The sequence below is a fragment of the Myzus persicae genome, unplaced genomic scaffold, assembly GCF_001856785.1.
Source record: "Myzus persicae strain clone G006 unplaced genomic scaffold, MPER_G0061.0, whole genome shotgun sequence".
Taxonomy (NCBI): Eukaryota; Metazoa; Arthropoda; class Insecta; order Hemiptera; family Aphididae; genus Myzus; species Myzus persicae.
This window is the reverse complement of record NW_019104109.1, coordinates 35,092-107,180: the sequence shown is the minus strand read 5'-3', so window position 1 is coordinate 107,180 and position 72,089 is coordinate 35,092. Positions and strand designations below refer to the sequence as shown.

The window sequence follows — 72,089 nt, the reverse complement described above, 5'->3', positions numbered from 1 at the left end:
GGGAAACCAAAGTGTGCCACCCTGTACGTTGCATATAATACATATATATTTGTACTTCGTATTATCCGAGTGAGCACGATAATTGTATTCAACCCTTAACTGGCGCACGCATTGATAGAGATCCGGTCAGGTCTCTTTCTCTCTCTCCATCCTCCACGTTTGGTTCGGAGTATATATATATATATATATATATATATATATATATATATATGTGTGTGTGTGTACTATGTACCGAACGATTTGTATTATTATTGCGTAGTACTATTTTCTCGGCAAGTCCACGGGACAGATGAGGCATTATACCGGCAACAACGCAATCACGGCACTGCAGTATCGTTCGCGCGTCATAAAGGTACAGCACACTTATTTCCGAGCTGTGAATTAATACAATATTACTATAGGTATGTTATAATATTTTACACGTGTGGTGTGTTTTTCTTATCTAGTTCATCCGTATATTGCCGTTAATGTTGTCGTTATTCTTTCTACAATACTTTTCGTTTTTTTCGTCGTCGTAACGCCGCTATATTGCAGTGACAAAAGCGTGCATTATCTACACATCATTATTACCGCCGTTTCCCTCTTCTGTTCGGCGTTGAAAAAACGGATTTACCGGCTATCGTTTCGCTGTTGGGTCTTTCTGAACTTCGAAAGCAGGATATCGTCGTGCAACTACGTTACGATCTGCGAGCAATGGTAATGTTTGCAGTTGTATAGTGTTTAACGAAAATTAACAGTGTTAGGCGACCGGTTCGGTTCGTAAAATCCGACAGAAAAGAGTTTTCACCATAATTATTGAGATGTGTAAAATATAGTTATACTGTATACGCGTTATATTGCCGTCCATTGCCTACCTTTTTGCATTTACGGATAATGAAATCACCCTCAAGAGGGTCGTTTTGTAGATAGGGAATATAAGTGATAATTAATAAATTGTTTTCGATAATCGATATTTGCGCACAGGTACATGGAAGGAGATGAAGGAGGAAACGATTGAAAATTAAAAGGTTCAGATTGTATTTTTTTTTTGTAACAGGACGTGGTTCAGTGTTTGTTAACATGTTTATAGATCTGATCAAAAATTAATAATTTAAAAAACATAAAAATTTATTTTCTTCATATTAAATTTAACTTTAAATAAAATATAGTTTAAAACGTTTCTTTATATTCGTCGAGGTATATAACATTAATATTTACGATAAAAAAAAACTATTTTTATATACACTAATAATAGTCTTATTATTTGAGCGTGACGTCGATGGTTTAAAGTTTAAAAATTTAATTTATAATTATCTTTCAGTGGAAACTATACAAGAAAGTTTGATTATTTTTCACTTAAGATGAAAGCGATGTTATTAATCAAATTATTTAATTAAATGTACAATATTAAAACAATAATTATAATGAATTATAATTTTTTTTTTTTGGAATCTAAGACGCTGATATTTACGTGGGTATTTATTTTTATAAGTTGTTAACATCTTAATTCTTAATTGATGCAATTTTTTTTGTATAATAAATATTACTACTACCTAAATATACAACTAATGGGTGTATTGCCCAAAATAAGCTATGGGAATACATTCAAATTTTGTAAATGATCTATAAATTCACTTTTTGAATGATATATAATTGTAGGTGTATATTTTTTGTTTGATGCAACTAGATGTGTAATGCACTAATGTACCTACAATCTAATGTAAACATATACACTACGAAATAATATGTACCTGTTTTGCCTAAGCGGTGCGCCGTGTCACAAATTATGTAGAAATAAAGCTGGACCCTATTTTTTAAGGGCATTATTATAATATGTGTAATATTAAAAATCCATACCGGTATATATTTTAAGGCATAACGTGAATATTCGCTTTTGTTTTAATTATTTATCTATTAAACGCGTAAACGTATGTGACGTGCGCGTAAATCGAAACACATAATATATTAATATTATACATGCCCTCCCTATTCTTCATTTCTATTTTCCGTCAATGTCGACCCGCGTGTGTGCGCACGTACTACATACATTGTTATTTTATATTTTTATCGTGTTATGCGTTACACATATTTTTTTCGATGGATTTCCGTGTCTATTATATGCATGCGAACGCCATGGTTTTTTTTATGTTTATTAAAATATACGCAACGCTTGAAAACTACTCGTTATATACATATTATATTATAAATTGGAGGTGGGACATCGAATTATCGTACAGTAATGTGTAAAACGACCACTCTGTATATAAAAATATAAACGACCTACATTCGCGGGCGTCATTCATGATTTCATGTGCAAACCTCCTCCTATCCCTACCCGAAGCACGTCGCAATACAATTTGTATACCGCGCGTGCGAGCGAAACTTGATTTAGGTACATAATATATCAGACTTTTAACGATATAATAATTAAATAATATTATGCAATTATAGCAGGGCACGAGTTCTGTCGTAGATATTTCCCCCTGTTCCGTGCCCAGTCAATTATAATATTCTTAACTCCAATTCTCAGAGAAAACTACCAGGATTCACTGATTAAAATAGATATACAACCAGCGTTCATTAATGACTTTAATAATTATAAGTTACAACGTCGCTGCAGATATAATATAATTATAATATAGGTGTACAATATAGATTCTGGGTAGCGGGCACAGTAATACATCGTATTATTCAGTATAATAGTATAGTACAGACGAACCTACGCACATAATGATAATATGAAAATTAAATATAACCATAGGTTTTTGAAACAAAACAAAAATAATAATAATAACGGAAGTCGTTGATGCTGTTAGTCCGTAAACAACGGATTCGATATGGGCGTCATTATAGTCGCACTTTATATTATTATAATTATTGGGGGGTGGGACGAAAAATAAAAATGTACCAAGGTGGTTTAATATATTGCATTGTAATATCATGGTGATTAAAAAAAAATATATACAAAATTACAAATAATTTCGGTAACGTCGGCAAAATTGGGCGATTGCAAATATTTTCCCGGATATCGACCGGACAGCGTTATAAGAATCGCCCTGTACACGGTATATCATATTCTACCGTTTCCGGCCGAGCGTGTACGAAACGCGTGTGCGAACCGCGCGAGGCGCGTGTGGCGCATTGCAGACCATTGCGCCGCAGCGCCCGGCCTTTGCGCACCGAGCATTCGTCGTCGGCCCAGACGGCGGACGGTTGGCACTCCTGGACGACCGACGGCGACCGCGTTGATAATAATAACAATAATGAATTATAAGTGATATCTTCACTATTATTTATTTATTTATCGGCCATTGAGCCTCAGTCTCGCATAATAAAATGTCATTGTTAAATTATGAGTATTAATGTGACACGACATAAATACATAATAATATAGTTATGTGATTAGATGTTTCACATTATGTGATACGATAATTTCTTAACTTGATTACCTTCGGCGTATGTGGTTACGAGTTATTATAATGTTATTTCATGACAACAATTATTGTTATCGTACACGACTTGTCGTCGGGACTTTTGTGATTATCCGCGACGGCAATAACTTATTAATATGTATTATAATATTAAAGACCTATCGTCGGCTAATGGGTGCTTAACAACCACTGGCGGCGGCGGATAGTAATAATATAGTATAATAATATTATTGTTCTAAGCCTTCGACATAATAGTGCAATGATAATAAGTATTATATTACCTATGACTTATGAGCTATGACGATGTTATATAATTATATATATATATATATTAGGTATATATTTATTCACTCACCTGACCCACTGTAGGTACATTTTATATAAATATACCCAAGAGTTAACCTATAACCATATAAGTGGGGTACGGTTTTTAACGTTAATGTATAATATTATATAATCAGTTTTTCTGCACAGTGGACACAAACATTTTATATTTTATACTATAATAATATACTCGTAATTATTCGTATTAATAATACTAGGTAATAAATTATATAGCTGACAATTGTAATTGCAAACATTATCTGCAGTATTAATGGTTTTACTTAAAATGGTAGGCACGGAATTTGACAAAGTACAATTGTTATTACAATGTATTTTGACAAAATCGTATAAATATCAATATATTATCACAATAACCGTTATTAATTTTTTTTGTTATAATTGTCATCCAGTATTGGTCTATATTGGAACCAAAGAATAAAATGCGTGTACTTAATTATAAGCGTACAACATTGTTATACCTACTTAATAAAACGAACTCAAATACATGACATAATATTATGATGTTAGATAAGAATTAATTATAAATACCGGTCATGTAGGCTTCCATTTCTGTGAATAATATTTATAGACTTCGATTGAGGATGGAGTCGCACTGCAACCATCATCAGCTGTTCGTAATTCTCAGGAAGTGACTCGTTTCGTTGGACTGTCATCGCACCATAATTGGGCGTACTCTGCACCTGGATTTTAGTGTTGCATACAATAACGACGCAAAACCAGTTTGATCGACGTTCACACAGTATACCGTGGTCAGGGTTGACGGCAGGATTTGTAACGTGGTATATTAAGTGTCATGAGATCACATAGACCGCGGTATAATCCATGGTGTAGATCTGACCACTGTCGTTACAGTATTATGATATTAAAATAACTTGGAACATTAAACACATACGCCTATTCATAAATTTACTTACGTCATAATATACACAGATATTGCATCTATTTCGAACGCGCAGTTCATCTATGCTTTAACTTGACAAGGTTTAGGGATACCAGGCTCCAAACCGAGTCCGTCACGATAACGTTTAACCGTGATTTCCTAAAAACAATTTGGCTGCTGCAATTTACTTCGGTTAGCAAGCGGTATACTGCAATGTTACCATGGTATAATATATTCCATATTATAATTTAATAAAATCTAAAAATCATAATATCAATGCATAGGTATTCCAGTTACCACTTACCAGAACACAAACACTCGAATCACCTCAACACAATACAAAATTAGTAATGTTTTTTTTTCCCGGGAATCGTGGTTCACGATATTACAGTGCAGTTTGAATTGAACGTCTTTAGTGTTTGGTTAATGTCGCCAGCCGTTTCCTCAGTGTCAATAGTTCAATACCTTCCGACTTTTAGTGACGTGCAGTTCGATTATTTTCCGTCCACAAATATCTGAGCTGGTGACCACAACACATAATACCTATTATGTGGTACATACTCGTCAGTGGGTAACCGCGACATTTTTCGTCGGTCGCCCCTGGCCTTTTCACCGAGTCCGTATCATACCGACCGATTCTCAATAACACCGTTTCCTCGTCACCAACAGCCGTCCGCGTAGTGTGCGAACATACCAAAACAACTATAATATGAGTGGAGTGCAGCCCTACGGAATTATGCCAAAACGATCCGACAAATGGCGTCACCTGTTTTCCGAAGATTACCCGAGTCAAGGTAAAACACACAGTATTTGTTCACAGACCATTATTTAGAATTTTATCGTTATAACATAATATTATTATGTAGGTACATACTAAAAATATGTGCACATTATTATAGTATAAGACACAGCTGGTTATTGTAAAAACCAAGTAAATCCTTCGAAAATCATTTTGGGCTCGTAGTTCAACTATTTTAATGTAACGAATAAATATTATTGTAGGTATATTGATAGTTAATTGTCATATTGTGCATTATTCATAAAAAATATCGTATGATGTATATCAATTATGTTATAACTATTATTATCGCCATTATTATAGACCCGTTGGTATTATATTGTAGCCCGCAGTGCTATAATTATGTTCATAGAGCACGAACTCGTTGGCACCGAAAAACAAAAGCTCAGCGTCACGGTCGGCGTGAAAAACGTACCATTTACGCCAAAATGTCGTCTCTATAACATAATATATTCGGGTTAGCCAAACCTCTGTGCTAATAAGTTATATATAAAAAAAAAACATGTGCCTAACCTAGTATAATTTCTACCAATAATTAATATGATTAGCTATTTCAATATTATAGTAGATACTAGATACACGCTATAGACGCTTTTTGGAGAGCCTCGGGGAGAGGGTTAGGGTGTTCTTAGCGCACCGAGTATACAATTTGCACACATATATAAAACATATTATATAGTTTGTTGTGAATGAGATTGTTGACGCCATCATTAAGTGTTTGATTAGGTACCTATAATTCAATTCATAGTCATATGACTAACGGAAAAAATAAGTGAATTCAGCATCCCCAGTTTTTCATTGACATTGCGCCTCTGAGGCACGCTGCAGTAGACGGACAGCTGTCGTCTTAAATTTAGCCTCAGGTCTTTGAATTGGATTTATTTAGCATTCACATAGAAATATTATTGGAATGTATTCATATAATAATATATTATTATTTAATAATAATCCATAATACATCATCAAAACATATATATCAGAGATTAATACCAAATCAAATCATGGATGATAGTTATAATTAAGTATTTTAAAGTGATATAAGTTATATATTATTATATAATATGTAACATCTGATATTATATTGACCTCTTAGAGTACCCCAAAATCACTCATTATATTATTAAATGTATTAAGTTTAAATCTCAAATAATTAAAATACAAAATATAAATTGTATAATATTTTCACGTGGATAGTATTTTTAAACGCCACTTCTACTTGTATATCGTAGTAAAAATTTTCTTTTATACGGTTTTGAGTGTTATTTTTTATCCACTCCACCTTTGCTGGGTGTTCTAATACTACATATTATATAAGTGGTATGTATGTATAATATAACATACGCGAGTGCTTTCTCTTTTTAACGGGCTTCTTAATGTGTTATTTATATAGTTAGTAGCTACAACGATCATAATATGTATTGCGGTGTATCTGTGAGTATTTTCGATAACCGGCGAGAGGGAGGGACACGTTAAATTGCCAAAACTTTACGGACATTTTCAAAATTTGGTAGTACAAGATTACACGTTATAATAATATGATATTATGTAACTTTATCCTAAAATATTTCACACATCAATATTTTCCAAAATATCATCTGCTTAACAATGTACAGTAAAAAATATGGGTTCTTATTTGGAAAAAGATGTCTGTGCTTTGCGTCGTCACAGGATACTCCATAGATTGTGTAAAAATTGAAGTAATTGAAAACAAGATCCTCGAGTACAGGGAAGTACTTAAAAGTTCCAAAATTAGAATTTGAATATATGCATTTTTTTAAAGATAACTGGGGGATGGGGTGATAAATGGTCATGATTGGTATATCATTCTGTATATTAATAAATTTTAAAAAAATCTGTAACACTAGAAAACAAAATATAAAGGTAGTTGAGTAGAGTATGTGTATAGCCTGGTCTAAAAACCTGGAATGACGCAATTTTTCGTAGCTGAGTAGGTTATAACGTCTTGTTCTAACAAGTAATATAGTATATTAACTTAAGTTAATATTTTCAATAGATACTTATATACTATTTATCGATTAAACGATTGTGGTTTATCGTATAGAACTGAAAATCGGTATTACTAAATAGGTAGGTACACACACAAAATATGAATACTTTCCTATGTTAAAATTCCATTTAAGAATCGTGCATGACAATGCAGTTACCGTTATATTAAGATTGTTCATATTTGTCATATTTGTTTGTGATAAAAAGGCTAGAGGAGTAAGTTCAGCAGTTGAGTTCCTAATGGTCTATAATACGCTATAATAATATAATAAAATTATCCCCACTAATTCAATATTATTTATTAGTAAGCCGTTAAACGCGGTTCACGTACATTTTTAATTGCAATGTTTTATGAAATTGTTTTGTTTATTTTTTTCAAAACTGTGATGTTATTGCGGGTATCATGATGTGGATGTTCTTTTTCCGGTCGTGCGAACACGATGGCATGCAAATTGTATTTTTAATGTTAGACTCATAACGCTGTGTTTAGGTATAGTGTACGATTGTACATAATATATGCGTGTACACTGTACATATATACATTGGTCATAATAATAACAATTTATTATATTAGTAAATGGTGCAAGACTTAATTTACTTGTCTGTCGGTGAGAGTGTGAGTGCGAGTATAAGAGAGAGACGAATTTGCCACGTCCGCTTTACACATTATACACGATATACATATAATATTATAACAGTGAAAAAATATTTGTACTTAAGTAAATATATATTGTCTATCTTCGTAATATTATATTATACGCGTTGATACCGTGCCTCACAGGTTACGCCTTTTAACGATTATACCCACGTCCAAATGTCACGCGATAACATTTCAAATGTGACCTTTGTCGTTCTTATTATTATTACTGAATATATTGTATTATGTTTATATTATAATATAATCAGTATGGTATATATACCTAAGTATCAACGACAGTAATTTTACATACGTAAGGATTATATATTTCTAGAAAATGTGCGTAGTGCGTACATCTATCGACATAGCCTGTGAGTCCTATATACGTTATATAAAGGCTAATATTTACCAAAAAGATGGTATAAGAAGTGTTTATAATTAAGTCTAAATTTTATTAGAAAGGCTGAGATTTATAATAATGATTTATAATCACCATACGTATGAAATTCACACCATAATACAATCTAATTTTGACTGAAACTATTATACTGCTCTGTACCATGGTAATGACATATAGTATAAAATATTATATATAAAAACAGATATAGGTTTCTAGAGAGTTTTTGATCGCGTCCGGTTTTATTTCTTAAAAGTTTAGTAGGATATTATAATAAAATACATAACGAATATGATTAAGTTATTTTTTCGTCATTTTAGAGCTTGAAAGTGTGTACATTAAGTTTGAAAAACAAATTCAACAATTCAGTTATGATGAGTTTTCTTAACCCCTTTATACCATATTTTTAGCTTGTTAAAAACTTCCGGATTTATACAATATATATATACGAATAATAAAGTTATAAATTATAATATAGGATTATATTATACCAACTCGTTGCACATAAATCGCATGACAAAATATGATCTAATACCTCGTATACTGTACACGTGGTATTTCAATTTATTTATTTTTTCTAATAATATGTTTGAAAATAATATGTGAAACTTAGTTTTAGGGAATAAAATATTGTAGATATATAAGTTGCTTATAACATCAGTGCATGAACAATCGTTCTCTAAACACCAGCTACACTTGATGAAAATATTGAATAATTCAATATAAAGCACAATTTTTCAATTCTATACAGCTTAACAGCAATGGTTTGATTGACTTTATAATTATTTTTTTTCTTTATTTTTGTAAGTATCTATATTTTTTAGTACGAACGCTTTTACTGGTAGAAAGAGTATTTGATTATATTCCCGTAACATTGTATAACATTATATAAGATTGTTATACGTACATTTTTATATGAATACATATATATTTATATTTTATACATTTTGGAATTGGAGATTGAATACTATATACACTTCGAATGGGTCATTTTTCAGTTTTCCTCGATAGTTTCTCCGAAAGTAAAGGAATAATATACGATATCGACTAAAGTCAAAAAATGTCAAAGAGCGTGAGTTTGACCGATCTCAGCTCAAAAATATACTTCTTACACGAACATTTATCATTGCATTCAAATACAACATCCCAACACAATACTATCCATAATATTATATTTAATTGTACGAGTTGAGCGAAGCGTGACGAATGCCCTGAGACGCGCTCGTTCTTAATGCTGCACCACGTGGCGTGTATATTTTTTATATACATTTTTCAAATAATACTATTAGTAAATAAAGTGAAAATAAATATAAATTATATTCACTTGTCCTGCGTACTGAGTAGTCATAATTTTATTCGATTTGATGTATAACTGTTTCTGATACAAGACCGATACAAATTCTAATGGTTCCGTGTAATATAGTGATTCTCATTTAGTTTTGAAATGATCTAAAATATGATATCGTTGTGATACAGTTGTTATAATTTCATAAATTGAAGTGTGCACAATTAATTTGTAACTGCACGCGATTGCAAGGTCTGCAGTGCGGTATTTTAAATTACACAGTCAAATAGGTATAGGTACGTGTTTAAGTTTAATAATGTGTAACGCAACTCGAGTGCATTTAACGTCGACATTGAACAATAACAATAACTTGTGATATAAACTATAACGATAATTGTAATGAATACACGAAAAGCCGTAAAACGTGGACGTTATTAGTTATCGTATTACAATCCAATAGCATTTATGCATAATCAATGATAATATAATGGTATCCGACGAGGGAATTATATTATTGTAGAAGTGCAGTATAACGTATTATTGTTCATCATTTAAATAGAATAGATTTTTAACACTTTTTGCTCGAAGTTGGCTATTACTATTTTAATAAACTACCTAAGAAAATATTTTTTTTCCAATACGTTGACCATCAACATAATAGGATTGACAAATAAACAAAAATTTGATATATTAATGTCTTTTAACGTTTTTAAATTTCGAGTTTTTGTTGAAAACAAATTAATTTTACAAACAACAATATTTATTCCTCCATCCAATCATAACCGATAAATGTAAAATCAAACCAAAAATTAAAACAATTAAATAATGACTCATTATTATAATACAGTATTACTATCGTATATTTACTCTATTGTCTCTATTTATTAGTTATTAAATAATACGACGACAATACGGCATAAAGCATACGCAACTCGGGTACAGGTTAGGTTAGTTACTGCTTAATATTATACTCAAGATAATACTTTTTTTTTGATATTATTATGTGTTGGTATTTTTCAATGAAACTCAGCGAGTGCATTAGTATTGTTTCCTTCAAACTAGTGGGTGACATACTGGTATAGTATGATATTAAATTTTAAAAGAATTATAAGCTAATTCCACTCCCTTTATTTATACAAATATATAAGTAACGAATAGGGCAATTATTGGAATTTATAATGACACAAACATTTTGAATTTAAAAAAAATTTATTTTATTTTTACAGTGCGCTTATGTTTTTTTTTCAGTTGTAGAAGTCTGATTACCATCGGAGAAACAGTAAATTTTTATGGCCGTTCTTTCTGAACGATGTCCTCGTTCGCCCCGTTTTATGATAATACAACTTTCAATGACAATTTAAATAAATATTATCATATTATGATTGTTAAGTGCGTCCAGACAGTTTTTCAACCCTTATTTTGAGATCACCCGTAAAAACAATACAAAATACTCAATGATTAAAGGTGCATTTAATTTAATTAATGATGTATTTAATGTGTTTATTACATATTATATTTGTGCAATTGAATGTATTAATTTCTTCAGTCACTTTATGGCTTTATTATTGCTTCTGATTGTTGTATCTATGTTATCGTATTCTTATACTATTATAGTGATCCCTACTAAAAAATAAGTATTATTTCCAATCTTTGACACACTATTTCATCAGTTTGTTATTTATTAGTTATTACTATTGTTGTATTTAGTATTATATACCAAGGCGTTCTTATTATATACTCGTATATACTTTGCAGATATACATATTACATAGTAATCAATACATTTGGAAACTCGTTCAGTTTCACATTATTCCCTTACACATAAATATAGATTTTAATGAATGATCCATTTTTAATTTATGTGTAGTATGAAGGTGTTAATAATATACCTTTGTACGCTATTGTAATTGTCGTTTCTTACTTTTTAAAAATTATCAATCGTAATATTTTCGGCTATTGGATAGACGTGTATTTGTGTTTGGAATTAATCATGTTTGGTTCGTTGGCAATGCATTTTTTTTCTTTTACATATATTATGTGATCAAGTAGTAATAGTACATACCTCGTGCTACTGTCCGTCAATTGCATGTGTACGACAATATTGTGGTATCGGGAAAATATTATTGTAAACGTATCACAAATTCACAACAATATCAGAATGTTATTTTATCCTTTTCCGACTTAGAAACTGCAGTCTGCAGTGTAACGTTTAACACGGACCATTATCGTCATAGTTGTTATATCGAGTATTGGCTGTAGAATGAACTTTCGGTACTATTTTTCTAGCGAGGAAGCCAAATAACAATATTTGATACTTCGCAACCAAAACGTTTAATACTCGGTATTTATTATTATTATTTTAACAGTTTCCAACCTTGTCGTATACTCGTTTACGATATAATGAAAAACGCAGATTATACATTCACTAAAGGTTCGACTATATTAATATAATATGCTAAATTTCGGCCCTAGGATATACACTAGAAATCAAGATTTATTTATTAAAACAGTTTGTCCCTTAAAAACATAGACACACACACACACACATATTCACAGTTTACAAATGCTGTCGTATATATATTATAGCTGCCGAACACAAATTATTTCTTCAAAAAAATGTACTAATAATAGATTGTAGTATATTTGACTGTGATCGTTTGGTATACTCGTATAATATCATCATGGGAATTGTTATCATACAAAAATAATATAGTTAGTAGTTACCTATTGAAGTCCCGGCATTCCGCCATGCTTCTAAACGGCGAACTCCCCTATTCTGAGAAACCTCCTCGAAATGCACAAACTAAACGTATTCCATAAAGATGTAAAATGTTTTTCTATCTCATGCATATCGAAATCTGCAGCAGTAACCATTTTCTGGATTGCAAATAAGCGTGTACACAGATAAATGCTATTTTTGTAACGGGCTGAAGAATTTTCCGATTAAGCTTAACGATTTAATTGTTAATAATGGCATAGACTATAGAGCATCATCTCCTTTTATAATATTCATAATTATCATGGGCGTTTAATTGGAAATCAACAAGGTGATTGTCGAACCAAGAGCGAAAACTGATTTTGATCGTTTGAGATTACTACCTATTACGGACGTCGGACACATATTACTTGGTACTGAGAATACATTTTTTTACACGAACAACGCATGTATATAGTCACGGTAATCGTGCTGTTTTAATGGAGACTGATAACGTTTTGGATAACAATCTGCTATTAAAGCTCTTGTTTGAAAAGAACGTCACTTTAATATAATATACGCATAAGGCGATTCCTTCTATAATTGTACGCCCACATGTATGGTATAATATTATAATAATACAATATCACTTTACACATTACACATACACGCGCACACGAACGAGTGATGAATATCACGAAATGCTGCTAAAAATAGACGTTTTGCCAAGAATTTCCATTTCCACAAACATAATAATATATTATAATTTAATACGATTTGATGGGCGTGGCTATAGTCCTGCAGGATGTGCATATAAATATAATATGTCTATATAGTACGTAATACGACTGCTGCAGCTGTGCGTACCGTCCTTCACTACATAATATAGTATATAATATAATATATATATATACACAGTTGCGTGGTGTGCGTCTCCATGTCTCTGAGCGCGAGTTTGTGTGTGTACGTCGATATTGCTAGCGGCGCACACCGTTCGGAGATTATATTGCTTTTTTCGAATCTCGTCGAGAATATAATACTTTCGTTTTTCGATCTCGCTCGCGTAACTACATTTATATATAATATACACTCAAGTTTATCCACCTTCGTTATCTTGTCTTATATTCGTTTCTCTTCGTCTCCATCTCCCTCTAGCTCTCTCTCTCACTCTCTCTACGGCCGTCAAGAAATGTGAATATTATTTGCGTATACGGGGAGATTATTACAATAATATATTATATGATTGTAATATTATACATGATACGTGTATAGGTACAACGGTACGATGCAAGTGTAGGTGTGGCGACAAGGGGTAGGAAAAAGCCCTCGATATACACGAAAACCTATAAAGGTCATGTACAGCCGAATCGGCCGGCCATCGCGTGTTGCTGAGTCGGATGATAAGTCTTATACATTGGCGTTTATATAGATATATATATACATTACACAACACGGGTCTCAATATAATATAGTAATATTATAGCTAAGACAATCGTATAATCATAATATTTATTAATTATATTATCATAAAGTCGATAGCGGCAAAAATGATGTGACAATAAGTGACGGTAATAATAATTAAAATAATAATGATGACCAGGGGGGGGGGGTGTATGTGCGAGGCACGCAGAGTTCATTGAGTGGTGATCGTGCGTGTATGAATGAAAGCGCCGTCGAGGGTTGCGCCGTGTGCACGCGGTATACACGACGACGCGGGTGACGAGCGAGTGGGTGGGTGGTGGCGTCGGTGGCGTTAGGCGGAAACGGTCCGGACCGCGGCTGAGGAGGCCCCGAGAAACGGCGGCGGTGGCGTATTAAGTGGGTGGGAGAGCAGCGACCACGGCTCCCCTCCCCCTCTCGTGTGCCCTATCGATCGGGCACACCGCCGCCGCTGAGCAGTTCACCTCGACGCCGCCGCGTACCGGCAACACTCGAGCGACCGGGCCCGGAGCTTATGTGCGTGCGTGTTTGCACTCCCGACGACGGACCGACGGACGGACGGACGGAGACGCGCGAGTTAGACAAACCATAAGATTTAATCTCATTTCAACCCCCGGAATGTTAAATATACCAGCTTACGACAAGTACCACAGTCATAGGTGTGGCTACGATTATCGACGAGTTTGATGTATTCCAATATTATGATTGGGGAGTATTTTTATGAGCGATATCCGAGGGGTGGAAAAGTGAAACATGGTAGCTATAAATGATTGAAACACCCCTAACTTTGAGAAAATATGACGGCTTATCTAAAGTGACCAGTTATTATTGTTATTAATATTATTTCGTATGCGGCGACAGCAATGCATTAACATTTATAATAAAAAAAATATCTACCTATATAACAGTAGGTAATTTAAATTTCTCAGGTACCTAATGACAATATATTATATAATATTTTTTCAAATTTACATATCTGTGTCTTAAGTTTTTATCCATTCGATGGACTCGGTTTTGACTTATTTTACATCAATGATTCGCACTGTCATGTTGGACTTTCGTCTGTTCTTCGTGGTCTGTCTGCTGTTTCCACGATAATATTCCCGGTTATCTTTTAATTTCCTCTTGCGCATCAAATAATCTTTCGTGTCCACTTCTTATTCGATTTAGAATTGCCTATTGTGTGGTATCCTTATCAGCTCCATAACCAACTTCTTTAAGACCAACCACTCATTTTGTCCTTATTTCTTACTCCAGAATGCCGACTGAACAGCTACCTGGCTTTGGTCCATGGCGATTTTCCTGACTTTTCTTATCTCTGGAGTGTTTTCTTATTGTTTGTGAAGTATGTACAAGTATTGTAGGTATCAGTCTTAACACTTAATAAATATACTTAATAACGATTCATTCCTTTTAATTTTCGTTGGTAAAATTTTAAACAATACTGGCAACCGTTTTAGAAGCACCATTCCACTTATTAATATCATGACACTGTTGTTTATCTGTGTTCTTCCATGCAAGGGTGATATTTGACCAAACCAGTGCTACAGTGGTTATTACTACCGTCATTGTTGAAGTTCTTATTAATACTCAGGAGTGACCAGGAGTGACGGAGAGCCGTCCAGTTCCCACTAGTTTCAGTATTATGTTTACTCGTGTTATATTTTGTAATATGTCGATATGATGCCTACATTTTAAAAATCTGTCTAATGTTACTTCTAAAAACGTTGGTAATTGTTTTTTGGTGGAATCTTCATCGTTGTATTTTCAAGATTTGCTACTAGGCTCCATCTGTTCAAGTATCTTTCCAAAATGTAAAGGTAATTTGTTAGAACCCTGTCTCCTTCTCCCAAATCTTTATAGAAGTGTGAAGTAAATATTTATACCTATCTAAATTGTTTTAATACAGAAATTATCTGAGTGATCAGTGTGGAATATAACGTTTATTCATCGTATATAAGCATTAAGCGTTTCATATTATTATTGTAGTATAACATATCGTGTTATATATACACATACTCATTAGCCATTACTTACTCATCGTTAAAATTTGTCATAACCATAAGCTAACCAAATATTATAATATAATACAACCTATTGTATTATATACTATGTATTTGTATGTATATTTTTTACTTAATATTAAGTGTACTTGTCTGTTGTGTCATTTACGGGTTCTATAATCATAGCACAGCCAATCACATATTTATTTGAAAATGTGTACAGCAGACAGACTTGTTGTTATTAAGCTCCAGTTTCCGTTGCCCACCTTCAAAGTGAGTCAAGCCAACATCAGTGGCCACTATTTAGCATGGTCTAACATTTATTTTGTCTACGTGTGCCTGTGTGTCGAAAATGTACCTAATATACAATATGTATTAAATAGGTACAAATATTGTGATACAAACGTGTGCGAAAGGACGAGTTTATACTTTATTGTATAATATAATTATTATAATATAGGTAGTATTATGTAACACACGCGAGCTCGCACACACGCGAAGTTGTATTCCACGGCATTTATGTGAGAAGGGGAGTCGACGACTCGACGTAATAATGATAAAATAATTCTAGTGTTTTCTTTTTAGACAAACGGAAACAAAACCCACTGATTATAATATTATATACGTGCGTATTATACGGAATTCCGTTCAGAGAAAATAAAAAATGTATACATATACACCCTTCGTTGCTCGAGAGTTTTTGTTCTTTCGCCGTTTATATATAGTAAAATGGTTTGTCGACTGACAGACGAAAATAAAGGCCAAATTAATAAAAAAAAAAAAGCTCGTAATGAAATTCCGAAACTCTGCAGCAGCTCCGCGGTACAACTACTACAACTATTACAGTACGCCATACACTGTAGTCACATATACATATATATTAAGTAACGCAGCAGTATATATACTTCGTAATATAGTTATCGAACTATTTCCATTGATATCATCGCTGTAGCGCCAAAATAGTTTGGTCCGTGAAAACGCCCTTTATGACCGTTATATATACATGCATATTGCTATATACATAGGTATAATAATGATAATATAAATTATATTATAATATACCCTCGTCCGTCCACGTTGTGTACCGTTTACGCGCTCTGAACACGCGCATTAAGAAGTACTCAAGGCAAACCCTCGTTCCCGTGCTATACTCCCACGACACCGCACTCGGTGGAATATTATCGAAATCGATACTTAGTGGGTTCTACACGAGCGATCGTTTCGTCAACACCGGCTTGGAAACAAGGGTTATGACTATATAATTATTATGATTGTGTTTATTATCGTTGCTATTAAGTATATTATTATATAAAGCGGTAAGTGCATTGTGTAATACGCGTACTTACCATACCTACTAATAATAATCGTTTTATACAGCAGGCACACAGCTTGGGCGTGCTGCTGCAGGCGTCTGAGTAAATCTTTTTTAATGGCTCGTTAACAATTCGCTCTGCACATAACCGCGCACTTAATTTCGTTTAACGAAATTAAAAAGGCAAATAAAAAATAGTCATATGTATACAGAGTATTCGTACATTATAATATTCAGTCTGGCCGTAAATTGTATCGGTTTTTTATGATCATTTTTTGGTCTGTACTTACATGGATTTAAATTCATCTTCTTTTCTAGAATACTACACATTATACCTAGTTTGATTTTCAGTGACCTCAGCAGATTATATACGAATATGATAATTCGGTGTTGGTTCAGACGACGAATTTGTTTCCGCTCTCTTCAGATTATCATTAGCACAATTACAAAAAATAATTTTGAAGCATACTCATATAGCCATGGGACTTTTTAAATTCCCCACTTCCACTGTGTTTAAATATGAACTAACGAATTGGGAACCATTTGGCTTTAAAGACTATAATCGGGTATACTATAATTTGATACCTATGAAGGTGCTAATAAGCACTCTTGACTCTCTTATGGTAGGTTAGGTAAATATTTATAATTATATGTCATGTGCGTCGTTCAAAAAGTTGCGGCGTTGGGCATACGCCAGCAGCTGTCCGGAAAGTTAGATCTCGCCAACTGCGAGTAGTATAGATGTGTTGGTATACGTATAGTGATATAATGATAATATAACGTACGTAAAAATGTAATTTGTTCAAAGGGCGATTAAAAACCGTTTTCAAGACGTCTCTTGACATAGTATCGTGTAAATGCGTTTCGTATACACACACACCTGCACACAGACTTAAACGCTCCTAAACCTCTTATATACATTTAATACGTACACTCTTTAAATCGAATACAAACGGTTTTTAATACTAAAACGGTTTTTTTTCGCTACTTACATAACACTCACCATATTGTTGTATATGTATAATGTATATTTGTTTTAGTCTACGTTTAAAGTTCATAACCATTACCGGTATGTAAATTTAGCAGATAGTTCTTTTCTTTTACCGTTTATACATATTATATGATAAATAACCGCTGGATCTATTTTATTCAGAGTGTTATAACGGGATGTGCAATAATCTCTATATATAAATGTATATAATATTATATATGTATGCACTATACCGACTGTATAGCTATACGCATGTATAGAGTATTAAGTATATGCTTGAGATTCAAATATATTCAATATTATCATAGTGTGTACATAGATATTTACTATAAATCTAAGCGTACACATAATAAATTATTTTAAGTTCGAAACGGAGGAAAAATATTGGATTTTTAAAGACTTGATATTCTGCTGAGCGTATTTTTTTATCGCTTACTCGTCGATAAAACGTCATAAAATACGGTCGTCGTAATTATTATTGTCTACAAATACTAAACTATTAACGTTCAAATTGATGGTATAAACTATAAGTACCTACTTGAGACGTCTGACGGCTAAATGTATAGTATTATATAATTTATGTTTATAAATAGTTGCACAGGTACATAATTATTATATCGTAGACTGGATGTAGATACTAAAATTTAGACTCTGGTCGCCTCATGTTTAATCGACATAACTTAAAAATATTTAATGTTATTTTTGTGTATACACACAATGACGTGCAACGATAAAATAACAATAATAATCATAATACTAATAATGATGTCACGTGAGCCATGTGAAAATGACAGTTAAATATCAATTTATATTACTATCTATACGCTTTAAGCGATACAATTAAAAAAAAACTTTTATTAAAAAATTCCATACACAACTGTCCGGTATCTCCAATGAATTACTACACGTGATTTTATTGTTTTAGGGTACACGCGCGTGTACAATACGCACACAACAGATTTTTTTCCTCTCCATCCGACTCGAGCGTGTTATACCGTATCGAACTTCCATCCCTATACACGTGTATAATATTGTACAATATCATTAAATTATACATCCACCGCGATTTATGTCATTAATTTTAGCCGTTTGTCCTAACCCGTAAGCGTTTAACTCCGATGACGCGGTATATATTATTATGTGTGGTTTGGCGTTTATGTATAGGTAGGTATATTATCGTGATAACCGATAGATGTGCGTAGGTGTTATAACATACTGTATTGCATAATGTAACAATAAAATATTATATTGGTTATACAAAAGATAAGTGAAAAATGTTAATTCCACACATTCAGTTAATGTATGTGTTATGGTTTAGATTTTTTTTTATTAAATCTTTAAACTTTTCCTTACATAATTTCATAAACACTCGCCCAATATTAGGATACTAGTATAATACAATTGAAATCTTTTTAAGCTTTTTGTTAATATTTATTGATTTTTGTTGTTGTTTTGATAACCGTTATTGGTAATTTTGTATTTTAATACAGAATATGTAAAAAAAATTATTAAAATAAGTATACTAAATATAGGTATTGCTTAAGTATCAATAGCTTATTATATATATTTAAGTACTTAAATTGTGTTAATTTAGTATCATTAATTCATTTATAATCTTACTATCTAATTATATTAATTATTAACTTTATGATATAAATATCACTTATCACTACTTCACTATTACTGTATAATAGTAATATTGTAGATGTCAAGTCAATGTTATTGTTGAAATAAATACTAAATAGTATAACTTCAGGTGTCTGCGATTATATCGATAACAATAAAAAAATATTTAATTTGTTGTATGGAGTCGTGCAGTAATATTTTGGGGGTTTCCCCTACTCTCCTGCAATATACATCTAATTAAATTCTTATGAAAAGTTGAGAATTGTTGTTTAAATTATAATCTAAAGCAATTTATTTAACTTTATTTTAACGAGCTTTAAATATATTTTAATTTTCAAACACATAATTATGAGAAAACTATAAGTCTAGTCTTACGTAAGAAAACACTTCATGTAAGTATTAGATTTAAAGTTTATACTTAGTATTATTAAATGTTGAACACAGAGAATATCAATATCAATTAATTTCGGATGAAAAAAATAAGTGGGTGTAGGAAAATGTGTCATTATGTTGAATTCTCTCAATTGTTTAACGTTCAAGATTAAATTAAAAAATAAAATAAATGTTATGAAGATGGTTGGTAAGATTCAATAATTCAAAGATAATTTATACCTTATAATATTACATAAGTTATTTATAAGTTTATTTAATTTTTATTTACAAATTGCGAGTTAATAATTTTATGCTGTAATTTAATACTCTTGTATGGGTTTGATGGTTGTAAAAACTACTGCAGGGTGTTTATAATATATTTTGTGGGGGACGAGGTGACCGAGTGGTCTGACGCGTCCGCTGCGACGCAGCCGGTCGCGGTTCGATCCTCGGCCACCGGGCGGCATTTTTCTCCGGACAAGTCGCGGTGACCGGAGAACAAGTGCTGCCATCCCCCACCCCCGGGGCATGGCAGAAACCTACGGGTGCCCCATTCGAAATTCTACCAAATCAAACACACACGTGTTCCCCCCTACCGTCCCAAAAAAACCTACAATACAAACCTATACAACACAAAAACCCAATGGCCTATGTCGCCGAGGGCTCTCTCCTTGAAAAAAAAAAAAATATATATTTTGTTTGTTGTATGAGTACACAAAATAATGATATCCGGGAAAATACTGATCACGTTATTGACAATTCGGATTGAATACATAAAGTTTAAACCTAACATTATGTATAATAAATATAACTTTTGACGAGCGTGTTGGTGTATCAAACAATCGGAGGCCAAGTATTCCAAACGTCTTGTAAATCGGATACGTGACCTTATAAAAACGGTTGTAAAATTACAATATCAAAAAACAAAATACAAATCAGTGTTCTCACCACACTGCTGCTGTAATAACTGTCTCTCTCTCTCTCTCTCTCTCACACACACACACCCTCTGTCACCCTCTCTATCTGTCCTCTCTATATAATGCAATATATCAGCCTATACAACACTGCAGTCTTGACGGACCCTTCTATAGACGAGCGATTTAATATATGAAAAACGCAACAAGTTTCACAAACTTGGGGCGAAGCCAGCCCCATACAGGTGTATGCAGTATAAATATAATGCGACACGATGAGTCCCGAGCGCGTTATTATTATAACCGTTTTTTAATCGTCATGCGCTCGTTAGACGGCAAATATATGTATATCCACTGTAATTAAACTGCATTTTAAGCAGCTGACACATACATTTAATATATTATAATATCACGAAAACACACATAGATAATATGCTTTTCAACGCGATATTATTAAACATATTTTTTAAGTTTCGCGGGAAACGCGACTCACTAATACCGCGGTACAGGCGTTAAAACAGAAAGTGCGTGCGTGTATAGTCGCGGCTATGGAAAAAAAAATTGCGATACACTGGCCCCACGGCCACGGCCGCCGCGCGGATCGATTGCTGCCACCGTCGCGGGTGAAATTCAAATGCGAACGCCCCCGAGTCCTGCCGCCTGTAATAATAATAATAATAATAATAATAATAATAATAATAATAATAATAATAATTTTAAAAAAAAACCATAGCATCTCTTTACCGCCCCGCTGTATGAAAACGTAATTTTCCACCTCACTAGTCGTCAAAGCCTGTACCTAGGTCTCAAATCGAAATCGAACAAACTGCACATCATTGCGGAATGTAAAAAAAATAACTATATAGGTACCTACCTCCCTTTCGGTCTTTAAGAAATTTAAACGCGTTCTCAATACATATAAGTAAGTATAAGTAATATAAGTAACATATGCGTGTAACATATCGGTTATATTATTGTTATTAATTTGCGGAGCACAGTGCGTGCACATGTATTATTGCTGTTATGCGTATATTATATATATTTTATATACATATGTATATAATAAATATATGTATATATACCTATGCATATCATTATACTTTGCACTCGCCTGTGCCGTGTGCTGCGAAGCAAGCGGGGGTAAATAAAGTATACGGTTGCAGGGGCGTGGAAGGGGAAGAAAATGAAAAAAAAAAAGAGAGAGAGAGAAGCGACGAGGTAATCATTTCGAGGTCCGTAGGAAATCCCGATAATGGCTGTATATCTAAAGAGGGTAGATAGGACGCATGCTCGGGGGTGAACTCGCAGTCGTTGTCGCTGGGAGGGTGGGTATGTGGGCGAGGGTGCAGCTAGGGTGCGGTGGCGGATTCAGCGCGCCGCACGCCGTGTCGCCGCTCGGTATGGTGCGCTCATCCAGCCGCGGTGTTTGTGCGTCGCACCCCTACATCCCTCACCGGCCACCCTTGTTTGTGTAGTGCTCGTCTGCGTCCGTGTGTGTGCGCGCTCGCGAGCCAAACGGGCGCGCGCGCGTGTGCGTCGTATTAGTGTGTCGTATACGAGCGACCGTACCGCCGGTGGTGAGTAGTGTTGCACACGCGCGCGTACGGCGAGGAGTCACCGCGACGACGACTGACGACTTTGATAAATTTCAATCATAAAATTAAACGGTTAAAATAATAATAAACATTATATAAAGACGACGATATAATATAATATTTTTAAGTAGTAGTGTGACGAAAAAATTGTTCATAGATCGCGATCGTGCACGCATCTATCGATCATGCGGACGCGCCGCGGCGTGTCGTGCTCGCGACGAAGTTTCGCTCGGTGCCGCCGGAAATAGAGACTGCGACAGATCGTCGTGTACGACTCGCTCGGCGCATCTTCTTTCTACCAAACGTGCGGCATAACGTCATAGCGACGTCGCGCATTTGACTCTCTCGTTACGCGTACGTTACACGCTCGGCGGCCGGACATGACGGCGAGACAATAATTCATTGGTATTAACAATCGCGATCCCGTCGTACTCGTCCGTCGTGCTGTCGTATCACGTCGTAGCGGTGGTGCGCGGGCGGTGACCGCCGCCGCCGCCGGCGTCCGGTGCGTGCCGCCGCCCCGATCGGTGCCGCAGCGGNCCCGAACCGACTGATAAGACGCGATACCTAAAATTATTATTATTATTATCATCTACCCAATATTATGTATAATTAATGTGACCATATTATTGATTTCTTGAAAGCGGGATACCTGTAAGCTTAAATAACAAAATCATATCATTTTGCATAAAATGGCCGTCGTGAGCCGACCCGGCGGCGCGTAAAGCGCGCGGACGGCCGACGCCGCCGCCGCCGCTCGCGACCGCGTGCACCACCGGTCACTGCCGCGTCTGATGCTGCTGACGGGCCGAACATCCCAACGGGACCAACATTTCCCGGATCGAGTTCGTTGAGAAATGGGGGCTGACCCCTGTCCTCAAACCGAGACAGGACCCACGCCCCCGGGGTGCCAGCTTGGTAGACGGTGACGATGCCGGAAAGTACGTTTCGAGTCCGGATATACATAATATTAAATACTATTATCATTATCATTATCGTTATTGTTGTTATTGCTGTTGTTGTTGTTGTTGTTGTTGTTGTTGTCATTGTGTATTTCGGGTTTGCGTCATGTCGTAGGACCACCGACTTGCGGAAATATAGAAGTGTTTTCGTAATATTCCTGTGGTCTGCATTGAAAAAATCGCGAAAAAAAACTACGTCACACACTTTTTCCAATATATACGCTATCCTGTATAATATATTATTATAAATTTAGAGCTGGGTCGAACTTCAATTTTCAAGAACTCAAACTCGAATTCAAACTTTGTTATTTTTCTCGAACTCGAATCCATTATTTGAACGATTACTATTAACTCAAAATGTATTGACTACCTGTTTTTATTTTAAACAAAAAAATATCCAATTTAACTCTCAAAAAGTACAGGAAGTAAAAATTGTATTCTATTTAGGATCAGGACATTTTATAATATGATAATAGTAATAATAATAAAATGGTATCTATTTATTTTTGCCATAGGATAAAATATAATAATACACAGTATACATAACGTAAAGGGAAGCAGCAAAATCCAACCGTAAAGTAAAGCTTGAAAACAATTGTACATAATTCATGTACTCGTAACAGTTTATCGGTGTATCGAACTAGGTTTTTCTAAAACTGCCTTTTTAAATGTCCTAGTTTGAATTTGAAGTATTATCGATTCCTATAATGTAGTATTTATTAATTTGCAATTTCCAACGAAATTCGAACGGTTCGGATTTTTCAAATTTGGGGGGGGGGGGTTGTTCGAATGTGTTCGATATATAGGTTCGGTTGCCATCTCGTAAATGTATAATATACGTATACTCATAATATATATTTTTGCGGTTGAAGTGAGCTTGGGCCCGCGTCTTATTACGATTCGACCTTCATTGCAGGGTATTAGGTACCGGCTACACTTGTTTGGATCGGGGCAGTACAATTTATTTGCATACGATAACCTTATGCGGCCCGTGTGCGCTCGAGTCTGACAACGGCCGACCCGCGCGAGCAGGATAAAAATAAATAAATTCTCGCGCGTCTTCTCTCTCCCCCCACCCCTCTTCCCACCTCACCCCTTCTCGGGGCGCAATATATTATACTAAATCGTCTTTCCGACCGGCCGACTCCTTACGGGCCCGTTTTTCGCGGTTAATTAAATGTCGTATTTCATCATTTCCTCGTCGCCGCCACCACCGTCATCGGGCCGAGTGAAAAAAGAAAAACATATACACATAATATTATTATTATTCATTCGTCGCCGTTAATCAACCGCGCCCGTCGTCGCCTTTGCCGTTTTTTTCGTCTGCTGCAGCTGCTACGCAATACTATAATATATTACGATTATCGTATAACACTGCGAAATCCCCCCCCTCCCCCGATCTACAGACGACCGTCATCACAGTGCCTACACCTATTTACTGTCGAATACCAACCCGAACCGACTGATAAGACGCGATACCTAAAATTATTATTATTATTATCATCTACCCAATATTATGTATAATTAATGTGACCATATTATTGATTTCTTGAAAGCGGGATACCTGTAAGCTTAAATAACAAAATCATATAATTTTGCATAAAATGACAACACTAGAAATATAGTGAAGCTCAGTGCATAAATAAAAAAACATTAATTTTTTTAATAAAAATAAAAACAGAAAACTTAAATAATAAACTAATAGTAATAATAATAATAGAGTAAATTATTCGGCTGGTTTTCTATATTTCTGGATCCACCAATTAACCGAATAAGGCGGCAGATAAACTAAGATAATAAATTAATAAATACCAATATGTGTAATAAATTAATTGGCGATTCTCTCAGACGACGCGGTTGCAGCGATAAGTGATAACTATCTGCAGCTACAATTACGTACATTTTGTATTATTTTTGTCTATGGGCTATGGGTCTTACACTTTTACAGTACATGTATACCTGTCCACAGTATGACGTATCTATAAAGCTATAAAGTATAATAAGTATATACATATACAAAATAATGATTTTGATTACGTTAAATACTTACCACAGGTCCCCTTTCTTCAAAGTGGGACATTTTTAAGTTATTTGGGGGTAGCGGGACACAAAGCTTGAAAGCGGGACGTATGGTCACGTTATGTATAATACGCCCATTTGTTTTTATGACGATTTATTTTTGTGACTCACGACATGACAATGAAAAGCTTCCGTATATTATATTAGACGCACCATTTTAGTCTATATAGGCACAAAACGGTATTCGATAATACATCATTTAAAGTAATAATAATATAATCACACACTTTATTTTCGCAGAATCGATTTTAACGAAATCACAGTTCGCAACGTTTCGTTTTCCTTCGATAGTATTATACAATATATATTTCTATTTTATATATGTAAAAAAATTTAAACGAAGTAGTGTAAATACGATGTCATATGCAGTACAGTAGTATTCAAATGATTTTGTCATGGGGGCGTGGATATGACTGATTTTTAACATGCAGTATTTAATTATTAAAAATATAATTTACGGTTATCAGATATTAAATATTAAAAAAAAAGGTCATGATTGGAGATCTATCCCCCCTCCTCCACCTATTTCACAACCACTGATACTTTTTTCTTGGTTACATTTTTATAATTATGTTGTATACCAAAACATTATAGGTTATAGCCCCCTCCCATAAATTCATCACGTTACGCCTATAATGGGTTTATTAAATTCTATTTACACAGGTAATTAGGTAATCTATTTTTTTTATGTAACTCAGCATGTATTTTATTATGATTTAAAACGTAAAGCAATAATAGTTTTAACAGTGATGAGATAAATATTTTACCTTTACAGTAATCGATACACAGTATATTATATATTTTTAAGTTAACAATTAATAGTAATTTCTCGATTTTTACAATTTACCCAAATTTCGGGACTTTTTCACCCTGTGAACGTGTGTGACATAATGGCGCATATAAGATGTTGAGAAAATAACAACTTGTTCACGATATTGTTTTTACTGACGATAACTCGTTGAACGTTCATTTTAGCTAGTTCTGATAGTGGTGTGTGTGTGTGTGTGTGTGTGTGTGTGCGTGTGCGTGTGTGAGTGAGTTGTGTGCGTGTTTGTAGGTTCTTTATATTTCCTGACGTCGTGTTATTAATTTATCGCGTTGTTTTTTCACGCCGGTCGCCCAGAAAGAAATATAAATGATAAATCTGAAAACCGGAAAGTGGTTTCAGGGTCTTGGCAAACGTTTGGTATGAAATGTCAAGTGTATATTATATATTGAAGGAGCTGGGATAACAATTTATCGTCAAGCCCCCCGTACAAGTTCAGACCGATTCAAACAGCGAAATGTTCCATTAGGGTAAACTACTAAAACGTTACGACGCCTGAGATCTAGGTTTTTAATTTTTTTTTTTGGCACTATAAGTGTTCTAGTATTGTTTTAAACATGTGAAGGGAAATTCTGTCGGCCCAAAATATCTAGAAACCTTACAATACAACTGTGTTATACATTCTAAATTATCACTCGAACTTCAAATTTGTATTTCTATCTATGATCCCCGGCAGCACAATTTTATAATTTTATTTTTGTGTCGTTTTCCACATAGTTGAATTTAGTTTTCATCATTTTCTGTATAATATTATACTGAAATATAATATATAATTACCAGACCTGCTTGGGCTCTACCTCACTATTATAAATGCGGAGCATCTAGATAAATATTATATTAAATTTAAAAATTAATTTCCAAGCAATATATTTATTACCATCACCATAACGGACTGCGCGTTATCATCCCATTTGATATAAGCAATAGTGCGATACGAATGATACGATACTCTGATAACTCCTGTACCTAATAATAGAATATAAGTAGATATTATAAACCATGAGGCACGTGAATCGGTATATTGGAACTTGGCACAGTTCATAATAATGTGCGTACCTATCATAAATTATATATTCTAATTATCCCAACAAAACGACCGTCACATTATTAATTATTATTACTATATCATATTGTTAAACGGTTTGGAATAATATTATTATTATGGTATACAATTCGACAATATCGAGTCCTCACAATATTAATGAACTAACACACTATAACAATAATAATAATAGTATGTACAATTACAGAATTACGCGGTCATGTGTTCGTATAGATGAAATAAGACTGATTGAGGCCAAATTCAAATGCCATATTTCACGAACAACCCATTTTATGTATAGGCGTGAAATATAATAATATAATATAATATTAAGATTTATGCACATTGCATCATTATTATGCTGCATGCTGTTCGTTTGGTCTACAGTAGCAGACTTTTGTGTGACTCCATATTTTCATACACCTTTTTTATTTTTATTAAATATTGAATTTAAAATAGCCATCATTTTTATCCGTCTAGACACGCTGTAGCTATGTGCGAGTTTCGTTCGGACTTTTCGTAGCGGCGAAGACGTAAGTTATATGCAGGGTGGAATCATCGCTCGAAAACTACGTACGGTATAATAATTAATAATTATATACTGTGAATCGTAATATTATTATACACGCGTATTTGAGTGTCATGCATAATATTACCAACCTAATTAAGATCGTTTAGGACGAGTGATAAAATGTATTATATTGTATTACATAACTACTGTCTAGTTCGTTATAACTGCATATAATATATAGAAGCTTTGCGGCAGATAAAAGTATATATACGATACACTCGTACTTATACATCATACGCGTCAAGTTAAGTAGAATATGTTACTTGCAAATTTGATCAACGTACACAATATATTATGTACATTTATTTTACGTTGTTGTCTGTCTCGCCGTGTCAAAAATGTTTTTAAAACAACTATCACTGGTTTTTTTCAGAAAGCCACGGTTATTATAAATATTCATAGTGGGTAAACTTTTTGGGTTACCTAAGCTTAGAAGTCAAAAGTTAAAAATATATAATGGCTGATTTATGTAAATTATTTTAAATTAAATTATATCAATATCCATTAAATTTGAATACCAAATGTAATATACAAGTTACATGTTTAGAAAGGAAGTGGGGTGTTGAAATATTGTGCTTCAAGATTAAAACTAAATACAATTTTCGTTAAATGCAATTTAACAAAACCAAAATTAATAGGTACTTTTTTTCCGTATCAATAAATTTTAGTTACAATACTCCACAATTGAACTACCTATTTTTCAGAAACTACGTAAGTCAGTATAAGATGATTCGGAGAAAAAAGAAAAAACTGTGGTTATTTCCCTTCAATTATTGACATTGGTAAAATTAAATATTTTTTTTGCAAATGTTCACACATGATCCGTCTATCATATTTTGATGATGCATTCCACTCAATATCTCAATTTGTGATATTTTGTGACTTACGTCGTTCCTCAAATAGGTGGTTCAATTGTAATAATAGTATAATATGGTAGTTTTATTTTTTCAGTTAGAATCAATATAGATTTTTATTTTTGAACATGTTATTTTTATAAATATAAAACCAGCATATTAATACTTAATATATGTTCAAGTTTCAATTGCAAAATAATTTTTAAATTTTCGTGATTTTGAAGTATTTTGTCAAACTTTTCAACTTTAAGCGATTTTAAAACATATCTGCCCTTAGCATTGTATTGTAATCTGTACAAAGAAAAACAAATGTGTGATATTGTATGATATTTTTTAAGTTTTGACGGCACTTAAAAATTAAAAATAACAACTAAATTCAATCCGCCACCAGAAATCACTCCCAATTGTATTTTAAGAAGCAACAACAATAACACTTTATTTTGAATTAATTCATTCATCTCTCCGCTCAGAGTCTAAAAACACAATGGTTATACATTTCTCACATTCATATGACAAACCCATAGAATATACAAAAAGGTAGTATGTAGTAATTATTATGCATATTGTTATTTTAATTTAAATATAATTAAGGTTTCACCAACAAGGGCAATTAGCATACAATATAGATTATGTTTTTAAAATAAGTTGTGCAAAATAAGTACTTAAAGAAAGTTTATTTATTTGTTTATTTAGTATTTAACTTCAAGGAAAAAACTTTATGATCGGGGTGACTTGGGAGTGCTTCTACTTTTATACTGCATTGTGTGTTTATTTTTGTTAAGTGTTGTAAAATATTTTGGACATAATTCTATTGGACGTTTAAATCATTAATTGGTGGTATTAAGTTTCATAAGGTTTTTCCAAGTTGATATGTTTTCTTTGTGAAAAAAAGGTTTTGACGTTGGGACTTTCAATATTTCATTAATAGTGGCATTTAAAACCATTTTGGTCACCTGGTCGGCCATATAATTTCCATGCAATATAATATTATATATTATACAAGGAAATATAATAATTTTTTTAAGTTATAATTTGTATACCACCTACTCAAATTTTGTGTCAAATGCGATTTACTTCTATATGCTATTGGACGATCTACAGTTATGCTCATAAACCACGACATTCATATCGAATAACTCTGACATTATAGTAGAGATAATATTGTTTCGTGTAAACGGTTTCGACTGTAAACAACATGATAAAATAATAGTTAAAAAATTATGACCCTAACGTGCACTATTATACTATACATAATTTAGTGGTAAACTAACAATAGTGAATATGATCTGTTATTATGGTAGCCCGAACTAGAAACACAATAATAATGACATAATAACTACGCGTAACGCATAACAATATAAAATATCGTACAGTACAAGTTATACTATTTTTGTTTTACAAACGTGTCGACTAGAACACAATATAATTATAGTATTATAGTTTCCCCCTCCCCTTTTCCCTCTCTAAAAAAACAACGAAATGAAAACAAAAAAGGAGTCTATTTCCAACAAAAACCAAAAATTATGTGTATTTATATTATGTGACGTGTATACATGTGTCTGGGTGCATCTTCCAACTGAGTTTATACTATTCTGTTCAAATTGTAGGGTATTTTTGCCAACACTCTCCTTCTACCTTCCACCGTCTTCATCGTTGTTTTCATTGTAAATAAGAGAAGGGTGTTTTTTTATTATTATTTTGGTTACGTAGCATTTTGCTTCGTCGTCGTAACAGACTACACACACACAAAAAAAAAAACCCAGAACATAGTTTCGATAATCAGTCGGGTCGTGGCGGCGGCAGCGGTAGTGGTTTATGGGTTTTGTCGCCGCGCTGTCTGGTCTGTAGCGGTAACCACGGTTACCGGCAGTCGTGCCCCCGACCCACGTTCTGCAGTGGTTACCAAAACAATCGCCTCAGCAAACTTAGATAACAGACACATTAATAAACTGATTGTGTAAAGGTATCTATTATATGATTTATGATCTCGTGTATACATATATTGTACGTATATACTACGCGTAATAGAAAAATAGGGGTACGCGTATCGCTGCTGCAGTCGCACTCGATAAATTGTTTTTTTCCACTCCCTAACCAGCGCGATACCAGCATCACATGTGAATAGAACAATACAGTCAGTATTACTACCTACCAATTTATAAACATATATTATGATTATTATTATTTTCTCGTACTTTTCGCAGTCTCCATCCCTTCCCACCACATTCAAACCTTTTTGCACGTCGTCGTCGCCTAAAGAGGACTGATTGATGAGGACACACCGAATCTCGTAGCAGAAAACACATACCGTATACTATTTTGTGTTAAAAATATGTGCGCATTAAATTGCGGTTAGGTACCTAAATATACTCGTAGCCCTGGAACACAGGTCTCAGTCGATTTCGCAAATTTTTAACGGATTTCAGCATATTTTTATTATTATTATTATTACTATTATTTCATTCTCAGTAATTGGGCTGACAAAAACACGGCACAATATAACAACAACAGCTCGCTGGTTATTCCTAATATTTTCCGTTTTTTCGTCCTCTTTCACTTCACGACCAGACGTACTGCTGCGATGTATACGTCGTATAGCATTATTTATTTATAACTAACGCGCTAGTTGTATATATACATATATTTATACTTTAATACCATATACTATTATAATGCAATGCACACTAATAATAGGGTAGAAATCGAGATTGGGATAAACTAGGTAGGACGTTTTTTTAAACCAGATTTAATATGTAACATAATGTCTACCAGCTTATGATAATAATTATGTCATGTTTCGATGGATATTAACATGTACCTAATAGCTTAAATTATAAACTCATTTGGTAAAAAGTGATTAAAAATTCAGTTAGATCGATTAATGCGGTTTCTGTGAGATATCAGTAGTATTTAAATTTACCTACCTATATATAATGTAGTTAATATGAATATATTAAAATACTAAGACGTACCAAGTAATAATAATAAGAAATAGTAGTCGTTGTAACGGCTCTCAGAGGACTTCAAAGAGTAATAAGTGATCCAATAAACATTAATTTGTCTATAACTATTCTTCAATTCTCTTTTACGAAATGGCCAACATTTTTGCAACTCTTGCATATCATATTAATTTACATGGGTTGGATAATAAAATATTAATATAGGTCTTATTTTTAACATTTTTATTTATGTTTATCTCTCACGCTTATAGTCGGATGATTTTTATACTCAATAATTACTGTAGGACATTCACATTCAAATAAACTAGTCTCTGCTATCTATATTTTATAGTATAAATATATGTATATATTTAACAAAACTTAAAAATTTTAAACACCGTATGTATAAATAATGTTATAATGAATTTTCAAAAAATGATTCGCTTGTCAAGTTGTAAAAGACTCTTGAAATGATTTTTTATTCCATATCATAATAGACTACCAACTGCGTAGGCAGTAGGGACTGTATAAGAATAATTACCTAGGTACTTAATGCAATCTCTGTGACATAATAAATATATGTAATATATTATGTATATATTTTTCATATCTAAAGGTTAAACCTAATGAAACACATTCGAGAATCATATTGTACAGCGTTAATGTCTCTAGAGCAGTGGTCGGAAACAACCTGCAACCCTCATAGACATTTTATTAGGCCCGTGAGTAAAATTTATAATTTGTGTAAGAACCACGAACTAAGATATAGTATGGACTGGAAACGGCGGATTAAAACTTTGTTTGTCTGTAAATACCTTGTTAAATAATGTAGGTACCTAAAAGTTATGAACTTTAATAAAATAAATTTGATATGACTAGACATGTATGTTTAAAGACAAATAAGGTATCTCCAAATTGTGGCCCATGAAAAATGTATATTATTTTTTGGCCATTGAAAGAAAAAAGGTTAACTCTAGAACATTTGATAAAAATAAAAACTGACTACCTATTTTCATTATAAATTAATTCTACACGTTCTTTAGGTCTCTGCCGAAACTCAGTACCCAAGACGAAGACGGCTGTGGTCCAGGGGCAAATCTTGGAACAGGCCTCACACACGGTCATCCTCAACACTGTTCGGGGAGCGCGACATTCGAACCGATACCGCACGACCACGACTTTTGCGAAAGAGTAACAATCAACGTGAGTAAACAAACATAATATTATTATATTATAATTTATAATAAGTATTATAAGTATGCATATAATTTCGTCACCAAAAATAGTAAAATATACTAAACACGTTATTTTGTTTGATGCTTCTGCAAGGCATATTATATACTTACTTACTCGTCTTACTCAAACCCTAGGGCTATGACAATATTTGGTCTGTATTAAGCATATAATACTCTGTCATATTATGTGTCTGTGTGTGACTGTTGACTTAGTATATAATATCTTTAAAACTATAAGTGTATAAAGGGTGATCCATTTAACGCAGGACACACATTATTTTTAAAAAAAAACTTACGTTCTTGGAAATATTTTTTTACGAGATTTTAAATAACTACAAAGCTTCATTTTTATTATTTTTTATATTTATAATTTGTTTAGTAAAGTCATCTTTAAAGTTTTTTTCTCTATTAAATGATGACGTAGGTTTTAGTATAAAGTAGAATATTATTCGGAGTGTTTTGATCTATATAATTCAAATTTCGATCGATAGTAATTTATTAGTTAAGAAGAAGCATTTAAAGTTTATTTAAGCGATGAGGTGGTTTTCCCACTAATTGTGTGGTTTATCTACCTGCTACCACTACACTCTACTCGTCAACATTTTAAAAACAATATTCTACTTTGGAATAAAGAATCAAAATGAGCGTTGTTACAAAAAAGTAAAACCTATACAAATAAAAACTCGAGATAAAAAAGTTTTATTTTTTTAGAAACCTATCATAATTTCGTAATTATATAAAAAATTGTTTTATAAAACGTTTATAGTTTTTGAAATACCTAATAAAAAGTAAGTAGAATCGTATTGAGTATTACGTTCAACGGATTTCCCAGTTTAATAAGTGCGTACATGTTTGATAACAGCAATTTACGCAAATTCGATTTCTTCTGATGCTATAGCTCCTTTTTAGGCTAACGATTCGTTTTGACATGCGCGCGCTTCAGCCACAGTTGACTTTTCAAAACGGATCGTGATTGACGGACGCCGAGTGGTCATTGAGAAACGATAGTCATATATATCACTGTCCAAACAATTTACATTGAAATGACACAGCAGGCGTGCACACCGAAGGGTCGGTTTAGGGGTACAAACCTTTGGAGGGAATAGTGATCGGTCGGCTGGGCTGTGGATGAGGTGTCGGCTGCTGATGTTGTCAACACGACGAAATTACAAGAGAGCTTTCACGAAAACCACCTTCTCCTTATAATATCCTTACGCGCATATATTTTGTGTAGGGTTCGTGATAATATAGAGTGGGATCTGTAGGGGACGGAGGAGGTATCAATTACCCGTCAAGTTTAATTCGAAACTAGCATAATATATGTATATTGACATTTGACATCGTTGTTGAGACTTTCGATATATTTTGAGGAAACGCCAGTTTGTAATACTATACCCGCAGCTCCAACGTCTAGACCGGATATTGGACTTTTTAAACGGCTTTCTTTTATTATTATCTTTTTTATTATTCACACGTTGATGTGAAACATAATATAATAATAAATTGAGATCGCTTGATATTGTTAAGTGTGCACTCGAAACGTGTGTTCCCCGTGTAAAATTGTGTAGTACCACCCGAACTGCTGTAACTGAGTTTACATTATCGTGGAGGATTTTAATTTTTTACAAGTACCCTATATATTTAAAAAAAATGTATAGAATAGCAGTCACGGAGTCATCCTGATTACTAAACGAGAGAAAAACGCCAAAACAATCGTGAATGTATTATCATTGAGTAAAATTAACTTAAACGGTATTAAATATAACTATAGGTATACAGATATAAAGTATATTATTCAAAACTTATAATAATATATCTTAATATGCAGACGCATGTCGTTGTGTATGTGTAGTTACTATATCTACGTATAGAATGAAATCGCAATAAAAATGTTGTTGGTACAACTTTGCGCTTAAGTTATTTTAAATTGTCATAAAAATATAATGAATTACTCAATTGTATTCATTTATTTAAATTTAATTTAATTTATAAGTAACCATTAAAAAACCTGTATGCATTTAATGACATAAGCCATAAGGATAACTCAACGTGTTATAATATTATTTTTAATTAAAATAAAGTTTTTTTTATTCGATTGAATATATAAAGTTCAATGATAATAATACACTTTCGATACATACCAACTACTCGTATAATATATAGATATACAGGCTATAGGTATTATGTACTCGATATTTTAAATGCATCTGAGTGGTACAATAAAGTCGAGCGAAAAAAACAACAAACGACAAAATTGTAATAAAGAGCACAAGTGTCAAATTAAAAGTTTATTGTGAGAGTTATCTATAGAGCAGTGGTCAATAATGAAACTCCGTTCAGAAGTTAAGAAATGATATCCAACCGTGGTTTTTTTGAAATAAATTAATTTAATTTTGTACTGCATAATACGATCCTTGATGTCCTACCTGTCACCTGTGTAATATTATAGTCGAGGATGTATTTAAAAATATCGTTGATAGTAAAAAGGTGAACCATCGCAGGGCCGATCGACGTGATGAAAATTCTAAATAAAAACCCTGAGACGAATACGTCGGACATAGAATCGCATACGGCGGCTCTATGTCTATAATATCCGCGGGCGGGATCGTCATATATTATTCCTCTGTCGTTATGGGTCCAAAATGTTCGAGCGCCGATGAACTGCCGCTCGGGGTCCGTTTACAATAAACGCAGTCAGATTTCAAGAGGACTGTGTACGATAAATATTTCATACTGTGATATAGGTACGCATTATATTATTGTGTATAGGTACCTACCTACAAAATATAGGTATACTGGCACTTAACTTTTATATAATATAACGCTCGTCGTACAATGGAAGATGTGTTGGGGCTAAAGGTGGGGGAGGAATGGATGAGACGGCGTCCTAAATCGAGGGCGATTTTCCCCCCTCCTGCCGCCGACGCAGCAGCCGTCTCTCGGCGAACGTGAAGAGCCCTCGTGCGCATTCATTAGTCTCTAAAATCGGGTAAAAGTTTCGAGAGCGGAATTCACGACGCGCGCGAGTATAATTTAAAGTCCTATCGTTAATCATATTTTATATACCTACACAAACGTAAACGTAAGACACTCATTATTTCAAAAAACTATTAACGTTTTTGAAAATATTTTTCATTTGTAATTTTTCAGTCGTTATTGGACAATATTTTTCAAAAAAAAATTATATTTTTACTAATTTTTAAATATCTGTAGTACTTTTATGTTTAAAAATCGAATTTTAGACAAATAGTTTGCGTTAAAAGTATATAAAGTCTGGTGAGCGGTATTGACTTATCCAAACTCTAAACACTAATATCTCGTTCGAAATTTGATTATTTTATTACTTATCGAATTACTCTGAAAAATATCCTACTTGGGAATATGAAGTTAAAAATGTATGTTGTCATTCAAAAAAAGAAAAACTAAAAAGTATGGTAACTATAAAAAATAGTAAAAACTCAATTTTTTCCGAAAACGGAAGAATTGTAAAAAGAAGTACGGAGGGTACACTAATTATCTCAAAAAGTATGAACTTTTTTTCAATTTTTTTTTCAAAAACTTAAATTTATGCTTTTATAAAACTGTATATTATTTCAATTTTTTCACCCTTATATATTTATTGGTGAAACCGCTATCAACTTTTGATTTTAAAATGGGAACACATATTAAAAGGTCATACACCATTATAACTATTTTTTTTATGAAATTTGGCATTAAAATTTTTATTTTTCGTTATTTGGATTGCGAGATACAATCCCTCAAAGTTTGATGATTTAAGAACGTGTTATAGTCGGTAGTGATACAAATATCCAGTTATTTAAATAACTAGTTTTCTATTAATCATTCGTCGTAATTCGGTATGTCTAATAAGTCGATAGGCTAATAAATGATTTGGGTTCAAAGTACAATCGCTATCACTTATTAATTGTTACCTTGGGTTGAATGTTATCGAATTCATCACTTATAGCTCCTGGTATTTACAAATGAATGAATGACATAATCAACACCTGAAATCACCAAACTTTGAGCTGTACCTCAGGAACGAAATAACGAAAAATAAAAATTGTTATGCTAATATTTATAAAAATATGGTTTTATTAATTTATGACCTTTTTATCATATTATGTTCCCATATGAAAATCAAAAGTTGGTTGAGGTTTCACCAATAAATAAAAGGGTTAAATTTTTTTTAATATTATACAGTTTTAGAAAAGCATAATTCTAAATTTAAAAAAAAAAAATTCAAAGAATGTTAATACTTTTCGAGATAATTAATGTAACTTCTTAAAAGGATCAATCTCTATTGTAAAGAAATACTTTCAAAATCAGTATTGTTTGAAGAAATAATGAGTGCCTTACGTCAGGATCAACCCATATATTATATTGTACCTAGGTACGTATATACACGTTTTATGGTCATAATATAAACGCTAAAATTATTCGCCGCGTAACCATATTATAATCGATATAATATTTTTAATAGCATATGAGTTACCGCGGATATTCTGTGTAGGTGTACAGCATAATCGTACAAGATATTATGATAACATTTAACAGGAATATTTCATGGCACAAAGTTACGCTGCATCAACGGGTACGCTGTGATCGAAGTATTAAAGGGGTGGAACACTAGGAGATTATAATATGTTAATATCCCTTCTTACTTTTTTCAATTTCGTCCCCTCGAAACCCGTCTTGAAAAACGCTTTCTCTTCACCACACAATAAAATACAATAGTATAATATTATAATGGCGCTCGCTCAGCTTTCTATAGCTTCTATAATATAGTATATAGTTTCGAGTATTATATTTTTATATTATACAATTGGATTTAAAATTCAATTTTTTTTTTTTTTGAGATTAATTATTTTGGTTTTTTTTTTCAATTGCATTACCTGACGCTATAGTGCAAATAATATTGAAAATCGAAACTTTAAATGCGATTCCTAATAGTTCCATACGATAATGTGATAACGTACGCTCGAATGCATTTATATTAGGCGTATCACGCCAGTACGCCACGTGCTCGTCGTTATATTATTATAGTCGGCCATTACATATACGATGATATATAATACAGGTACGCACGTCTATACATATATATGTATATTATATTATAATATGTGTATCGGCTTTACGAGTTAATGTTCGGAAAACTCGTACGGACCGCTAAATTTCGTAAACGCGGTCTGTCGGAAAATAAAATAGGGAGGAATACGATGACGATACACGCGCGATCGAATATTGTACGCTTGTGAATCGACTATTACTGTGTATGCGAATAAACTGCCTCGTTAACAGTTAGTAGTCGTTATAAAACTTGCAGGAATCGATTATTGAAATTTTAAATCACATTCGAGCCGCATCGGTTTTGTAATGCGAGTATAGTTTTTTGTTTCCAAATATGTATATTTAGTTTTGTCATATTTTATTAATTATGGTTGTATACATTTTTTTTTTCTTCTTCGATTTCACAATAATTGTATGTTAACCTTTATTTTTATCATCGGTCTTGTGGTTGGATTTTTAAATCTATTTCTAGATACATACCCTATTCTTTCAAAAATAGTATAATTTTTAGTATTATATTGTTGTACACTGTAGAAACTCAAACTTTGCCATCACTCTATAATATAGACATTTCTGTGGAATGAGTTTATATTCCACAGAAATGTTGTTATAATTTTTTTTTTTTGATTAATCTATTGTTTGGATGCTTTGTTTGATATTTTGATATTTTATTACGAGTATAAGCCTAAATTGGTGCGGTGTATTCAATACATTTCTGTGGGTTTTTTTTTTAATTGTTTTTAGCTAATTAAAATTTTTTATCTAAATATTGGACATCATATCGTGTAAGAAAATGTCAAGCTTCGTATTTTTCGATAAATTCGAATTTTCTGCAATCTTTTTATATGGTCGTTTTTTCCGTTATAAAAATTAATAATCAAACTAAATTTTTTTTTAAATAAAACAACATTTGAAACGTATTTGACATCAACAAAATCGAATATACCATAATAATGTTTGATTTAAAATAACAACTGAAACTAGAACTTGATTTCAACTTTATGTTTTAAGATATCTGACTTCTGAATTCGACAATACGAAAAATGTCATCATTTTCGTGTTTTACCAGAAACGACCTGAATAATATATTATCAATCGGAAAGTACATCGTTTGCATAGCCATCAGAAAAAAAGTCGATAAACATAATTCATCGCATATATTTTGCTCTCGTATAGTAGTTTTATATATTATACATAATAATGTACATTATAATATTATAGTACTCACTATTCTATTATTAGGATATTAATGACTGTATTTCATGTCCTCTCGAACGGTAAACTCGGGATGACGAGGGTTCGTACTATAATAAAACCTTAGCCCTCACCCCACCGCATACGATTTAGCTCCACTACACCATATAATATGTATTATATATAAAGCTTCTTTGTAAATACATGGGTTTTAGGACTTGGCGCGTATAGTTTTTATTACGATTTTAAATACTACATCATTAATAACATATTAATAACAACCGTTTATAACTTAAGCGAAACAAGTCCGTTTTTTTTAGTTTCCTTTATAATTTGTCATCGCAAGTTGAGTTCATCATTTTGCAGTATGAATTTGAAGTATAAGCAATTAATATAGCATATATAGGTACCTAACAGTAACACCGTAATATTATTACGCAATTTACGTATATATATATTATATATCTACTGTTTTCAACTCGTCCATAGTCCATGTATATTAAATGTTTTGTGTTGTATTATAAATACTTATTATGGCTTATGATATAGCTGTTAGGTATCGGTTTTTACTTCATTTTGTCCTTCATGCATTCCTTTTCATTTATTTTATTTCAAGTATGCCTAGGTAATATATAAATACAGAGTACGTTTTCAAAAACATTTAAAATAAATGTAATCATTTCTCGTACAAATTCCATACAAAAATAATATCGGTATGATTGTCTCTTGCAACGAATGCGGCATGAAGCCATGAACAAACTGTGACGATCTGCACCGCCTGCAGACGATTTTTACTATGTAGATGTCTACTATTTTCACGATGACATTATCGTTATATATTACATAAAATATTATAAAGTCCTTTAGCAGAATAATCTCAACGAAGAGGGATGGCGGGCGAGAAGAATAAAAATGGTCTTTTGGTTTTTTTTGTGGGGAGGGGGAGTGCAGAAGAGGACACTCCGTGTAGAACACCGGGTGTCATATATAGTATATACATATATATATAGCCATGTACGTTATTTATTATTTTAGACGGCTGTGGTGGGTCCAAATTAATGATTCTCTAATGGTTTATAATGCGCGTCATCCTTTCGTGTGACGAATTACCCACCCTCGAGTATAACGTTCGCGTAATCACTAAAATATTGTATAACACGCTTATTAATTAACGTCGGGAGTATAATATGACCGCAATTCTTCTGTCGAGTACCGGTTTTGAAACCTGTAGACCTGACCAGTTGAATTGGATTAACTAACACCAGAACTTGATGTATTGCACGTAAATAATACACCGTGACACCTATTAGAATAGTTGATATTTTAATAGTATGCATATATTGCATATTTAAATATATTTTTTTGACAGTTAATTTTTGGTTTCTAAAACAATAACCACGAAATCGATCCAAAAATGCAATATAATGTTACTTTATTAGTTTAAAATATTTAGCTATCAGAACAATATTATTGTAGTACCATACATTCATACTGTATAATCATTAATCACATTATAGTATTCGCTATGGCGTATGTTATGATTGACAGTTGTGAGTCCATTAACTATCATTGATACTACACAATAATGAGTAATATAATACCAAAAAATATATATAAATAATAGTATATTATACACGATATTATAGATTACATATATTATTATTGTGCAAATTATAAAATAATTCTCATACTTTTATATACATATTGTTTTTAAAGTGTTTTATAGTAGTTGTTATCATATTCTTATAATTCTAATAAGTAGTAACATATAATAAACCAGAAGAAATAAATTATGCTTAGAATCGAATTTGGATATAGGTAATTCTAATTTTATAGTGTGCAATAGTCTTAATAATTCAACTATTTTGTAAAATAAAAAAGTTTTTAAAATATTCAAAATGTCATAATAAACTATGATTGGGTAACAGGAGTTAATATCGACAGAATATGTCATCTCCATTATATTAAAAAAGTAATAAATTACCAATTGCATTTTTATTTGGCAAGTATTTCGATATTTATTAGGTATTTTTCTCATTTAATCGTTTTATCAATATTTTTTTTCAAAAAATATAACTGGCATAATATAATGTTTTTTAACCGTACAATAAATTTATTTATACAATTAAAACATTAAAATCGAAATCAACGAAATAAAAAAAAAAAATGTAAATGCAACTATTTATTTTATTTATGACCATCGTTATTCATATGTAACAATACTATTATAATATAATATGATATATTTTCCCTTAACCCATAATAAGCTTAATAAAAATGAGAAAAACGGCTACGAAAAATAATAATCATACTCGATCTTTTTATATGTTTAAGATTTAATATAAGAAGTTTAATTTATTTTCAATTATATATTCGAACAAGATCTTGGGCGGGTTCCCCTCCAAAGTGTTATTAAAATTTGTCCCTGGAGTTTAATTTTCCGTTTTGCTATTAAGTTTCACGGAACGTACAGTGAAAAATAAATTCTCTATAATAATAAGTATAATAAAAATAAAAAAGTCTTCTTCGCGAGCGTTGAATAATGTTTTCGTTTCGTTTATCATATTTGTACGGAAACTGTAGCTGCAGTAAATCACTACAAAAATAGTATACGATGAGCAAATGTACAATAGGTACCATGTATGAATACAAAAGCACACCTTTGCTTAATCACATGCATGACTGCAGAGTATAAACCAAGGTACCAATATTACATACATGCAATAGTAAAGGTGCATTAATGACGGGTTTGCGAGTTTTAAGAACAAAATAGGTATAATATTATTATCATATTATTATTATTATTATATTATCGTTTGTATGCCGCGTATATTTGATATCGATCTACAATGATATACGACTTACCTATGCACGCAATAATATAATATCTAAGATAAAAACAATAACAATAATAATAATAATAATAATAATAATGATGATGATAGTATAGTAATAATATAATCATCATTTCTCACCATGGTGCTCTATATAGTTTCTATCGATGATTATTAGCTTTGAAACAATCATGATATATTAAAATATTATTGCTCTCGACAACAACGAGGCGCACGCACGTAACGAAGGTTGATTGGCTCGCGTTACGATAATATGTTGTAATAATAACATGTCATACAGCTGGAATCCGGCACGTAAAATGCGCACATAATTCTTCACGTACTTAGTGGTTATCAAACTCGACCCAAAATAAACGCTATTATAATATATTATGTTGTATAAGTATGTGTTTGTGCGTGGTTTTACGATACGCGCCGGCGAAACGGCAGTCGTTTTCAAAATTAATCACACGGCCTTGCGTTTGTAATGCGTTTGTTGTTTTGGCGAGAGATAATAAAATACTCTTATTTCTCGTTCGAAGCACTGTACCTACACCTACCTGCTTCTCTACATAGCACTTCTACCACCATCACCACCACTACCACTATATAGGTACCTACCGTAATATATTTGCACAGTTAAGTTCTTACGCGAGAGACGTTAGAGGTATAATATATTTTTTAAAACCAATTAACGTCCCTATATACTTAAATCCTCGTACGTACAATATTATAATAATGTATAATACCACATCAGTCGTTCTAGTGCACTATTTGTATTAGAGTTCTGGTTCTATTTTATTATTACTGAAGGATATTAAATTATATCATAATAAAAATTGGGCCTTAAACGTTTTAATGCTATTCAAATATACCGAATATACATTATACTGTTGTTCATCGAGTAGTTATTCATTTTAGTTTTATTTCTATCTGTTTTTACATGAAGATAGCTGCAGGAAGTTAATTTTGAATTTAATAAAATGTTAAGAGGACGACACACCCACATATGTTGTCAATAAGACTATATCTAACAAACGTATTACAATCTATTAATTGACATTGATAAGCTCCAGGGCATAAGAACTATCGGATATTTTTATTGGTATTTTAATTACGAAACTATGTTATGGTCATTTAAAAAGTGTACATGTTTTGTAAATATTTAAACAATCATAACTTGCTTGAAATGTCAATTAAAACCTCCAATATGCCCTAGATAATTATCTTACCTTTAAAAATCATAATAAGTCACTCTTATTTAAAAAACAATAAATGTATTACAATGTATTGTGAACGTAAAATGTGAAATTTGTTAGATGAAGACAATTCAAGTGGTTGTGAAATAATATTAAAACTCTTAATAGAATTGTCTACGATTAACATCATAAAGGTTAAAGAAAACAAGTTAATCAATTAACAGGCATTGTTTTATAAAATAAATATTAGTGATGCTATGATGATCGGGATTTCATGTTATAACCACAATACACCATAAAATCTCAAATCAATGCAGTCTTTATATAAATTGAATTCGTGAAGTTTTGAATCATATTATTATTAGTCTGAAATATTGTAAAATCAGAAAACATGCCCTTAAAATCATAAAACCTCTAAATATGTACTATATCTTTTTTTATTTCATTAGTTAAGCCAAATTTATAGTTCACATGGTAATAAATCTAACAATTAAAAATAAACATGCAAATGAAACAATGTTAGAGCTTGAAGATAATGAATATAGATTTACGCTCGGATGCGGTGATAATGTACCTAATAACTTCTTTTATTTTATTAATAAATGTAGAGTTTATCCATCCACTGTACTTTTTACTAAAAAATAATGTAGGTACATGCTTCTTGCTTCTAGTGCACACGAGAACTCCGAGCTAGTCTATTTTTCTGCTTCAACACTTCAATCGTGGTGGTTATGTGGACACGCCATGTTCAAAACATATTTAATGTTGTTCCAAGGTACCTTTTCTTTACAGGCTATACTATCACTGCGCCGATCCACACTCGTTCATACAAATTTATTTTGCTCATCGCTACACATTTTTGGAAAATTATGTTGATGAGCGAATAAAAAAATTAATTTAACTCATAAAATATGAATATACATAGTATATTATTAAAGTTTGAGTTACGGCAAAATTCATTGTTTTTTTTTTTTTCTTAAACTATCAACATTTTCAAATCGTGGGTGGAGTAATACAACAAAGTTTTTGTTACAATTTGTGTCATTTTTTTTTTGTGAGTATAGGAAGTTAGGTACGATGTTTCGTTGTACGAAAGTTTTACGGGAAACCCTGCTAGTGGATATTTTAGTTCAAAAATCAAATACCTATCGTTTAATAAATTTTGTCCTAACAATGCATGTTTTTTGTCTCATAGAGTCGCTACTCTAAAGTAAAATAAAAATAAATGTTTCTCTAATCAGATAATACATGGAAAATTGGTTTGGTATTTAAATAACTGCTGAAATTAGTATACTTGTAAATTCGATGAAAAACAAATTGTCGACCAGTTGTAAAAATACATTAAAACTTTAAAAGATAAAATATAAACATGTTTTTTGACTCGGTTTATTGATCCCACATAAACGGGCTAAACTTCTACGGATTATAATATTTATCAGATAATATGTTAAATTTTACAAACGCATAATAATCTTTAATCATCCTGAACTTTGACGCTTACTAACTTTATACTTACGTCCATGTTTTTCGGATCTTGTTTCAGGTGAGCGGTATGAGGTTCGAGACGCAGCTGCGGACGTTGAACCAGTTCCCGGACACGCTGCTGGGAGACCCGTGTCGGAGGATGCGGTACTTCGATCCTCTGCGGAACGAGTACTTCTTCGACAGGAACCGGCCGACGTTCGACGCCATACTCTACTATTACCAGAGCGGTGGCCGGCTGAGGAGGCCAACTACGGTGCCGTTGGACGTGTTCTCCGAGGAGATCAAGTTCTACGAGCTCGGCGAACTGGCTACCAATAAATTTAGGTAAGACTACGCTAGTGAGTACTAACAACGTCGCGTCAACTATTGGACGACAATAATTAATAAACAATAGTGATGAATCGGATGGTAGAGTAGATTATGAATTAATTGTCGAAAAAATTCGAGCGATTTCCTCCCTCCCGACTTTCTGATAAAATTATTATTCAATATTTTTTTTGGTTTACACGTCTGATTTATCGATTTTCAGTCTTCAATTTTGTTCTTTCGATGAAACGCGACCCAGATGTTATCTTTGTCTTAAGAGCATAAAAGATTGGGCAGGTCCAAAAATTAAACCCAACTCATATTAAGCGATGTACCTACACTGTGGTCACTCGGCATACCAGCACGCACACCATCGCTTGTGATATTGTCGACTCCGCCAATAACGTCCACCACCCATAAGCGCGTCAGGCGTACCTACACATATGCGTATAATACATGTAAATGTATATTATACTTAAGTGACGTGCGACTATCGTGGAGATAGTGCTGTCTCTCGAAACAATTACCCTTAAGGGCTTGCGAGGTGGTAGTGCTGGTGGTAATAAGGGTGGGTTTTTCGTCGCGCACGCGTGTGTTTTTCCCACCCTCCCATGCCTCACATACCCTGTTTACCCGAAATTCGACGAAAGGTGAGGGGGAGGGTAGTGGTGAGGGGGTATGCGTTAGAACAGGCGCGTGAGTATAGGATTGGATATGCTGCTTCTGCTGTTGTGTGCAAATGGGTCACGTAAGATTGTAATTCGAAGACTTAACTAGGATCGAGTCTTTCGCTTTTCCTCCACCAGAGCTTTCCCCTAAGAAATCATCTCCCATCCATATACACATTTTCCGAGCACGTTTCCATTCCGGACCTCATACGTGACATCAATTACTCGCACTCTGACGACTTACTTCAGTTTACCAACTAAATACGAGCCCTGGTATTAAACATTATATATTATATATACATTTATATACGAGTATTGCATACGTATTATTATTCGACACCGTAAATAATATTGCTATCACTTCCCGTCAAATGTGAGATTCGAATGTCAGAAAAACAACCAGTTCCGTTTTAGGATTAGAAAACACAGAACTATAATATAGTATATTATTATAAATGAGCTACGAAATAATAATCGTATTATACGTGCATAATTATTATTACATATTTTGTGGCTTTATAATATAAGATGCATAGCTGCACTATACCCTTATCCTTAAACCTTATTTAAAGTACCCTAATTTTCGATCTTCTATTATAGTGATGTACTCGTATGAGCATTGAAACTCATATTTTCAATGTCCTCTGAAGTTTCGTTATAAAATACATTATAATATGTAAAATTGTCAATATACTGAACGATTTTTTTACTCAAACGAAAGAACCTTTTTTTATGTGGGTTGAAATACTTTCAATTAGTACGAACTTTTATATTGTTATACTCGTAGGTTCGGTGCTGGGCTCAAATATAATCATCTAAACTACCAATTTCCCTTGAGGACAATAAAATAATATATTATAGCGTCAGTCCTTCAGAAATATTTTAAATTTTGGCTTAATCACAACTAAAAATAATAATATAACATATTAAGTATATTAACAGGCAGCCGGATAAGTTGTTTTTTCAATTTAAAATCGGTATTTTTAATTTTACTCACGTATAAAAGCGTAATGAATTGGTGTTTTTATTTTTAATAATATGAATCTGAGCCGTGCTTGACATGGAACGCCAATAGGATAGCTGGAGACAACATTTTGCACCTCAGCTCAGAGGGAGGTGGGGGGGGGGGGAATACAAAATGAAAAGACCTGCACTCGTTGGTGCGCGCGCACGAATACTTTCGCGTTCTGTTCCGGTGTAACGACTTCCGTATTATAGTAGTCATTTCCCAAAGTCCTGGACCGTTGACCGGCGTGGTACCACGGGACACCGTTACGTAGTGCATATTATATACGTATCATATATTGTGTGTGTGTATTACTATCAGTCGAGTGCTACCACCACTGTCAATCGATATATACTTGGTGCTGTGCAAAAAAAAAGGAAGCGTTAGAACATAAAAAAACGAGTTTGTCCGAGAACCTTCCGATTGAGCTCATGTATTAGTAAATAATATTATTATACAGTAGTATATCAGGAATAGCGTTGGCATAGTGTGTACATAGTAATAGCAACTAAGGGTCGGTAGAGGGGAGGGTTTGTATTGGTGATGGGTGGGAGGAGGTGGGGGTTGGTTGGGATTTTGCCTTTGGGCTGCAAACGAGTTAAAACGGCAACAATGTAAATGGCTTACGTGGGTGCAGCGCGCACAGCAGAGGATGAGCCTATATATCTAGCCAGCCGGCGGTCGGACGCGGGACGATCAATACGACCTGAAATTCGCCGTCGTTACAATATATATATATTCCTTTCTCTAAAAATAGACTCACACTGCCTCGAACGCGCTCGCGTCATCGTAATCGTTTAAATATTATATTATGATCATACATTAGAGTGAGTTGTTATATTTTCCAAATAAATGTCGTCGGGGGTCCAGGAAAAAAGTATTTCCTCAAATTGCGATGATTTAACAATAACATATACAGCAGAAGATCAGACTATACTGTTAGTGAAGACACCAATAATAATAAATTGTTATTAGGTACCAATAGGCAATAATATAATATTTAGCAGTTCACCGGCTCAATGGATAGGCAAAACAGCTACGCGGTCGTCTCCGTCCGTGGCGAACGGTACAACAATAATATTATTACGACGTCGTCGTCGTGTGCTCGGTATGGTCGCCACCGAAAATTATATGCGCTGCGTAATAAATAATACACTTAATGCACAAGTACCGTTTTACGGCGATTAACTCGCGACGTGCAGTAGGAGGTAACTTACCTATTTCTTAACAAAACCAACCATTACGTTTTCTTTTTAATGTATGTATTATAGATCGAAACGAGGGGTGGGGTTGTTATTGGTGAAAGTAATATTTTGCATACGTTTTACAATCAGATTTCACATTAATGCGTGGATAATATTATAATATAAAAAGAATTATTCGTGGAAAAAATACAATTTTTCAACTCGTCTTTTTGTTCTCACTCGCCCCATCTGATTTTATATTTTATTCGATAAATATAATGATTTATTTTTAGAATGCGTTTTTTCAATATTGTATATTATATCACGCGTCGATCTCTAATACGATTTCGTGAAACAAAATGGTTATAATACACAATATTAGTACCTACGCGTGTTTTGTTGGGTCACGCGGAGAAAGAGATTGACCATCAATAATTGTTCCAATATTATACGAGCGTCTGTTTGTTAGTACTCTCCTATATATCTATTATGTACAGACAGGTAAAAAAAAAAAAAATGTCTAAAGTGTTTGAAGGAGGCGTATTATATTTGTTGACGAGCGACAGTGACGTATCGTACGTAGAGTGCGCGTTTAAGTTTTGAGACATGTGTGCAGCGATCGCTTAAGAACAAATATTGATGTTAACACGTCATCGATTGGCGAAACGAGTATTTTTTATACATCAGCACTCACGTGAAAAAACCCATTCTAAATGAAAGAAAAATAATGTCATTCGACACCTCAATCGTCTCTTATAAAACAAGTTTATATTATTATATAATATATAAATTTATGTTACATTTTACCAACATGGAGGGTGTTCCGGAACTGTCCCCACAGATTTTGTAGGTTTTTTAAAAAAATGTTTAACTAAAGTAAATTTTTTTTCTTACTGAAATAACGGTAAAACAATAAAAATAACAATGAATATAAAAATCTATCTATTTGAATGCTATATATTTGTCATATTTTTTACTTCAATATTTTTAAAAGAATACACTTTGAATTATTGGCGCAATGAATATTTTGACCTACCACATATAATTAGAGGTCATAAATATAATACTGGTATCATACTATATTGTAAGGAGCGTTATTCTCGAATACAAATATATTACTTAAGTTAACTCATGAAACATGCATTAAGCCAATACTATTCGACGCAATGACCTTATTTTGAAGCTATAGAATAAAGCACTTTAAGCAAAGCACCGCATATAATAATATCGTAATATATATGTTTGTATTATAAGTCATCTGCTTGCCAATGAAAAATCGTATAAGAAATAAAATTGAAACAGTTACCGACTGACGTTTAAGATATACACACGTCGATGTGTTAATTTTTGTTTTATTCGAATACGTATCTAAAATATTTTTTTATTTTTTACTTCCCTTTTGCCATAAATCAATAATAACAACGGCAGTTATTTAATATAACGGACCTTTTTTTAATTTAATTTCTGGACGGGATAACAATTTATTGATCTTTCAATTATTAGTATATATTTATTATTTATAGAAAATAATTTCTATATTTTATGTAAAAAAAATCCTGTGTAACGAGTTACACGTATTAATTTTACACCATGAAATCGAAAATTTTACACGTTTTCCACTTACCATTGATAACATTTAATTGTTTGTATTATTCATTTATTACTTCAAAATATTTAGATATCCCAATAATTATTTTTTTCAGTGTGTTTCAAAAATTCATGTTTATTTAGTTTTTATATGACACTTTGAAAACTTTTGAATCACGTGTAATTAACAACGTATAGATTAATGTGCACCCAGGGAGTTTATGTCTTTCTAATATTTAACGATATCGTGTTTGTTTTGTTTATTGACGTATTGACTATAAAATAATATATAGTTAGGTAAGGTTTGTTATATCTCGTTATTTTTATCATAATATACTATATTTGAATACAATGTGTCTATACTGCCGGTTTTTGCTTTACCTATTTTCGTTTTCAGGGAAGAAGAGGGTTTTATAAAAGAAGAAGAGAAACCACTGCCAAAGCCTGAGTTCCAGCGGAAGGTGTGGCTGCTGTTCGAGTACCCGGAGAGCTCTCAAGCCGCCCGGGTGGTGGCCATCATATCTGTGTTCGTCATACTGCTGTCCATCGTTATATTCTGCCTGGAAACGTTGCCAGAGTTCAAACACTACAAGGTGTTCAACACGACGACCAATGGTACCAAGATCGAGGAGGATGAGGTGCCCGATATCACCGACCCGTTCTTCTTGATTGAGACCATTTGTATCGTGTGGTTCACGTTCGAGCTGTCCGTCCGCTTTCTCGCCTGCCCCAACAAGTTGCACTTCTTCAAAGACGTGATGAACACTATCGACATAATCGCCATAATACCATACTTCATCACATTAGCCACGGTGATTGCCGAGGAGGAGGACCCAACGATGAACCTGCCCAAGGCGCCGCAGAACCCGCAGGACAAAAGCACCAACCAGGCCATGTCGTTGGCCATACTTAGGGTCATCCGGCTCGTGAGGGTTTTCAGGATATTCAAATTGTCCCGACATTCCAAGGGATTGCAAATTCTCGGGCGCACCCTGAAAGCCTCCATGCGAGAACTGGGATTGCTCATATTTTTCTTGTTTATCGGTAAGACATTTCGACGACGAACCGCGTCCGCGTTTCCGTTTCCGTCTGAACCACGCATATTATAGTAGTTGCTCTTATTATCGTATACGAATACCTCTCGAGGTCAACTTCGGGAATATTTTCATTCAATTCCGTCGTACCGTGGCGTATTTAAAACCGCACTTATATGTAATATATAATTTGGTCCGGGCGGAAACGGACTCGGTCTGTGTACCGCGCTCGTGCCGAGGAAGAGACGAAAGAATATTTGAAGTAATGTGTGTGTGATTTCGACGAAAACGATGGTTACATCGATATAATAATAATATGACGAACGTTAATCATCGTGTGCCACCGGCCCTTAGCGGTGCCGTATCTGAACTCCCACTATCCTCGCTCGCACCCTATCCGCAACGGTGGCAGCAAGTCTTATACATTATGCGGGTCATCGTAGAGTATATCAGAGGAAGGTTTGCAGGTCCACCGCAAAGAGTGATTCAATTTGAGTGCTCGTCGATCCGTCGCCACTATACCGTCTTGCCTCGTAGGTGCACACAAAAATCTGTGATCGGAGAGCGTTTTTTATAAATACAGAAAATTTGAGTGGTCCTGCTCGAATGAATTCTGTTGGCGGTAGTGGCAGTTAGAGTGTTTGCATGTATAATATATACCTATGTATAATGCCGATGACGGGATAAAATGAAAATAATCGCAACATTCCGACGTGTCATTTTATCGATTGACGCCGACCCGAGCCCTGTCTTAGGATGTGGAGAGACTGTGTATATATACAGAGAGAGACAGAGGGAGAGAGAGAGAGAGAGTGAGAGAGAGAGACCTCCTCTCGCCGGGCCGCACACACCCCGTAAACCCGGCTGAACCTTTTTTCGTTCTCTCTCACTCACTAGATTTGTGTGTGTGTGTGTGTGGGTGCGTGCGTCTCTCTTTTTCCGTTATTTCGTATCCACCTATCCGTGGGTTAGTGTATCGCAACCACCGCCGAGCTCACCGTTCGTTATTCCCAAGTCCGGTTTCGATTAGATTTCCCGACCCCGGGCAACTCCCTCACCCACTGACACTCACGTCTCACCACCACTGGCCCGACAAAAGCGAGGAATTGTTGACGTGACGTTATTTTCTTTCTCCCTCTCGTACCCCGTGGATTTGTTAATATGCGATGACATCACCGCCCTGTATACAGTATAATAATTATATAATACTTTGAACTTATTCGAATATTCGAAACAAGACTGCATAATATTAAACATATTTTGTTATTAAGTATTTTAAAACTGCCTGTTTTGATGATTTCCTAACACATTTAACATGTTATATTATTATCGTATTTATCGGCTAAACAGTGTGTTCGGATCTACCGTTAACCTTGCCTGTCGTATCAATAATATTTCTGTTTTAAGGAATGATATAATACTAAACGGTCGCCAGAAATCTTCCTGCAGCTGCAGCAAGTACCTATATTTTTCTCGGAGTGGAGAGATTCCATTAATTTGTACATTATTTTATAGACGCTTTCAGACAGTGGTGTCCAGTTTTCATCTAGTTCGGGACCTCATATATCGCGACATTCATCGTGCAGTTTTCGTATTCAGTTACATTTATAATATTATTATACACTCGACGTTTGCATATTCAATACTGTAGGTATATTAGCTGCAGCTCACTAGGCGTTTTTCATAGACCCTTTCTTCCATTTATGGATCGTCGATATGGCGTCGTTCGGAAAAATTTAGACAAAAATCCATCCCTTTAATTTGTAAGCACATTATCTCTGCCAGTATAGTCTTTGCGAGCCTCTCTCTTCATCACTCTCTTTCCCAACTACTGGACGGGGCGAAAGCTACAAAGTACTTATATTGAAAGAGTTTCGCCGTAATTCTAGTTAGATCATTACGCGTTATTATTTATTCCAGCACGGGGTGGTTCGAAATTATTATCCCCTACACTATTCGGCAGCGCAGCTCGTTATATTTTATTGTGAGCCGATCCCGTACTTCGAACCTCGTACTGTTCAAACCTACGATATTCGATTTATTGCGTCTCTCGGATTTCCAGTAGACCGACCACCAAATCGTCTGGTGGATTAGGCGCCACTGAAGAATTGTTGGGGCGTATGCGTTAAAAAAAAATTGTATTCGACATATTTCAATACGCGATAAAAAAAAATATGTACACTGAGAAAATAAAACGCGACCAGAGAATGATTGATTTAGCATATGTTTCCCTGTGCTATGCATGGTGGAGAGAATCGTTTATTGATCAATATTTTTCTCGTGAAAGTCGTCAATTTTTTTATTGCTTGATCAGTTTGAGTGACTGAGTCTAGTAGGTGTAATTACATAATTTTATAATTCTCTGCAAAATGAAAAATAGTAAAAAATGGCACATAAATTCGATACTATAATCATTTTGTTTTAGTGATATTTTGGTTTATTAATAGTATTTCATACATACATACAGTGTTGGGTTAAACAAGTCATTACAAAATTACTCGTTACAAAATGAAAAAGTAATCAAATTGCTATTTAAGTTAACATTATTCTTACACGAGAAATAGTATTTTAATACTATTACCATGTGTGCATTTGTTAATATAGTGATTTTAGGTGACTTTATAATGCTATATGTTATATCTATGTATAATATTGTTTTTTTCTGAATTTGTGTAATCGTACATCGAAAGTACCTACAGTATTATTGTAATCATTAAAAAGCCGAAAAGAGACTATAGTCGAGATGGTTTCATACTAGGTATGTATAATAATACAATTATACATTTTCTACACTCTATAGTTTAATGACGGTTTTTATAATCTTGGAAATATTATATTTTATTTGGAATGTCATAAAATAATACGAATTTAAAGCTTAAAATCAATAAATATTACTTATGTTTTTAGTTATCATATAAAATGGTGTAATGAAGTTTCTGTATTATACTTAAATAGTTACCTATAACCTATGCTAGTAACTAATAGTTTGAAATTAGAAACTCTTTGTATAGTATAATAAGTTTAATCAAATCAAAATCTCACCAAATAAAGCGACTATACGCTAGTGACTTATTTTATGATATACTTGGTACTTACCAAACACTGTATGTATTAAATTTAATAAGTAGGTACTTAGAGTGCTGTAATTTGCAAATACTATGCACGAGGTAAATGATTCCTGGTTCACCATGAAATATCTTAGAAGATTTTTCAAATATTTATTTTGAGAATAAATACCATAGCCCATGGTACATTAAACGATAATCGTAGAGAAATTTAAAATAATACTATCTTTAACGTTTAAAAGAAAATACAGCTAGTTCAATGAAATCATCTGGTCCACAATAAAATATTCACCCTATACCTGTCTATAATATAATATTAAGCATGCGTAATATACGTAGCTATTTGTATAGAGTAATATTATAATATAATGATATATATGCGAGAGGTGATCCCACATGTTTTTCACGATGACCCAAGCACAAAAACCACAGGACTTACGTCGTCGTGATATTATTATATTATTATATTTTGTACGATATCCCACATTTCCAAGCACATATTATAATAATATGTATAGACCTTTGTTTTGCTGATATGTCTATTCTTTTCACCATTTTTCTCAGTACAGTCCAATGTACAACATAATATACTCGTAGTGCTCGCAAGTATGAGGCATATATTAGGTACTTAATACCATCACAACACCTAGAGTTTATATTTTTATACGATAAAATAATATCGTTGTCCGATTAGTAGACACAGATCTAGAGATGGAGAGGAAAAACTAACGGGACTTTCACCCTCATCCCTACATTTAGAATTTTTTTTTTGCTTCACGGTTATTAGATTATATTGTATGGTATATTATATATAATATATAGGTATACACGTCGAATGAATTTATTTTTTCTTTCACGTTTAGGATTAGCTCTCGCGCACACCCGGCCACTAGCAGATTAGTAATTTCTAAATTTCGGCAGCGTATACTGGTTAAATAATGACCACGAACAACCATAACTTCATCACCATAGCGATTGACCTCGTTAAAATATTACATTACTAATTTACCCTGGATTTTTAAACATTTCGCTTAATAAATCCGAGAAAGTTTCTATAAAAATATTTTACGAATTTATATCAAACTGAAGTCGACACTGTTTCAACATTGGTATGATCGCCAGTTTATTTCCAACCGCGTACATTGGCATTGAGTAATCAAATCATTTCAAACCGTATAAGCGTATTGGACGGAAACGGAACCGAAAACTCAATAATTAGTTATTATAGAGTGATTTCATCTAGGAGGTAAAGGATTAAGGAAAGCAGCTTAACTAAATGTTTGCCCACGTTCTATATACAAGGCAGATCTACTAGGTATCTAAAATAGATCTTCTCTATTTACACCTAACCTAACTTGGTTAACAGTGGTGAGAACTGGCGGTCAATCAGTTTTTGACTATAATTACATACCTCTGTATAAGCGGATGAAATAAGTGAATTAGATTATTAAAATATTTATTTATTAAACAACTAGTGTTTTTCATTGTATGACAACAATATTATATAGACCTAGACACCTACAATTTTTTAAGTACAAACGTAGATCAAATTTCTATGTAGACTTATTTCAGTAGACTTCGTATTTCTGTAGTTCACCGTAGATTTTTTTTGTCTTCCAACAGCTATAAACCCGTTTTACGGGCGGCTGATTATACTTAAAGTTAGTATGATGGATGAAGATCGTTCGATCAATAACCACACTTTATTATAGACTTCCGTACTTGTCATTTGTCAATAGTACTCCTATGATTTTCACACGAACGAGTGGTCATATAATTCTTTTGAAAATTGATAGTCCGAGAGAAAACATAACGTACATCCACCCGAGTTAATATTCGTGGTCGAGACACGTTCGCGCGCGAAAACGTCTTAGAGATCCCCGCTCGCTGGTCACGGGGACCAACATAATAATATGACGTACAGACACCACGTTGCAAAATGGCTTTTTATGCGAACAAAAAGTTTATGTCACGGCGCGCCTTTGTTTCGATAATCTCTAGCTATGATGCGAGTCGGTCATGTCTTTTTTGAACGGGGCGCGAAGAAAGATGTTGTCCAATTTCGGGCAAAAAAAAGCTTTTGACACACACAAAAGCCGGATTAAAATTCGCTCCATACCCGTAGAGCGCTTGTTTCAACCCAATCAGATCGTCGCACATAAACTTCCAACATATCGCGCGAGACCGTATACCGAGGTCGTAGTTCACCGCAGCACCCGCTGCGTCCCAAAAGGAGTTCTCCGCTATCGATTTTAACTTTTTCAGTGTGCAACAATAAAAATAAACTCACGCGAATACACATAGACAATCAAATACAATTTACGCTCAAACGCACTCTCGTCTGTCGTCGTCATCGTTGTCATCACGCAACTATGATGATGCTGCTGGGTCAGGTTCCCGAAAATACAATATACATACCTATATTTACGTACAGGATGATTTTTTTAGGACGAATCAGTAATATCTAGAGTAGTTAAAAATATTATTTTATACGATTTGAAAAAAAAACAACACATTTATACTTAAAATTTTTCTTTTTAATATGATTTTTAAAGACGTATTTTATTTTAATAAGACACGAATAGGTTTACTGAGAACAGTATAATATATACCTACGGTGCAAATTTCAAGCACGTCGCTTAGACTTGCCGTTAAAAAGTTTTTTGACGGACACATTTCTTGTTTTTTTATATTAGATAATATTAGGTGTTATAATATTAGTATGATTCATTCGGTAAATTAATAATTACGCCATGATTATTGTATATGTAATTGTGGAGGGATGTATCATGACAAATCGACGGAGAATCGTTTCGACAAGCCTCCACGCTCACGTTTTCCGTCGGACCGACCAGAGACAAAACTTTGTACCCTATTCGCCACACGGACGGCCGATCAATTCCAACGATTCCGGTCGGTGGAGCGGAACCAGCAGCCGTTTATTATTATCGCCACGTCCGGTCTTCCTATGTTGCACTTGTGAGGGCGATAACGCGTGTGCGATCATTATACTGTAATATATCATATTTGGTCGCGGTGCATGATCGGTGACGTGCCATTTGTCCGTTGTCGAGATTTGGATGGAAAAGGGAGGTGCCGCAAAAACGACCGTCGTCGAAGAGCATATTGTACCCGAAAAATGTTTTTTTTCTAATGTTTCTATGATGCCGTAATATTCTGAACTCGAAGTACAGTTGTCAATGTCATTTCGTTTCGTTTTCATTTCTATCGCACAATATCATACTTTTATAACGCATTCAATTATCCCTACACATTTTTAAGACCTACATGAAATCCTATCAGTTTTACCTGGAATATTGAAACCTTTATGGTTTTTATAACGCTCGCTAGAACATTTCGGATGCAGCTCGTTGGAGGGGCACAAGAGCACCTCAAAGTGCGCTTCAATGGACGTAATATCCTTGCAGCGCTCCCGAAAATTCAACCAACACTGCCTCAGATTTCACTTGTCCGGGATCTATACATTTAAATGCCTACCGCGGTAGTCCATGTGTTGTCTTTTATAAATTTTCTCAAAAATATTAAAATATTTTCATTCAAACTGTGTTATAGTAACAGTTTCCAACCAGGTGGATGGGGCTTGCCCATGTATACAATATTATAAATATATGTTTATGGTGGGTCGGTGCCGCGCGCGCCCGGAACGGCCCCGTCGCCATGGATACCGCGCGCGCCGCCTCCGACTATAGCGATCGAATGACGTCATCCATCCGGGGTTTTTGTGAATAACCTCATTGAAGAAAAACGGCCCACTTTTTTCTGCGCGCACAGGTTCTTCGTCAACAGCCGGAGCCGCGTATAATATATACATAAGTACATGTAATATATTTATGTCTGCTAAGAGGAGGTATGGAAAAAAATTCTGAATGTATGAATAAACGCCCCCACCGTCACCCAAACACACTACCCGCTGTAGTGATTTTTGAAACCGATTTTCGAAGTTATTATATTGCAATTTGATGTTAGATTTAACGACGTATTCACACCTATTATAATATTTGACGGTCGACGCTCATCTGCGTTTTGGCTATTATAAGTACAACCCCCTCGACTTCACTCTATATGTTTTCGAGTGTACAGTGATAACTGTTAATAATTATATTTTCTATAGGCACTTTATGATATCATTAAAAGTTGAATTCGACTGGATGTCTAAGCTAGTTGCGTAATAGGTTTCTGTGCGACGGTCTGAGAAAAAACAGTTGGTAAAAGAACAATATTTTCCTCAGAGTGATATTTTTTTAAATAAATTTAAAAAATATGATGATTATTGTTACGTATGGTGAAATTAATGTATTATATGCAATAATATAAAAAATAAGGTTAATATCGAGTAAACTTAATTGAATAAAAATCTATGAAATAAATTTCCAAATGTTTCCGTATAAGTACACTGGTAAAATATATTTAACATTAACCATGTTGGTATTTGAAAGTTGTATTATACTTTGGAATTAAATAATTACAAATTTTTAAAAATAGTGTGAAATTCCAATCATAGTTTTTGATAAATAAATGGTTAAATTGTAACCAAATGTTCTTGATTTCTGACTATTTTTTGTATATTAATTTATATTTGTATTTAGTTTTTTCTTATATAGAATAAACTGCGCCTGCAATTGAATATTTAACAATTGAAACGCAATTTAATCTCTGAATTGTTTCGACCAACATTCAAACATTTAGAAGCAGAGTTCATATAAAACAATTTACCTATTCATAAAATTAATTACATTGAAATAGGATGGGAGGGGAATGTCCTGGATTCGAAACACCTTAGTTTCAGAGAGAGAGAGAGAGAGAGAAAGTCACGCCTTGTCGTTAAGTATTATTTGGTCTCTGGAGATCCGGGCCGTACACCCTCTCACTTTAGTGCACCTCCCGAGTAGGTTTCGGTGCGGAAATTAACAAATTCGGACGAAAAAAAAAATACTTAACCGAGGATAAAACACGCGGCGTACACTGCGGCGGTGCAGGGTAAGTCGTCGATTTCGCGGCGCGGTGCGGTCAAAGTTGCCCGGACTCTCGTGGTGCAATCACCGTATGTCTATAATAATACACTACCGATATAGTTTCGGGGTTTTTCTTTTCTTTTTTTTTTATTATATTATTATTATTATTATTATTATTATTATTATTATTATTATTATTTTACTATTGTGGTGTTGCAAAAAAAAATGGGGGGAGGGCCGCCGACCATTTGTCTCTGAGCGTGTTGTTTTCCAGGAGTGGTGCTGTTCTCGAGCACCGTGTACTTCGCCGAGGCGGGTTCCGATCAGTCGTTTTTCAAGTCCATCCCGGACGCGTTCTGGTGGGCCGTGGTCACCATGACGACAGTCGGATACGGTGACATGAGGTAACTTATAATTGCGAGCAGCCAGGAATACAACACCCGCCGACCATATACCATCACGACCGATAGAAATGCATACCAATAATATGTATACACTACTACCACGACTGCCATGACAGACATTTACGACTTATGACGTACCTTCATGGACCTATGTACAAAAAATCGACACATGACTTATCAGAAACACACACTCTCTCTTACACATACACACAAGTACTCGACAATACTCAGAGAAAACTATAACTATGTGAACTATACTATTGTGTACGAGACAGGCTGATGGAGAGAAAAATATAGAGAGGAAGAGAGAGAGATAGAAGTAGACAGGGAAATGAAAAAAGACTAGTTTTTTCAGACGAAGGGGAGGGCGATGAGAAAGATATAAGTAATAAGATCGAGTAAAAGTTTCAAAACACTATATCTATCGAATATAGAGTAAACTTTATATATAATACTCACGAGTGTATATAATAATATATCATCGTGATTATGGGGTCCTATATAATATTATATGATAATATGTCATGTATTATGTACAATGTCTTATAAATATTTTTGAGTGAAAAATGTTTCGTTATTGCGACGGGGGACGTCCATAATATAATACCATCGTCGTCGTCCACGCCATCGATCGGGATCGCGAGTTATCCACTTATTGTTTATTTATTTTTTTTGTTTTGTTTTATATGCGGTTATTATTATTATTTTATCGTTTTCATCGTCGTTACTATTATTATTATTATTATTATTATTATTATTATTTATTATTATTATTATTTTTTTTTTTTTATAAGTCACAGTCCTAATGAATTTCAGGTGTGGTGCTATTCTCGAGCGCGGTGTACTTCGCCGAAGCCGGCTCAGAGAATTCCTTCTTCAAGTCCATCCCGGACGCATTCTGGTGGGCTGTTGTTACCATGACGACTGTGGGCTATGGTGACATGACGTATGATGTACTCAATTTCATTAAGACAAAATTAGACAGTTATTGAAATTTATTTTTTTCCATATTTTTAATTTTATTCACTAATAGTTATTTGCATTTTATTTTTTCTTTAACATTTTAGTGCGATTTATTACCAGAGAAAAAAAATAATAATAACAATAATAACACAGCAACAAAAATCGCATTAGACTTATTTTTATTACATTGTGTTTTTCGTAAACGTATTTTATTCGTTCGTTAATCTTTTACTTATTATTATTATTTATTATTTTTTTTTAACATCGTTAGCTTGTCATTAACATATTATTATTATTATTATTATTATTATTATTATTATTATTATTATTATTATCGTGTAAGCTGTCACTAATTTCGAACTGCCGTAGATCATTAGTTACGACTATAATAATATTATATATAATGTTCTTATAACCAGCAAACACACGTCATACTTTAGACTTAAATTCATCACATTTTTGCGTTTATTTATCATATTTTACAACATATTTTTTTTTACAATGATTACGATTAATTATGTACGATAATATACAGGGCGTCTAAAATATTCAAGAACTTTTTACACAATCGAAAACTTTCCAAGCACCCTGTGTATACAGTACATGAATACATAATAATATGTATTATTATATTATATGTTGTTTGATACATTATAGTTTATTAGAAAAACTTACTAAAATTTAGTTTCCTCGAGATAGTTATTATTATTATTATTTGTTTTGTTTGACGATTTCATCAAATACGGAATATTTTAGAACAATAAAATTCTATGTTCGTCTTAAACAATATTGTTATTACAAGTTATAGTCGTCTTGTCACTGTATGCTCCATTAGGGTTTGCCAAGATTCCCAAATCTGTATAATAAAGTCATCATCATCATCTGAGCGCACATCATATTTAGTGAAATATAATAAATACATTTTATAATATTATTCCACAATATAGTTTCGATTGCAGTTCTCCGATCGCAAGTAGAACATCTTAGATGAACCACATAATATCGATAGAGGATCTCAGTTTAGCTCGATCGGAGAACATAATGTTATTATTATTTAGATATTGTTATTAATAACTACTAAATTAAACAAAAATACATTATTATGTCTGTTTTTTTATATATCATTTTTTTATTTTTTTATTTCGTTTTTTTGCAGTTGTTTTTCGTTTTTTGTTCCTTTAAATTAATTACTTAATATTAAAATACACTTAAAAGTTTAGAGAATTTTATTTACCATGTTATATATCATTTTCATGCAATATTACGTTTTATTATTATTTTCTTCTGACGATTAGAGGTGTCACCTGTTATAGGCAGACTTATAGATTATATGTAACAGCAGCAGTTCACTAACACATAATATAGTTACCATATACACACATAGCCTTGACAAAACTATATGTATATATATATATATGTATATTACATGTGTATAAATCATTACTTGGCTGTATAAGTCAATTTTTTATAACTACATATACGAAGTTATACATAACATAGTTGCAGCAGCACGAAGTGCAGAGTCGTAGTTGCATATTGCAGTTTTGACAAAACTCATTACCCACATAATATAATATTACACTTACCAACTAACAATAATTAGTCTGTTGGCCTAACAATATCATTTTCCCGTAGCCGTTTGTGCATGAATTTTTTTTTACTTTTGAACTTCGTATTGTTGACGTACCGTAGAGTAGTCGTTAATATTATTATGTTTAGCGTTGTTGCATGTTTTTATAAATGTTATTATTATATAAGTAATATACCTATCAACTACTTATAATAGTATAACGATAAGTGTAAACTATGAGATCATCGTGTTTGCATTATATCTATATACTATAAGAATCTCGTATATATATGATACATATATATATAATATAAACCGTGTGTGATTGTAAGACGATTTTGTTTTTTAAATCGTTTTTTAAATATCACGAGAGGGATTCTATTCTAATGGTGTGTGCGTGTGCGTGTGTGTGTTTTTTTTTTTTTAAAACTATCATTGTTATTATGACAAGTCCTGGGACACGGGATGACACTTATACCCACATTTTCCTGATATCTGTTTATGTTTTTGGCTTTCATGTATCGGTTGTGTAAATGCTTCACATGTGGTGAATTCTTATAAGGCATATATTATTTCCATGGCGTGCTTATATTTATAATATAACACAGGTCGATTATATTATCATCGCAGACCACTCAATATTCCTCAATAAAACAATCAAAGTCCAGGAGCGTAATTTTGGAGGTGTAGGAGAGATTTTAGGTACAAAGTGTGCATCGCATAACTTTAACAAAAGTAAAATTAAATGAGTTATAAATCTAAATTTAAGTCGGTATTGAATATTATTTTTATTTTTAGTTGCTTGCAAATTGATCTACTGCCTAAATAAATAAACAAACATTTTGGCTCCAACCATTAAAAAACTGAAATTACGTGCTTGAACCTTACCTAATCCAGAGGCTAAGAGTTCGGTCGCCTAATCAAGGAACGTCCTGGAGTGTTCTGCGATCATAAAATCTCCCTGTATAATAATATCATGTTTGAAAAATAAATAATGAATCATATACGGTGCGTGTGCAACATTGTAATGACCGTTTGTTGTTTTGGTTTTCCGTTTTCGATTGTTCGTACGAATATAACTTACTGTACAAGCTTTGTGATTGCAAGAATATGATCGTGAATTCTAAAAGAAAACAAAGAATTTTATTGATTGGTGCCTAATGCCTATATTATGCAATTCATATTATATTATACCATTGATAATAAATACTTCTTAGCATTTATGATCGACGATTAAATAATATTTATCCGTTTACCACATGATCCAGAAATTGGCGAGACATCGAAACAGATATTATATAATAATATTATTAATTATTATTATGTTATATTATATTGATCACCCACCAAACTAGAAATTAAAAATTTAGTACTCCGACAGGAATCACTAATTTTCTTCTTCAGTCAGTTTTTGCGTGATTACAAAAAAATATCTTAAGTTGTACTACTGTTAACCGTCTGTTATAATATTCAAAAAATATCTTTTAATATCAACCTGTCATTTTTATTTAACAACCGAAAGCGGCTGTATACTTTTCCGAACATTTTATTTATTTGTTATTTATTATTTCGATGTTTTGAATAACAGACATTGAATAAACAGTTTTATTTTTATTAATGAAGCTGCAGATTGGGTAGGTTTTAACCCCTCGCAATTTCAATCCACTCATCCAAGCGTGGTCACCAGTTAAACAACAACGTTTTATTCACTTGTTTGTGCTTATACGTGTCCTGTTCAGTTAATTATACTGACACAAACATTACACCATATTAAACAATACAATATTTTATTTTATGCGTGTGTTTCGTTAAAAGCATGTTAAAACGTAGGTAATACCTATATACATTATAATATAATAGTATAGGTAACGATTTAGATGTTTTGGAAATTTGTTTTAGTGTTATACACCTGCGTTTTGTACGTTTTGGTTCGTTTTTCTGTTTGTTATTTTTTTCTAATATTTATACATATTATTAATAGAAACGATAAAATGTATTATACAAAAAAAAACAACCAAAAAAAAAAATACCACCGCCACGCAATCCTCCGCTATACATCATAATATTATTATTATATTGTTGTACTCTCGCCGGAACACGTCGACATGTGACATATTTGAATGTGTTTCAGACCAGTGGGCGTGTGGGGGAAAATTGTCGGTTCGCTGTGCGCGATTGCCGGCGTGCTCACAATCGCACTGCCCGTGCCCGTCATCGTGTCCAACTTCAACTATTTCTATCACAGAGAGACTGACCAAGAAGACATGCAATCGCAGAACTTCAACCACGTCACCAGCTGCCCTTATCTTCCCGGTACTTTAGGTGGGTATCCGAGACGAGAGCTGTCAATCGACGCGCCGTCGCTTCCGTACGAGTCACGGCGCGCTCGACGTTCGCGTACGATATAACATTATATAAGTGAACATATTATTATTAATATGCCCACTGCTTCTATATATATATCAAAAATATTATTACATATGGTCCTAGTGTTGTACCTATTATAGTAGTGCAGACGTACAGTGATGGTCTTCACCTGTAGTTCGTGGTCGGATTATTGCGCCGCGGAAGCAATGCGAAAGCAGATCCCGCGGCGTCGTCGGTTAAAACAGGAAAAAAAAAAAAGTTCGTGGTCGGATTAAAACAAAATAATAAAAACTTATCGTTTAGGAATAAACAAGAAAAAAACTAATTCGGCAAATTCAGAGATGGGTAGTTTAGGTGTATTTTGAATAAATTCATTGTTGAAAGAAAAAGAAAAAACGGTGGTAATCATGGTTGGTTAATCGCAATATAAATACTAACGACTAGTAATATAAAACGGTATAATATAGACATAACATTCTGAACATTGGTCAAAAAAAAAATTATTATCACCAAAATCAGTAGCTATAGTCAAAAAAGGTTGAAGACCACTGGTATGTATATAATATAAAAATTATATATGTATTACATTCACACACTGTATGTTTGCTTATTATTTATTACCTACCATCATTATTTTTATTATTATTATTATTATTATTATTATTATTATTGTTGTTGTTGTCGTCATTGATGTTGTTATTGTTATAGAAGACCGTTTAACTCACCTTGTGTACCCATATACTATACACATTTTCTCGAGTAATTTTTGTTATTTTTTATTTGTTTTTTATATATATATATATATATATTCTTGGGTACATAGAACTTTTTGAAGTACCATTATAATGATTGTAACTCTACATTTTTGCAATAAAAATCAATTATTTTTTTATCGTAGCGACTTTTTGTTTTTTAGGGGGGGTTAAACTTATATTTTTAAGTCATTTTATTTTGTTTAAAATACAAGTTAATTTGAATATCAAATCAGTATTTTAATATGACAATGACTAGCTATTTAAGGTTATAATTAAGTCTAGAGTAGGGTGACCAGAGCAATAAATCCTTGGGTTATTCTATTGATACCTATGAGGCCACGGGGAAAAAATTCAATTTTCTTCGTTCGAATTAAAAATCAACAAACAAAAATTTATTGTATCAACTTTCATTACTACGTTATAACTTACCTATAACTTTTAAAAATTGTAATTATTATTTCAGGAACATGATTTTGTACGAGTATACATATTATTGTATATATGTTTCATGCTATTCGATGCCCGAGTGACCACATCGTTTGCTATAGAAAATATATATAAAAAAACTTTTCTCATCACGAAACGGAAACGAAATAATAGTTTAACTGTTCGCAAAATCGGACAGAAACGGGTCACCCTATTCTGCAGCAGTGCATTATATACATATATATATTATATTATGTAGGGGTTTGCTGAAACTTTTGCACACCTCTCGTCTGAATTTCGAATCTTTTGAGAAATCAAAGACGATAAAAATCCAAAAAAAGAAATGTCTCTTACCCTTCTTCTATATAATTTATTATGATATCATAAATAATATGCAAGCAGTGTTATGTGCGCACCGCAGTAATGTTTTCGTGCTAATTTGTTGTCGTTGTTGTTTTTCCTCTTATGTATAACGTTTGCGTTTCGCGCCCGCCACAGGTCAACACATGGTGAAATATCCGTCGGGCGGTGACTCGACGTCGGACCTGATGGACTTGGAGTCGGCCGACAATTGTCTGCTGGACGCGGAGCTGGACGAACCGCCACTGACGTTGCCGCCGCCGCAGCAACCCAAAAAGTTCAACAGCTGCGCCACCGTGGTCAGGCTCAACAACAACAGCATCAAGAGGTTCAGTGTCGAAACTGACGTCTGACTAGCAGGTGCGGTATTAGCACGCGTGCAAAATAGTTGCCTATATAATATAATACGTCATATAAATTAAAATAATGGTTATAAATGCGTGTGGTCTATCGTTAGACGGCACAGCTTTTGTCTCCTGACGTTATGATTTACAACATGAACATTGCGTGATAAAAACAATAAAATAAATGTGTATCGAAAAACGGCCAGGGCAAATATTCATAGTATACTATGCATAAATACACAAACTTATAGAGAAACCAAAATATGCCGTGAGTCTATTTTAAAGTTTAAATAACTACGTAGATTCTAAACAGTAAATTGAATTCTTAAATATCGTGCCTATTGGCTATTTTCGACGATTACTCGTTATCTTGTGGTGGTCTTGGAATATTATGAGAGTTCGAATGGATGATCTGATTATCCAGGTTCGTTAAAAATTAAATCAAATGGTTTATATGCCCTAAAAAAAAATTGTATTATTTAAAATATATAATATATTGGATATTCAATATTAACGTGCCTATCTAGATAAATAACTATTGTGATATGCAGTTCGGTATATTGTATAGAGTCTGTGCTTTCCTTTTCTACTCAAACATTTTCTTCAGCGCAATTCCTTTTATTATCATAACTTATAAGTTATAACCATAACTCCGAAGTTATATCCGAGTTTCGTAAAAAAACTAAAAATCTGATATATAGGTACACACTATAATTTATTGTATTGTTGTTTTAGATTTGTGTAATCATCAAACCATATATTTTATCTTCAACAATTTTAAAGTATGATATCACATTATTTATATCGCTCTGAATCCCGATAGATTTTTGGAAAACCAAGCTAGGATCTATCGATCTTCACCGATACGCTAGAACCACAATAAATAAGCTAATAAGATATACCTATATTGAGTACTTATAAAGAACTCGCTAAATTTTTTAATTCCAAAATTTCGTAAAGCCCTTTAATTTGTGACATTTAATAATAATTTTAATCTATTGGTAGGTAATCTCCTACAGTTAAGCTATTTGAAGCCATTTCTCAATTCGTTCAAGCCCTTATTGTTAAAATATTACAGTAATCTACATTTTATTGCTGAAATATTCTATAGTACACTTATATGAACAGTTATCGTGAAACACGCCAATCGTGTAATTTCCGTATCGGTACCAGCCATATCTAAAAGTTGTATCTGACGACTTTGTAACTTTTGTTTTAGAAACCAATTAAAACTTTGCATCACCTGAAATATATAGGTATAATATTATATATTAATAAAATATATTTTCATTAGTTTTTACACGACAGTCAAAACAAAAACATAAATTGGGAGTAAGGCAGTAGAAACGTTCTGAAACGCTTTGGGCTCAAAAATAAAATACGTACTTTTTCGAATACAAGCACAGTCGTGATTGCGTGTAAAATGTATTATTTTCTGCTATATCGCTCGTAATTGTTCGTATTTTATAATTGATAAAACGCACGTATCGTGTTCAAAGTACTCAAAATTAAATATATAGTTAAATTATACAATAGGCATAACAACAGTGACTATAAATATGTAATTATTTAAACCAAGTTACACTTAAACATATACGTTTAGAGTGCTAAAGTAATTATGATGGAAACTTCAAAACTTGCATTTTTTTTTTTTTGATATTACATAATATCAATTAATTTAATATCATTACAAATTATATCAAATTATTGATGATTAAATAATATGTTATTTGATTTATTAAATTTAAAGGACAAAGCTAGTAAATTCTACAATGATTTCATGACGTTTGATCATTTTATCAATATATTTTGTTCTCTTCGATCATGCTTTAACGTGATATTATTCGACCATGTTTTTTTTTAACTATATATGTTGAAATTAAAAAAATAATGACTTCTGATTAACTACTATATATCAATAAGTGCCTATTCATTGTTTTGAATATATAAATCATAAATGATTTTATTTGGTTTTTGATACCTAATATTGTATAATTATGATGATTTAACTATTATACTGATATGTAAATGTGTTGTTTGTAATTCTAGTATTCAAATTGCAATCCGGCGGCCGTCCAGGTCTCCAAACGCCTATAAGGTGCTGTGCTGTGATAGCTAAGATGTTTCCTTCGTTAAGTTACCTCCGACAAGTTTATTTATAATATTTTTTTAAGCGAATATTAATAACGATAATAAAAATTGTACTCGAAATCTCACTCTTTTGATGGGATAATTTTCTAATAATATAATATTATGATACATAATACAGCAATTATTATTATCCACAGCCGTGAGGAAAAAAATACAATAAACGGATCGTCTCAAATTGTTTTATTTCAAATTGTACGGGTTTTAATACTATATATATTATATATATATACTATACCTATATACCGATAAGCCTTATTTGACTGGATTAAAAAAAAAACAATATTTCTATTTAATTTATTTAATTTTTTATCTTATAAGCCACCGCCGAAACACATACGAAAACTATTTGAAAACATAACGCGTTGGAGATGCGAAAGCTATTACATTTTTTTAAATACAATTTTTTCCTTTTTTATAATGTAAAATCTGTACCGATTATATAAATATTCTCGCAAAAGTCTTATTATGATATTTTTGATCGCCTGTAGTGTCTATTACCTATATAATAAATTATTAGTCGCGAGTCTTTCGGGTTAGAATAATAATAATGATAATAATAATAATAATAATAATAATAATAATAATAATAATTGTAATAATAATAATAACAATAACAATAATCACATTATACATAGTATTATTATTTATAAGCATTTTTTAGAGTCATGCACACTGTTTTGCAATAATACGAACAATGATGAATCCGTTTAAGAAGACATATTTTTTGGATAGTCAAAATTATTGTCATACGTCGGCAGATTTGTAAAGAACATGACAAGAAAATGATACCTATAATATTGTTAATATATTATTTTGTCGATCGATTCATGCCAGTACGACGAGCACGAAAGGTAGAGGACCAAAATCTATATAGGACTTTTTTACTGATAGATTTGTGTATAATAAATAATAAAATAATTATTAATATTAATATTATTATTATTATTATTATTATTATTATTATCGATTCTATGGTAGGAGGAGCCTAATCGTTATATTTTGTGAAATAACACAAATACATAATTTAGGTATTATAGAATTCGGATTGAGGGTTGACCGACGTTTTCGATGGACTCGCGTATTCCATAATCGATAACTTTTAAGTCGATAAATAATAATAATAATAATAAAGTAATATATTATTCTCTGTTCGTATAGCACGATACGTATCGGTAAGTGGTGTGCACGTTTACCACGTTTTAACCACGCAATCGCGCACAACATTTCACCCGTCAAAAACGTTCAGCAACAAAACGTCAAAATAATATTATTTAATAACTTCATATAAATGGGTATTTGATCGTCGTTATACAACAATAATACTAATATATTTTGTGAAAACGGCAAAACGCGCATCGATTTAGGCCGTTGAAACGCCATCGTAACAACCACCACTTTTTCAAATATATATTTTGTACCGTCGTCCGTCGTCGTTTTTATTTTTTATTTTATTAATTACCATAATAATTACAAAACATTTATATAATATTATCATTGATATAAATAATATAGTTCTATACATATTTAATCAATGACAATAGCATAATAGTACAACTTTACTTTAACAGTTGTACTTATAGCTGAGGATTTTTTTGATTTTACTTTGGTTTTAAAAAGCCTATAATTCTATGATCGCGCATCCGCTAACGGAATTTTTTAGGTACATTTCGTGTGGGAAAAAAATGGATTACAGGGTAATTTGATACAGTCTGTCGGAAATATTATTGATATTAAATACCTTACGTCATTTCATATCTTTTTTTCTTCGTATCGGTCAAAAGGATTCACAATCAGTCATTATCGTCATCATAATCATCATATCATCATCATTGTCATAATAATTATAACAATAATAATAAATATTTACAATATTAATAGCATGCAACACTATACTAATTAATCTAAACCACAATCCCATTTTTACGATACGGCCTAGATCGACACACTCGCATTCGCATTCACAAAATATATAATTTATTATTAGTTTTATAGGAAATACCTTCATAATTAGGTATTTAACGGGTTGGGATTATAATTTTGTATTATGGTAATTATTATTATGATTATAATGTATAATGTTATAATTTGTCACAACAACCGTCGTGCTGATCGCTCTTACTTTAGTTTTTCATCAACTACCCCTTTTGTTTTGTTATTGGTTTGAATAAGTTGACGTCAGACGTATAAAATCATAATTAATTAATTTAGAAACAAACTTTAACGTCTTATTTCACGACGATAGGATGGAAAGTTTCACTATATTAACCACAATTTAATTTTTGTGTTCCGAAAATGATATTTGATCCAACCTCTTCCACGTGTTTCAGCGTGATAATAATATAATTATCATGATGATATTGTCAGTGAGGATGTGTAGTGTTTGTCCCCGTTGGTCACTTGTTTTCCATCGGATATACGTCTTTTGAATTACGGTTTTGGAAAATTATTACCTGCTTTATTAAAGATAGGTACATGACTTTAAACATTTATAAAATTACTAATAATAATTATTATACGTAACCAATTTATGTCAATATTATAAATATTATAAATATCCAAAAAGCCTTTCATAATAATTACTTATTTTTTATTTCCTATTTATTACAGAACATCAATGTAATACATTTTTTAATATTTGAGTGAGTTCTATTAATAGTTTTATACTTAAAAACTCACAGGCAAAGATACTTTTAGGTGGTCAACGTTTTTTAAGCATACACAAATATTAAAGCCAAGATTATGTTAAACATAGTACCTACTTTAATTTACGCCTAATATACGTACGACTGGGTACTATTTATGCTGCTGTTAAATAATGGAGAGCATTGCATTAAACCTATCAACATTTCTCGAAATGAGTTTTTCTCGAACACCCCCTCCCCCCCTCAAAACAAGGTAGATCCTACCTTACAATAATTGGTAGGTCGGTGTGTACGGGCCACGGGGACAATCACTGCCCGTAAACGCCCTGCAGTATAACACGACAATATTATTGTTGTCATTTAAAATCAATTAAGATATGAGCTATTTTAGCTTCTCGTTGCCCGTATATTATTATTATTATTATTATTATTATTGTAATTTTGTCGCGCGATTTACTTTCCATAATAATGCTGTTCGAATATGGTACTGAACCAAGAAAAAATTAAGACATGCGCCTCCACGCTACGCAAAGGGTTTATTATTATATTATAATTATTATATACCTACCTATATTATTATAATATTGTATACGTGCATATAGGTGCCTATGGTGTGAACGATTTAAGCTTTTTGTATAAACCTATATAATTATATTATTATATAACGATAATAGTAATGGTATTGAGTAACACTTAAATTTTTTTGTACTGGTATTTGTATTAAATATAGGTAACAACGTTTTCTTTACCGGTGTATTCATTAATAAATTATTATTATTATTAAAATTATATTATTATTATTACCAATATCGTCGGACGAATAAATCACTATTATTATTATTATTATTATTATTATTATTGTTATTGTTGTTTGATTTGACCTATTGTACGTTAATTGTTAAAAAAAATTAAAAACACATGTGCAACTTCTATTTATTATTGAATATAATAATATAATATGTCTACAATAATAATAAAAAAAAATAATAATAATATTTTATATTTTATTGTTATACAATCAACCAGAGCGTGTTATTATTTAATAAACTTGTCAATTGCAACAGATTGGAAAAAAAAGGCTGCACAATTAATATTATATTGTTAATATAATATTATATAGAGATTAGAATGATTTTTGTTTTTTTTTTTTTTTTTAATAACGAGAATAAGACGAAAAAATTTTTTTCACAAAACGATAGGTCGGTTTAAAAAAAAAAAAAAAATTGCAAACGATATAACCGCAGCCGATAGCACTTTTTTTCACACGACCGTCGATGATTTTTCTT

The 72,089-nt window shown here is 32.8% G+C and overlaps 1 protein-coding gene across 1 annotated transcript; it reads left to right on the top strand.

The window, feature by feature from the left end:
• Window positions 1-23,512: 23,512 nt before the first annotated feature.
• On the top strand, window positions 23,513-68,340 carry LOC111038825 (potassium voltage-gated channel protein Shaker; the record flags this gene model as incomplete). The annotated part of the gene is made up of 8 exons (XM_022322065.1): window positions 23,513-23,649; window positions 33,025-33,184; window positions 45,057-45,322; window positions 50,147-50,793; window positions 60,042-60,171; window positions 63,890-64,080; window positions 65,805-66,026; window positions 68,060-68,340. Coding segments are annotated over 7 exons (1,746 nt in total), but the record flags the coding sequence as incomplete, so codon positions are not given.
• Between the last annotated feature and the right edge of the window lie 3,749 nt (window positions 68,341-72,089).